The sequence below is a fragment of the Bidens hawaiensis genome, unplaced genomic scaffold (genome assembly GCF_021521415.1).
Source record: "Bidens hawaiensis isolate Kalapana, Puna unplaced genomic scaffold, B.hawaiensis_p1.1 tig00013251_1, whole genome shotgun sequence".
Lineage (NCBI taxonomy): Eukaryota > Viridiplantae > Streptophyta > Magnoliopsida > Asterales > Asteraceae > Bidens > Bidens hawaiensis.
In genome coordinates, this window is record NW_027492121.1 from 133,922 (window position 1) to 206,010 (window position 72,089).

At 35.5% G+C, this 72,089-nt stretch overlaps 2 protein-coding genes, 1 non-coding gene and 2 pseudogenes across 5 annotated transcripts; 4 read left to right on the top strand and 1 right to left on the bottom strand.

The window, feature by feature from the left end:
- The first annotated feature begins 3,656 nt into the window (after window positions 1-3,656).
- On the top strand, window positions 3,657-3,729 carry TRNAK-UUU (transfer RNA lysine (anticodon UUU)). The gene has a single exon. It is a non-coding gene; the product is annotated as a tRNA-Lys (tRNA).
- A 15,128-nt stretch (window positions 3,730-18,857) lies between these two features.
- Window positions 18,858-23,359, top strand: LOC143543688 (glucose-6-phosphate isomerase, cytosolic 1-like; annotated as a pseudogene).
- A 5,533-nt stretch (window positions 23,360-28,892) lies between these two features.
- Window positions 28,893-37,098, top strand: LOC143543707 (protein ESSENTIAL FOR POTEXVIRUS ACCUMULATION 1-like). 2 transcript variants are annotated; one of them, XM_077035967.1, is made up of 11 exons: window positions 28,893-29,038; window positions 30,019-30,107; window positions 30,194-31,069; window positions 31,137-31,254; window positions 31,338-31,403; window positions 31,480-32,178; window positions 32,272-33,707; window positions 33,738-34,477; window positions 34,567-34,733; window positions 36,186-36,245; window positions 36,325-37,098. In XM_077035967.1, exons 1-11 carry the CDS (start codon window positions 28,993-28,995, stop codon window positions 36,720-36,722), a joined length of 4,695 nt encoding a protein of 1,564 aa, XP_076892082.1. In that variant the 5' UTR covers window positions 28,893-28,992; the 3' UTR covers window positions 36,723-37,098. The 2 variants fall into 2 exon arrangements, with proteins under 2 accessions (XP_076892082.1, XP_076892081.1); XM_077035966.1 differs by having other exon boundaries at window positions 32,272-34,477.
- Window positions 37,099-38,241: 1,143 nt separating this feature from the next.
- LOC143543708 (protein ESSENTIAL FOR POTEXVIRUS ACCUMULATION 1-like) lies at window positions 38,242-45,777 on the top strand (annotated as a pseudogene). The gene is made up of 10 exons (XR_013137128.1): window positions 38,242-38,393; window positions 39,225-39,325; window positions 39,401-39,765; window positions 39,928-40,402; window positions 40,472-40,589; window positions 40,678-40,743; window positions 40,823-43,653; window positions 44,755-44,918; window positions 45,003-45,062; window positions 45,156-45,777. The product of XR_013137128.1 is annotated as a protein ESSENTIAL FOR POTEXVIRUS ACCUMULATION 1-like (transcript).
- A 4,101-nt stretch (window positions 45,778-49,878) lies between these two features.
- LOC143543709 (proteasome subunit alpha type-1-B-like) lies at window positions 49,879-52,645 on the bottom strand. The gene is made up of 2 exons (XM_077035968.1): window positions 52,295-52,645; window positions 49,879-50,542 (listed from the first exon to the last, which is right to left on the bottom strand). Exons 1-2 carry the CDS (start codon window positions 52,643-52,645, stop codon window positions 50,069-50,071), a joined length of 825 nt encoding a protein of 274 aa, XP_076892083.1. The 3' UTR covers window positions 49,879-50,068.
- Window positions 52,646-72,089: the final 19,444 nt, after the last annotated feature.

Here is a 72,089-nt window from a genome sequence, read left to right on the forward strand (position 1 = left end):
GGCAAAAAGCAAGCTGGCAACAGCTGTTGAAAGGACGTGCCAGTAACTTCGCGGCCACGCGCCCGAAAAAACACGCCCACGCGCCTGAAAAAGCGACTGGAATGACCATGTTCTGTCACGTCACCATAACTTCCTGCACGTCCTGACACAGTCAGAAGAAACCGTCACACGACGTTTCAGATGTTTGGATTGTTCTTATCCTCACCAACCTTTCGAATTTCAAAATTCAAAATTCAAAAAGATTCAAAAGTAAGCGGGAAAATACCCCTTACCTTGGCAACCAAGTAACCATAAGACGGATGCGGGTACAGTGTTATGGTCAAAACCTTCCACATACCTAGCACCCGCAGGGAATTGAAGCCAAGAATACCCCGGCAACAAAGTAACTATAAGACGGGTGCGGATACAGTGTTAAGGCAAAACCCTTCACGTACCTAGCACCCGCAGGGAATTGACGCCAGGAGTACCTTGAAAGTAAAGTAACCGTAAGACGAGCGCGGGTACAGTGTTAAGGCAAAACCCTTCACATACCTAGCGCTCGGCAGGGAATTGAAACCAGGCAGGATCTTCTGGGCAATGCTTGTGGAAACGGAAATAACATCCCCGCATAGCGGGAACGTCGAGAACTACATTGTCTGAGGCTCCAGGATGGAATTGGTGGTTTAAACATAATTGATCACTATGTTCAAAACCACTAAAACCTCAAGGAGAATCCACACAAGTGAGACTCAACGCTCCTGACTTGCGAGAAGGTTACATACCTACCCGCATCATACCCAAAGATCAAGCAAAAAAATCGGGAATTTTTGCAAGTGACATTAGGAAACCCGCGGGAAGAATCCCCACGGAGAACCTTAAAACTAGAAACCCTTTTCAAAACCCCTTGCTCAAAGTCCAAAAGTTCACCTCACTTTATTAAACATTCATGAGAAGAACATTGGACTGGGGGGACTTGAAGAGGTAGGTCCCAGCAGAGACCAGTTGGTCCCGCAAGACTCACCTGGAGCAGGGACGTCTGCGCAAAGGCCATCTGCTCCCGCAGGACCCACCATGCTCATAGGATCTTACGCGCAGTACACAAGCTGAACACGCAGGGAAAGCCTCCCAATGGTGAAGTACCCCGCCTGTTCCCGCAGTTGCGGATACAAGCCATCAGGAAAGGCTACCCGCAGACAGCAGGGCTACACGCACAAGACATTAGCTACTTCAGTAGTCACATGAAGGGATGAGCAAGGCGGGAACAATCCCGCCTAAATGAGCCAGTCTGATTCTGAAAGATCTCTTGTACCATACCTACAGAAGTATGGATAGGACAGACGATCTGACCAGAACAGCCCATGAGCCAATCACAGGGTGACAGCTCATCGACAACAGGACGAGGAGGAGCACCCTCTAGTACTGTTTCACTATTAGCCGCTGCCTACTCACCAACCCTTACTGAGGAGCATGCGCGGCCTACAGTTAGTGGAATAGTGTTACTGTTGGCCGTAACCTATTCACCAACCAGCATGGCCTGCGTACAATCCACAGTAAGTAGGACGTGCATAATCTACAGTTGGTGGAATAGTGCAGCCGACTTTGTTACTGTTGGCCGTAACCTACCCACCAACCAGTATGGCCTGTGCATAGTCCACTGTTGGTTGAACAGGAATACTATTCAGCCGGCTGTACCTTCTAGAAAACCTACCTTCGGCTATAAATACTCCAACATCTTGGAATGGTAAGATCATCTGCTATCCAGTTATCTAGCAATCTCTTAATATACACTTATATTCAGAGCAACCTAGTCTGATTCTCACGCCGGAGGGTGGTCACAAGGAGGAACCCCCCCTTCTCAGTGACGAGCTTACGGTGTTTGTTTTGCAGGTCTCCTGAAGAACAGCCTTCTCAGCTAGACCTCATTCGTGGGAAACATTACTTAACCCCCAGATTATCTATAATCTGTACCGGGTCACTTAGTGTTTCTTCAATTATATAATTTTTCAGTGTGTGAATTTTAGGTATTTTAATTTAAACATTAAATAATGATATTTTTATGATGCGGATGTGGACTAGACGTGTTTTTTTATGTTTTTATACCTTTTTTATTGTGAATTTGACACACATATACATATCATGTACAAATAATATTGAGCTATCAAGCGTACAAATAACTAGAATTATTGTATCATTATTGTATCTAGTTAAACCCAAACCACCCAATCAAAACATTAAACATACCACCTCACTTCAACCAAGTTTGGAGGTTTAGCAATCTTGTTCAACCCATTCCTTACCCTCTTAAAAATATATAGAACAAAATAACTAAAAATAAATAAAAATAGTTAATCTTAATAATTAAATAAAACAAGTACAGTAATTAAAAATAAAAAACATATATAAACTGTTAAAATTAATTGAAAATTAGAAATAACAACTACTTGAAAAGGGATGTGTTATTCATACACCCTTTATAGAGTGTGTATAAAAGATAGATGTGTGTTAAAAGGATGTATGAATAACATAAAAGGGTGTGTAAATAACCACAAGCACTTGTGGTTATGTTTAAGTTCTGCAGACAATAAATCTATACCACAAGCACTTGTCATAGTCTAAAGTATTTTGATTTATTCAGAAACTCTGAAATGATATCATCAGCATCGAAGGGTCTATCATAGTACTCTGGTGATATTATATTGTCGTCAACCGTTAACAAAAATAGATAGAAAGTAGTTGTAATGGTGTTGTATTTTTATTATATATTTCTATTGTCATATTTATTATGTACTTTCTAATAAATTTGTACATTTGGTAATATATTTTTAGTATGTGGTCCATCCTTATTCCACCAAACCGCACCAAAATAAATATAATTGAGTGAGAGGTACCCGGGTTTAAAGGAAGCATTGCCCTTGAACACATTTGAAAAAAAAAAATCTTAGGCCCGCCGCTATTGGTTTTTCTCTTTTAACCCTTTTAAGTCACCCGCCAAAAGTTATTTTTACCTTATTTCTTAAGTTTATCTAGTTTTCACAATCGCCACAAAAAATTATCAAAACGTATGTGATGTATAAAATTTATAAAATACTTATTTAAATATTTATAGTATGCGATATTTACTCAAGTTTACAAGATCAAGTTATATATTTGAATCGAGCAAATAAACCTTTTTTCTTTTAATTAACAAGACTTCTAAAAGGTCGACGACAAAAAGAAATTGATACAATATGAATATATGATGATGAAAAATACTCAAATTATTTTCCTGGAGTTATTTAAAGCTTTATTTAACGTCCAATTCACGTGGTTGATAAAATATTTATTCTTCATTGTCATATATACTTTTTTTTAACTTAAGAGGATGTGATTGCCAGCTTTCGGACAAGCATGTTCGGTTTTATTGATAATTGAACAAAACATCTAGTGTGAAGTTAAAGAAAAGACACCAAAGGAAATGAAATGAAATGAAATGAAATGGAAGGAAAAGAATCAGAATCATAAATGATCAAACACGTGAACCATCAAGTCAAAAAATCAATTCTTTTTCTAGAAGATGGCAACCTTGATGAGAGTTGTTTCCCAATAAACACACTTTTTAAGGAACCCAGTAAAATTATACAATGATCTAAAATCTTCCAATATGAATATATGATTAGACATGGAAGCTTACAACAAAAGCCGTTCTAGCTCAGTTGGTAGAGCGCGTGGCTTTTAACCACGTGGTCGTGGGTTCGAGTCCCACGGATGGCGTTACTATATATTTTTGTGATGTGTTGGTTTTTTTCCTCTCTATGGTGAGTGGTGACGTAATTAAGCAAGAAAGTGTTTCTTTTGCATGATGATATACTTGCAACCACGTTTAAACAACTTTACACATATCACCACTTTAAATTGAACACCATCGTGAAGGACTTGGTGGTATTTGTTTCTCGGCCATTGGTACGTGTTATATTTTTTGTAAGAAAATATATGACACTCCATCTACCATCTACTTATTATCTACATATCTATAATCTATAATATATATAAACAAAGACATAAAAATCATATGTGTCGCGATGTGGTCACTCCCTATTTTCTGAAGTCACCAGATTTGCTTGATTTTTAAATGGATGCTTCTCATGCATTTGACTCGAATTCACGGGTATGGGTCTTACCAAACCCAGATATTCCTTAAACGGGTTATAACATCTCATTAAATTAAAAATTATTCTTATTGATGTAAAAATCCTATAAAATAGGATATAATAAAAATTAATATCTTATTTATTTTAAAAAAGATATATATATTATTTAAATTAAAAAACCAATTTGAAAGTAAAAAAAATAAACGGGTCTTGGGTCTCATTAAACCATAAATATATTATTAACTTTCATAAATATTATTTATAATTAAAAAACTAATTTTATAGTAAAAAAAATTAACGGGTCTTGGGTCTCATCAAAACCATATAGCTTTTAAACCGGGTTATAAAATCTCATTTATTTGTGAAACAATTTATCATCAAACCATAAGTATATTATTAACTTTCATACAATAAAAAAAATATAAATTCAAAAAATAAATAAATATTAGAACAAACAATATAATACAACCCCCGTAACATGTTAAATATATATAAACGAAAACATAAAAATCCTACGTGTCGCAATATGGTCGCTACCCTTTTTTTGGAGTCACCAGATTTGTTTATTTTTAAATTGAGGCTTCTCATGCATTTTGCCCGAATTCACGGGTATGGGTCTTAGCAGACCTAGATATTCCTTAAACGGGTTATAACATCTCATTAAATTAAAAATTATTCTCAACAAATTATTGATATGAAATTCCTATAAAATAGGATATACTAAAAATTATTATATTTTAAAAAAAGATATTATTTATAATTAAGAAACAATTTTATAGTAAAAAAAATAAGCGGGTCTTGGGTCTCACCAAACCCGGATAACTTTTAAACCGAGTTATGACATCTTAGCTATTTATGAAACCATTTTATCATTAAACTCTAAGTATATTATAAATTTCCTTACAATAAATAAAATTAAACTCAAAAAATGTATAAATATTAAAAACGAATAATTTAAAACAGCCCCCGTAACACGGGGGATAAAAACTAGTTATTCTAATAAAGTAAAATAATTGTACACACGTGTCGGTTTGTAGTTAATCCATACAATTTTTTTCCCTCCAAAAATAATATATGTCATATATTAATAATTATTCACTTTTCTTTTCAACTACATTTATATTATATCTATTATAGGATTAAATTATTCATTTTTCTTTATACTCTATTTATATTATATCTATACATTTTTATAAAAATAAAATATTTACATATTATACTACTATACATTGTTAAAATATATATCATGTAACAACTCGGGTGTTCGAACTTATACTTTTACCCGACTCGGTTCAATGTTTGGGTTATTTTTATTTTTATATTGCATTTATCAAATTAAATTGATTATTTTATTAATATTAATTAGTTATAAATAAATCTTTTGAGTTTTTACACATTTAATCCAAAATGCAAGTTTTAACTTCTTTTGTGTCCATCTTTAAACATCAGGGATTAAACTGTAACTTTATTATAACCCATCTTCATAATCTGGATAACCCATACCCAATCCCCAAATCCAAACCCTAATTCCTAACCCGATTCAATTGGTTTTGTTGATCCTCAATTCTCGTCATAATTTTAGAAAATGAATCAAAATACATATTATTCTTGCCTTATACGGGGCCTGCCGACACTTATATTATGTTAAATCGATCACACCTTGATTCGTATTACTAAACTTATTGGCCGACACAACCCATTCTTTAATATACATGTAAATGATAACCATAATACAATTAAACTGACGTACATCACTTTCAGACAATCTCCGTTCAAACCCCCAATGTTAATTATATTACACCGATCTGCAAATACACATTCTTGATCCGTTCAGGCCGTCGACGTTTGGTCCATCGTTCACCATCATCTGATCATCTTTTCTGGTAATTAGATTCACAGTACTGCTCGTATTGATGTTTATTTTAAAAGCCCTAATGCTAATTGAACAAACAAGGCTCGGTTTGACCTATTAAGGATTTAGGGTTCATATGATATCCTGGTTATTTTCTACTTCTGTTTAAAGCGACTTGGATCTGAGTTATATTGCATATGGCTGGATAGCCCAGCTGGTTAAGCGTTGGACTTACGGGGGGCAGTTCGCGGGTTTGTGCCCCTGCAACCCCGAGTTTTTAGATTGTTTTGGTTAGTTTTTCTTTTAAATCATTTTAATGTGTATAATAGTAATAATAATTATTTAACAATTATTTTCATTAAAAACCAATCATATAATGCTTGTTTTCTTGCACTTGTCGTTCGTGTATGTACGTATATGTAGACATATATGTATATATGCGTATGTATATTATATAATACCACGTAAACTAATATTTTTGGTTATATATATATATATACTATATAACAAACTTACTAAATGTTTTAACAAACTAATAAATATTCTTAAAGATGTATTTTACTTGAATAATATGTTTACGTAACAAAATATTATAATAAATACTATTAAGCTAATTAATAAACTAATAATGTTTTTATGGATGCGTTTTACTTATATAATATTTTAATATACCTTATTTATAATTTAACAAACTAATAATTTTTCATAATATTATATTAGTTATGAGTAAAAATAATATAATATGGCTTAATGTTAATCATTTAACTATCGAACTCTCTTATCCGATCTATTTCATTTACTTAGTATCTTCGTAATCTATCTCCCTGTTAGGCCTTATCGTCAACGCGTGATTTCCGCGAATCATCATCCTAATATTCCTCTTTTCACTATTGTTCATCTATCGAGGTGAGTACCACATTCTCATATTTTACCGCTTTCAATATTTTGGGGACATATGCGTAAATAATATTTCTTATACATACTTATACACAAAACTGCAACTTTGTCTTATGTGTTAGCAACTTACACCTTACTTGTTTATGTGCTTATTTGCTTTGTATGCTTTCGCATTCGGAGAGGTCCAACATAATCTCAGTCTAGTATGATCATACGCCAGTCATTAGCCTTTGTGCTTCTCGACATCTCAGTTACACTTGCTCATTTGGTTAATTTGTTATTCTCATATGACTTGTTGCAATTACGTATTTTGTTATATATACTATATGTACAACTAAACTGGTGTGTTACTCACTCAACATGTGTTGTTGACAAAATTCTATTTTATACGCATATGCAGGTTGGTGAAGACTTAGTGAAGACTTTAGTTAGAATAATATTTTAATCAAAAAGTATAAAATTTGTAATTGTTGTTTGTTTAATAAGATGTATTTTGTACTTGAATTATTTGAAATTATTAATTAGATATTGAAACTTATATTGTGCATGATAGTAACCTTAAGAGATATGACAATCAGTTCACGCCCCGACATTTCCGCCGTAGGTTGGGGTGTGACATTTCACAACATACTTGGTGAAATCCAAAAATCAACAACAAACCATGTTTGTTAAATATTGAAAATAATACAATTTTAAATGTTATATTTGACATATTATACTATGCATATTGTTGAAAATTGTAAATAAAAAAACAAAAAGCTGTAATATGCTTTTAATTTACGAAGTAATTTTTTAATCAATTAATTATAAATATATACTTAAAAGTTGATCCATTTTTTTAAAATAAATCCATTTATCTATTGATTTTTTGTACATTGTCATATAAATTTATAAATTATAAATATCTTATTTAAATCTATCTATTTATTTTTTTTGGTTAATTTAGTAAACTATACATATATGTGTTAAATTGTAATGATATATTGAGGAGTTGTCCACACGTAAAATCATCATTATTGATACGGGTCTTTTCCACATAAAAGGGGAATCTTTTGTTACAATAAAAGCAGAAGTGATGTGGATTATTCAAGAATCGAAGTTTATTTCCTTTATAAAAAGAAGATCTCAATGAGCTTCTATGAAATGATTTCACTGGATTCAACCAATTGTATTGATCGTGGAATATCATTGAGAAATAGGAATGCGTGTTATCAAAGGATTTTCTGCGATTCTTTCTAGTATGGAATGAGTCAATCAATATACCAATCACTTTCAAGTATAATAAAGATTATCATATTTAGTTTCTTAGGTTTTTTATCAAGGATTGTTTTGAGTTTTTTTGGAACTTAAATGATTGTTACGGTTAAAAGTTGATAAATAGATCGTTTGGTACAAATTAACCACATCTGGCTCAAATTTGTTACAGGTAAAAAATGGGTAATCTAAAATTTTTTAAAAATTTGAGAACGCAAATAGATTTATCGTCAAACTTGTTACGTGTTCAAAGTTTTGACTTGAAAATGTGAAACAAATGAAAGCTAGAATTTTAAATGCGATTGGGGTTCGAATTTATTTTTAAGCACACTTTTGAAAATAGTCAAAAGATTCGGAATTTTACACATTAAGTATTTTTTCCATGTTATTAAAATTTAAGAAAAAATGACAAACACTTCCGACATGCGATATCCAGGCTTATCAATGTTTCTAACTTTTATTAAATTAGAAACATTTGTTTCAACATTGACTTTTCAATGTATAGTGATCAAAATGATGTATGTGAAGCATGTCGTACAAAATTATGCTCAAGTGAAGCAAAACATTCACAAAATTGAACATGTTAGCCCGCTTTATTTTTGTCAATTGGCAAAGTCAAAAAGTCCCTCAAACTTATCAAAAAAAATTTCATGGTTTTACTCAAAACTATTATTATATGAGAAGTATTCTCCGAAATTGGTTCATAACTAAATTTATTTCAATTATACATATATAATACTAAGAATAGATTTTCAATAGATGGAGTGTTTATGGGTATGTTTTTTGTACGTGAATTCTTTTTTTTTATTAAGTTCTTTTTTTGGAGAAAAATCATTTTGTGCTATAAGTAAAATCAAGTTATATATAATGATATAAGCATATATGTAATACATTTTTTTATACATTATGTATTGTTATATTTGTATCTTAATTATTTAAATCATCTCGTGTGTTACACGAGCTCTAAAGCTAGTAAAAGTAAACGTAGATTCAACTGTATATGATGACATTGGAAATAAAGCTTGTTTTCATCACGTGATTCTAAGTGGCCAAGAGCACTATATTCCACCTGAAATACATCAAGAAATTGTCGTTTTAAGCGCAAGGTACAAAGCAAAAAAGCATTGATTTTGACAAATTAAATCTCTAAAAAACAGTTAAAGAACACTCACCATACGTATGTTCTTTAGATTTCTCCCACTGCATCTCAAAGTTATTTCTGGTTGTAAAACAATCATAATACGATCAGAGTGTCACACCCCAACCTAAGGCGGAAATGTCGGGGCGTGAGCTAATGGTCACAGCTCTCAAGGTACTAGCATGTAATATTTAAATGACAATATCTATTAATTAAATTCAATTATCAAATAAATCAAATACAAACAAATACATAATTCATACAACAATAAAAATTTTATATTTCTTGATTACATTATTTTTCTAACTAAATTCTTCACTAAGTCTTCACCAACCTGCATTAAATTCGACGATAACCTGCATATGCGTATAAAATAGAATGTTTGTCAACAACACATGTTGAGTGAGTAAAACACCAGTTTAAGACACAACAATAATAATATATAATAAATAAAGAAAGATGCAAATTGTTCCTGTGAGAATAAACAGTTAAGCCATAGCATATAAACAAGCAATCAAGCATAAAGAAAGCAAACCAAAAAGAAAGGGCTCAACCAATCCATATAAATGGACATTGGCTACCAAAGCAAGGACTAAACCGTTGCCATAAAAATGGACATCGGTTGCCGAAATAAGCAAGTAGCATTCAAACAAAGCAAGTAAGCAAATAGCAAGTTAAGCATAAACTGATATACACACAAGGATTAACAGTTGCGGTTTTGAATACTAGATATAGTTAAATATATAAGATACGCACATGTCCCCAAAACGGTTTAAAAATAAGTAAAAAGGGGAGTGATTACTCACCTAGCAAGAGATAACTATTAGGTAAGAAAGCGGTAAACGAAGCTCTTCGGGAATGATACCGACTAGAAGTCCTAATAAAGAATACTGGAGGAAATAAATATGTATCGTATAAAGAAACTGAAACTACATAGAGACTCGAGAATGTTCTTGCGAAAGTTTAATATTACAAAGATTTATTATCAATTTTTATTATCGAAGTTTTATCGTAATTAATATGATTTAATTATATAAAGTACAAAAAAAATACCTAAATAAATATTTATAATACTTTATAGTTTATATAAAGAGATTTGTTTAATTCAAACGATATATACATTTAATGTATTTATATCCATTTTTATTATTAATAAAGATTTCTTTTATTGTAAATAATAAATAATAATATTTATATAAAATATAAATCTTTTCATAAAATACTATATTTCAATGCGTTAATTAATATGGTAGTACATATATTAGTTTAAAACCCTTTTTAAACACTAAAACTCTTATACATTTTAATAACTAATATTTACATATATATATATACATACATACATACATACATATATGATTCTTAATTACGATTAAGAAAACAACTAGTAAAAGTGTCGTTTTTGTTAAAATATTGATCTATTATTTTATATAATATAAATAAAAAGATTTTGATGATTTTATAATATTATTATATTAATTAACGATTATGTATGATTATTTTTAAACACTAAAACTCTTATACATTTTAATAACTAATATTTACATATATATATATATACCTACATACATATATGATTCTTAATTACGATTAAGAAAACAACTAGTAAAAGTGTCGTTTTTGTTAAAATATTGATCTATTATTTTATATAATATAAATAAAAAGATTTTGATGATTTTATAATATTATTATATTAATTAACGATTATGTATGATTATTTTTAAACACTAAAACTCTTATACATTTTAATAACTAATATTTACATATATATATATATATACATACATACATACATACATACATACATACATACATATATGATTCTTAATTACGATTAAGAAAACAACTAATAAAAGTGTCGTTTTTGTTAAAGTATTGATCTATTATTTTATATAATATAAATAAAAAGATTTTGATGATTTTATAATATTATTATATTAATTAACGATTATGTATGATTAATAACAATTAGCCAAACAAAATCCAAAAATACGGGGGCTGGGGGGGGGGGGGGTTCGAACCCACGCCCCCCAGCTGCTGTAAGCTTTAACAAATCCATAGAGCCAACTGAACTAGCTTGCTAGACGATGATAACCCGGAAACAGAAATATATATTCAGCCAGAAAGAATAACCAGTTTGAATAAAACCCTAAAATTCTTAATCGTTTAATCCAGTTTGCGTTTGCTTAAAACATGTTAGGGCTTTTGATCTAGAGTCTCCGACGACCAGAAAGGATATAACAATTACCTTATAGACGATCCGATATTTTTCATTAATAAAATTTCCCAAACATAAAATGGGTCGGGTAATACAAACTGTTAAAACCGAGTTGTTACACAGAGATATGAAGTCCATTGATGCATCAATTGCACTGCAGGTGATTACCGGTTCTATATTGATCTCAACAACTTCAACAAACAACTATTGACTATATTCACAATTAACAAATTCAGAGTTCATATGCAGTGACCGATGAAAATCATCTGTTATCAAAGCTCGTCACCATCACTTTCATTACGACATTTTTACCTTTTTTTTCAAGAGTGATGAGATTAGAATTCAAAATGAAATTGAAGGAACACATAAGTAGAAATATTGAAAAAGTTAGTCGAAAAGTGATACGATATTTTCGAATCTTACCGAATGAAGTGGCTCATGTTTCACAAATTTGAAGTCATTAGGGCTCGGATTCAGAAGAATTGAGTTCTTCATCTCCAAATTGTCAATTTCCATTACCAAATCACGTCCGAAAACATACAATTCAACAAAAATTACGCCTCATATTTAAGTAATACACACGAATTTCGAATTGCGATGAAAAGCGTAACTATGGATTACAGGGACGAAGGAGATCATCTAGGAAGAGTTGGAGAATGCAGGGGCGGAATCAACTGATGGTGACATATTCTGGAGGTGAAAGCCTGAAAGGGAGTTTATGAAAGTTGTGCGTAAACTAGGGGGAGTGGGGGAGTTGAGATGTAAATCGATAAAAGCTAATAATTGATGCTTCTAGAAGAAAATCCATGACTTTAAACGAATGAGATTTACTCTCAGGTTGATCTAATGGCTGATATTCAATGTGTAAGCAGTTAGACTCACCGGGAACAATATAATATCTACCTATTATAATAAAATAAAACAATTGTGACACATGTCAGTTTATGGTTAAATCTCACAACTTTTTTCCTTCCAAAACTAAGAGATTAATTGACCCTAATATATGTTCAAATTCACTTTCCTTTTACATTTTATTTTTATTATATTTATACATTTTTATAAAAATAAATATTAACATATTATTTTACTATATATTCCAAAATAATTGGTGAAAATCCAAAAACTAACAACAAACCATGTTTGTTAATGATTGAGAATAATATATAATTTCAAATGTTATCATTAATATATTTTACTATGAAAAACAAAACTTGAGCATGCTTTAATTTTACAAAGTAATTTTTTTAATTATTAAATCATAAATCTATGTTCAAGTTGATCATTGTTTTTTTAAATCAATCCATTTATCTATTATTATTATTCTAAATTGTGATACAAATTTATAAATTATAAATATATGCTTTAAATTTATCAATTTATTTTTTCAATTAATTTAGTAAACTGTATATTTTCGGTTAATTTAGTAATTATATAACAACCACTTTCATATATAACAAAATTTATCATATTTAATTTTTGTTTTTTTAACAAGGATTGTTTTGAGTTTTGTGGAACTTAAATTTGGTTTTAACAATCAAAAATTGGTAAATAGATTGTTTGATACAAGTTAACTACATTTGGGTCAAATTTTGTTATGAGTTAAAAATGAGAAATCCTGAGGGTTTTTTTTTTAAGTTTGAGAATACAAATATATTGATCATCAAATTTGTTACGGGTTCAAAATGTTGACTTGAAAATGTTAAACGGATGAATGTTAGAACTTTAAACATGACTTGGGTTTAAAATTTATTTTTAAGGACATTTTTGGAAAAAAATCAAAACGTTCAGGATTTGATAAATTGACTATTTTCCCTCGGCAATTAAAATTTAAGAATAGATAGTGAAAACTTACGACATGCCACCCAGACCTATCAATGCTATTAACTTGTATCAATTTTTAAAACGTTTGTGTCAGCATTAACTTTTCATTCAATGGTGATCAAAACGTTGTATGGGAAACATGTCATGCAAAACTATGCTCAAATAAAGCAAAATATTCATAAAATTGAATGGGCTAGCATGTTATTTTTTATGTTGTCAAACATATCAAAATCTTTTTCATGGTTTGGCTCAGAAAAACATAGTTCTTGAAGAACATGTCGTTATAATTTAATGTTCTCATTTTCTTCTATGGGCTGTAAATTGATAAATATATCAATAAAGGTGACGCCCTTCAGTATTTAGGCTTAATGGTCAGAATTACTATTGTATGAGAAGTCTTCTTTATGAATTATTTCAAGTATACATATATGAAACTGACAATGAAAGTTTCAATAAAAGGAACGTTCTCAGGTACGTTTCACGTGCATTTTTTTTATTAAGTTCATTTAAAAAATATCAATTTGTGATATAAATAAAATCAATTTATATACACATAGTATACATACAAGCATAGATGTAATACATTTTTTCATATACGTTATGTAATTATTTTCTTTACTTATAGCTTTATAGTTTGGATAATCTCGTGTGATACACGGACTCTAAAACTAGTATAATTATATATGCTTAGTGGTAAGAGGCCAGTGGAGACTTAAATTTGATCTTTGTTTGTCTATGTTTTGGTTGATTATGTCACTTAAGGATTTGAGCTACTTATTGTGCAAGGTTGTCAGTTCGAATTCTTAGACTACCCGAATTTTTGTCTCATCGCGTGTTACGCCAAAGAATTATGTTCTTGTGGCAGCACAACGGCAGCCACGTGGAAGTTGATGGTATGGTTTTTCTAGAGCATGCTCAAGCCATACTCTAAAGTCAGCGTGAGCCCTATTAAAATAACATAGTCCCGACCAAATGGTTATGTTTTTTTTTGACAGGCCAAGCCAAATTATGCATACAACGTGGACCCCATCAAGAGAAAATAACATGTTAGGCCATGTGTGGTGGGCTCGGGCGAATTGTGGGCGCGATGTAACATCATGAAAATTTGGGCTAAATATGTCAAGTTTTCAAAAGTCAATGGACCAATTCTGCCAAATTCCAAACTCCAGGGTCTAAATTGTAAATTATGTTTTCCTGACCCATCGCGATACGCGATGGATCAGAAGGGACACCCATCGCTTACCGCGATGGGGATGTCTGACACGTTGTGGCGGACGTGTTGCCACGTGGCACACGGTGGCACCGTCTGCCGCCACGTGGCAACACGTCCGCCACGTGTCGCCACGTGGCGCAACGCCTGCCACGTGTCGCCACGTGTTAGGTCTAGTGGTGACTGGCCAAGCCTATATCGCGATACGCGACAGGCTAAGCCAAGTCCCGTCACGTACCGCGACAGGATCCAAATTTGGGCTATAAATAGAAGGCCACTAGTTCTCACAACCCACACCTCAAATCACACACGCCACGTGGCAACACGTCCGCCACGTGTCGCCACGTGGCGCAACGCCTGCCACGTGTTAGGTCTAGTGGTGACTGGCCAAGCCTATATCGCGATACGCGACAGGCTAAGCCAAGTCCCGTCACGTACCGCGACAGGATCCAAATTTGGGCTATAAATAGAAGGCCACTAGTTCTCACAACCCACACCTCAAATCACACACATTACTCTCTCTCTAAACATCTCTCTATACCTCGAAATACGAGCCCTCGATCCATCTCGATAAACGTGCCTGATTCCTCTATAAACGTGCCATACCTCGATACTCATGCAACTAATCGACGACGTGTATATCAAGAAGGTGATACCGTCCCGACGATCATCTCGAAGTGCGTGCCATGGAGTGTTGGTGTTCGATTCGTGTGTCTAAGCAAAGGGTTGATCAAACATGTGTTGATAAATAAAAAGGCGTCGAAGTGCTGCCCGAGTGTGTAGGGTTTATTAAGTCAAGAGAAGATAGGCATAATGCCCTAATAAAATAATAATAAAATATTATAAAAGTTTAATACCTTAAGTTGAGGTTATACTCGATACCTCGATAAACAAAGAAATATATAAGGAAGAAAGTAAAGGAAAAGAAAAGTGAAATATATATTTGAGTATATATATATGTGTATGATTATTCTTTGTTATAAAATATATTATTTAAGTATAATGAGTATACTTAAATAATAAAGAAAAGAATACGTTTCTTAAAGAAGAATAAACGTAGGGTTTTTATAAATAAACTAAAGGTTTATGATAATACTTTTTAACTAAAGGTTTTAAAGTAAAAGAAATTTGAACTAAAGGTTCATCGAGATAGACGAGACTAAAGGTCTTAAGCCGGATTGTATATCCGACTAATAAAGGTTATACTCGTACTATAGGTGCGAGATAGCAAGTAAAGACTCACGGACGGTGTTGGAAGCCGATCCCATTTGAAATGTGAATACGCCCCACTTTTATAAACTTGTTTTCAAACAATCAAACGTGTTATGTGTAAAACTTTACATGAGGCTACGTGTCTCTAAAAACATTGTAAATAAGAGTATAAGCCTAGCCCTCAAGCTGTGGTATATGTTTGTCTAGATCCTTACATATGTGGAATGCGGTGGGCACATCGCACCACGCTCGGTCACGACCTCCAGCCACGATGAGCCGGACCTAAGTTACGTTCGAGTGAGACTGACCATGTGTATATTTATGGTACCTAAGTTATGTCGAAACGCTGCGGTGTTTTGCTGAGGTGACCTAGTGTAGAGACTCGAGTTTATAATGATTATTTAACTTAATTATTCCTAAGCCAAGATGGGCCGAGACTTACGTGGTCTTGAGGGATGATTAAGTAAAGAAAATATTTTTAGCGTCAGCATATTCACCGGCATTCGTTGCTGACGTATTTTCTAACATTTTGCAGGTAACCGAAAATAGTGCTTGAAGGACGAAGGGCTCAAGAATCCGATGGCTCGGATATTTTTGTTTAAACATTTAATATAATGCTTTGTAAAACTTATAAACAAGTAAAACTAAACGAGACTTTCGTCTCGTCTTTTGTAATGTAAATATTTATAATTTCGATCCTTATGTTTTTATAAGACTTCCGCTAATAACCCGTTACTCTGATTTATATACAAATGTGGTACAAACTATTGATCACACTCCTAGGCCTAAGATGTGGGTGTGACACGCGAAGGGGCTAGAACACCGCCCCCAGGCGATAATTGGGCGAAAGGGGCGGGTTGTTTTTGTCGCCGAAAGGTTTGGAAATAATAATATAATATATATATATATGACCATTGACAACGGTCAAATGTAAAATAAAATAATTAATTTAAACAATATATATATATATATATATATATATATATAAACATACACCCTTCTTCTCCATTTTATACACAATTCATACCCAAATTCTTACAAAAAATTAGCAAAATGAATCCTAGAAACAACTCGAACCAACCGAACTACCAATTCCCTGCTTCCGATCAAACGCATGGTTTGCAACCGAGCCAACCGAACTTACAATGGAACCCGATGAACCTAAACCAACCGAGCTATCCGTTTCAATTTTCCGACGCGAACCTAAACATGTAAGCCAACTATCTCAGCCCCCAAAACACAATGCCGGCGTTCGGGTCTACACCACCGGAGTCGGAGCCGGTGACGGTGCCGGAGACGCAAACGTCACGGGCCTCCGATTCAAGCAAAAAGGTGACCCGTAAACACAACAAGAAACAAGCGGGGGAGCCGATGGCGCAACGTGATCCATACAAGCATTGGAGCGAGGAGGAGGAGGTGGCCCTCGCAAGGGCTTGGGTCGTCATTTCGGAGGATCTCAACGTCGGTAACTTTTTTAATATTAAGTATTTATTAAAAATGTATTTAGTGTTTATTAAAATATATACTAATTGTGACAAATAATTTTAATTTGTAGCTAACTTTCAAGCCACCGAGGTGTTTTGGAAGAAAATATTTGAAGCTTGGCTCACGATAACCAATAAACCCGAAGACTACCGGGGAAAAGAAGCGGTTCAAGCCAACTGGAAGGGGCCTAACGCTGATTGTCAAAAATTTGCCGGGATAATTAACCGGTTGCAGGGGTCCGGCTGGCGTAGCGGGGCATAACCACGTCGACATTATAAGTCAAGCCTTGAGTGACTTTCGAGCTCAGGGCCAAACTTTTGAGCGGTCCGGGAAACCGTTCAAGTACTTGAATTATTGGGAAAAGCTACGTCGTTGCGCGAAATGGAACGGGGCACCAACCGTTCCGGCCGCCCGACGAGACGGCTCATCCCGACCTTCAAAAAAGTCGAAGACATCGTCGTCGACAAATCCGAGCACACCAAACACACCCTCCGATGCTCGTAGCTTCTTCCTGGACGACACGATTAATTTAGCTGACGATGTTAATATAGCCGACGACGAAGAAGTAGAGGAGTTGCCTCGACCACGCCGGAGATCGAGAAAAAATAAGGGGGAAGGTTCGTCGTCAACACGATTCAATACGGCGCCCGATGAAATAAATGAGTTGGTCGGTCGTTTGGAAACAAATGCCACGGTAATAGGAAACGACCTTCGAGCATCCAACAAACAACAAGAAAAGCTGAATCAGACGTTGGAATTACGTCAAATGAAAGACGACTACGAATCCCTCAAAGCGGAGGGGTTTCACGAGGAAGTCAAATTATTATTTCAACGACGACGTGAAAAAATGCGGGAATGTTACGGATGTTAGTTTGTTTTTTAGTTATGTATTTTTTATTTTTTTTCTTTAGTTATGTATTTTTTTAGTAATGTTTTTATTTGTATTTCTTTTTAATTTTATTGCATTTTTATTTAATTATTTAAATAAATTGATTTTTATTTGTTTAGTTTAGTTATAAAAAGAAAATAATAAAAAAATATACTGTGATCCTAATTTGTAGCCCCTACACCATTACACCCTAAAAACACTTGTCACAATTCGCCTAGCGCTCCACTACGCATCACCCTTACGCTTTGTTAGTTTTTTAACCAAGGAAAAGAGAGGGAAGGATAAAAAACGGAAGGGAAGAGAATGATATTTTTTTTAATTAGGTGTGTTCTTGAGTTTGAAGGAAGTTAAAGGAAAGGAAAGGAAAGGAAAGGATAATTATGTTATCCTTATTAATCATCCACTTTTTGAAGGATAACTTATTAAGAAAATACACTAATTTAATTTCTCCTAACTCCTACTCATTTCCTTTCCATTATAAAAAAAACTCAATATCACTTTCTTAGTTTTCTTTTCTTTTCCATTCTAAAAAAACTCATTAAAGAAAAGAGCGTTAGTGTTAGTGTTATTTTCATTTTAATCTCTCATTCAACAATCGACTGATAATTCATAAACTCATCAAGATTGCAAATTGGTAATCGTTCTTGAATCTTGATCATCTCCAGGTAATTTATATCCTCTCAAACCCCTTTACTCATTTCAACGTAATCTTACCATTCAATCAAATCAGAACATGCTGTGTCTGTGTGGAATTGATTTCAATTTTATATCTTTTCTTGATAATCATTGCAGATGGCTGCTTTAATCTCTGACTCTGCACCATGGAAACACCTCAAGGTCATTCAAGTTTCTTCATTTCTTTCTGCCATTGCATTTCATTCATTATTATTTATTATTATTATTATTATTATTATTATTATTTGCAGGCCCATGTTGGGGAAATTGATAAAAGGCATTTGCGTGATTTGATGAGTGACACTGACAGATGCAAGTCCATGATGTTGTATGTATGATTGTTTAAACCTCTTATTATCAACTAGTACCATATGTTTATGTTTACTTTTTAACACTAAATTTGTGAAGTTTTGAGTAGAGTTTTTAGGTTCCAAAATCATATTGGATTCTATAGCATATGCAAATTTAATGATTTTTTTTAACCTTTTGGATTTGAGTGATTAGTGTCTGTGTTCATTTTGGTTTTATTTAGTGAGTTTGATGGAATATTCTTGGACTATTCACGTCAGCGCGCCACTGTTGATACGGTGTCCAACCTCTTTAAACTTGCCGAGGTAGATGTAACAACATTATCATTTTATTTATTTATGAAATATTGTTATTAGCCACCAAAAAAACCGAAAAAGAAGTGAAATATTTTCTGATCGGTTTTGTTATTTTATAATGCAGGAAGCACGTCTGAAACAAAAGATTGATAGTATGTTCAATGGGGAGCATGTAAGTAAAGCTATAAACTTTAATCTATTCAGATATTACTTCTGAAAAAGTTTGAGAAAATAGCTGAGCCAGTTTGATATATACCTCAGATAAACAGCACAGAGAACAGGTCAGTGCTGCATGTAGCTCTTCATGCTTCAAAGGACACAACAATAAACAGCGATGGAAAGAATGTGGTACCCGATGTTTGGCAAGTTTTGGACAAAATCCGTCAGTTTTCAGATAAAGTTCGCAATGGATCTTGGGTAGTTATTCTTATTATAAACTGATTGTATGAAACTTATTATTATTTATATATAATAATAATATACTTAGTAAACATTCAACATGCTTTAGGTTGGAGCCACGGGTAAAGCATTGACAAATGTGATTGCTATTGGTATTGGTGGAAGCTTCCTTGGCCCATTGTTTGTGCACACTGCTCTTCAAACGGGTCAGCTTTTTAACTTCACATGTGAACTAGATATTAATAAGTTCATCAAAATTAAAAATTTGGGAATTTGCAGATCCTGGGGCGAGTAAATTAGCAGGAGGGCGCCAGCTTCGCTTGTAAGTATGCAAAATCTTTTAGGCAATGATCTTACTTATTATTATTTTTTATATTTGGGTATTTTATGTATTCTGGCTAATGTTGATCCAGTAGACGATGCAAGAAATATTTCAGGCTTGAATCCCGAGACCACTTTAGGTGACATAACTTTATTTTCTGTATTAGTTTGTATATATTTCAGGTGACATAAAACATTAGTTTCGTTTATGATTAATGATGTCTTCATGTATTTAATGCAGTTGTTGTGGTTTCAAAGACTTTTACTACAGCCGAGACGATGTTGAATGCTCGGACATTGAGGGAATGGATCCCGTCTGCTTTAGGGTTAGTGCACCATTTTATGTTTCTATCAATATTTTTGGATCTGATAACAATCCATTTTTATATATTGTGTTCATACTAAACATATCATTTCGCTGATTTCAGGTCGCAGGCTGTTTCAAAGCATATGGTTGCTGTTAGCACAAATCTTAAGGTTTTATTCTTTACCGTTTTTTTCGCTTTAATGCTAAGGAGTAATTTGGTCATTTCTAAAAAAAATCAACAGGAAAGTTAACCTCTATCTACTTTAAGACAAATGGTGTTACCTTTTACTGTTTGAGAAAACTATTGGACTAAAGATGTAACAATTTCTAGCTTTTACCTTTCAATATATTTAATGCAGCTTGTGGAGAAATTCGGGATTGATCCTAATAATGCTTTTGCATTCTGGGATTGGGTTGGAGGCCGTTACAGTGGTAAGATAGATAATCTTTTATTATTTAGTTAAACAAATAGTAAAAAAAAAATTTATAAATTAGTGTGATATGTGATTAATGATGTTGACCCGCTTTAGTTTGCAGTGCTGTTGGAGTGTTACCTTTATCTCTCCAATACGGTTTTTCAGTCGTTGAAAAGTACATTAACATTTGAACTTTGAACTTCATTTCTCATTAGATGATTTTACCAAATTTACTAAATCTTTTACTTATAGGTTTCTAGAAGGTGCTAGAAGCATTGATCAGCATTTCCAATCCACCCCTTTTGCGAGCAATATACCTGTATGTGTACATTAGTTGACTTGCTACATTTTTATCATGTCCTTGTGGTTATTTAACATACTAAACATTTTATTCGTTTCGTTCCAGGTTCTTTTAGGTTTGTTGAGCGTATGGAATGTCTCGTTTCTTGGATATCCTGCACGAGTGAGTTTTATTATTTATAATATCTCACCTGCTTAGGCTTCTAAACAAACTGAACGAATATGAACATTTAAACAGACAGGGTTTTCTTGTTTGTGTTCGTTTATTTAAAAAAAATGAGTGTGTTCGTGTTCGTTTATTGACAGTATAAACGAACAGTTCACAAATGAATATAACTGAGCTAAAACCAGTTAAAAGTAATGTGAACAACAACGTGTTAGGCCTAATAAGTTATTAAGACTTAACCAAGTTGTAATGGGACAAAAAGTTTTTGATAAACAGATTAATGAATGTAAACTAACAACATAAGTGAGTTTAAACAAGCTTAAATGGACGAATGTTCGTGAACATATGAACGAACAAGATATTTGTTCATTTTTGTTTAACTAAAACAAAATGTTTTGTTCATGTTCGTTCGAACATAAACAAACTTCCTGCCGAACAGTTTGCAGACTGTTCACTGATAGCTTGGTTCGTTTACAGGATTGAGACGCTTAAACCGTTCTTAGTTGAATTTTATCATGGTTTTTGTATCTTCACCAGGCTATTCTACCTTACACTCAAGCTCTTGAAAAGCTTGCTCCACATATTCAACAGGTATGTTATTATTTTTATGGCACGTGTCATACTTGTTTAAAAATTTTATTTTCATTTCTTATGTGGGGTCTTAAAACTTTTTATTATAGGTTAGTATGGAGAGTAATGGGAAAGGAGTATCTATTGATGGTCTTCGCCTTCCGTTTGAAGCGGGCGAAATTGATTTTGGTGAGCCCGGAACAAATGGCCAACATAGTTTTTACTAATTAATTCATCAGGTAGGTGTGTGCGTACTGTGATTGAGATTTAATTCTTTTATAGTTAAGTGTATGTCAACCGCTTGCATATGGTTTCATATTTGCTGAAATCGCTGTTTCTAAATTATTGATTTTGGAGTCTTCAGGAGCGTGTTATTCCTTGTGATTTTATTGGTGTTGTCAAGAGTCAACAACCCGTCTATCTTAAAGGTACTGTTTAATGTTCCTCTGTTTTAGTAGGGGCAGTTTCTGACACGACATGGAAATAATCATGTTTTGGGTCGTGACATGTAACTCGTTTAATAAACATGTTGTGTTCGGCTTGACATATTAAACTTGTTTAATTTAACGGGTTGTGTGTGGATTGATCTATTTAACCTATGTAACTAAACAAGTCGACCCGTTTAATTAAAAGGGCAATATAGCAACCCGTTAGACCAATTTATTACAACCTGTTTAACAAGTTTACAACTTGATCACACCCCATCAACCCATTTACAACCTGCCTACCCGTCTGACTCGTTTAGATAAATTGGTTAAAACCGGTCGTGTTTGGATTCAACCCGCTACCCCGACACCGTTTGCCACTCTGACTTCTTTGTTCCTTTATCCAATCTTTGTTTATCAATGCAATTTGGTTGCAGATGAAGTGGTAAATAACCATGATGAGCTCATGTCCAACTTTTTTGCACAACCTGACGCTCTTGCTTATGGGAAGGTAATTTTGATTCCTTAACCTCTTAGAATGTGAAGTATCGCATTAACTTAACATATAAATAAACGTAAAGATATCATTTTTAATATATAGTTTTACCAACAGTATCTTGTTTTCGTTCCAGACCCCCGAACAATTGCAAAGTGAGAGCGTTGCAGCTCATCTTGTTTCTCACAAGGTAATTAATTTTCTTCATCATTTTAATTCTTTTTGCATGCAATCAAGCTCTTGGTCACTAATTTCATTTTCATCACCAGACCTTTACCGGGAATAGACCGTCACTAAGCCTTCTACTTCCATCATTGGATGCTTATAGAATTGGACAGGTATTGTAGCCCTGGTGAAATCTATGTATCTGGTGCTGACATCATCTTACAAAACCTGTTTTTCTTGCCTGTTTAGTTACTAGCTATATACGAGCACAGAATTGCTGTCGAAGGTTTCGTCTGGGGAATCAATTCTTTTGATCAATGGGGCGTTGAATTAGGAAAGGTATGCATGATAAAAAAGAAAATATATATTTTTTCTCATGAAATAGATAATAATATTATCTTATCAAATTACAATCATTAGCATCACAAGTGAGAAAGCAACTTCACGCTTCACGTAAGAAAGGAGAATCAGGGCTTCAACTTTAGTACTACAAAGTTGCTAACAAGATATCTTGAGGTACAAAAATGCTGAACATAACGTTTAAGAAGAATTATGGAATGTTGTTGTTTGTTAACACTAAATTTGGTTTTGGCAGGCGAGTGCAGACGTGCCTTCAGAACCCACGACACTTCTGCCAAAGATGTAATCACTTACTATAATGTACGACACTGACTTGCTTCTTTTTGTAACTGCATGACTCATAATAATCCCTGCCATTTTGAGTTGATCCAGATTGATGTAACTATTGTCTTGATTTTCTGTATAAGATGCTAGTTATGGAATAAAATTATGGTACTTTGTTATGATTGAATATTGAATGTTACTGCAAATTTAAGAAAAACTTGAAAGTGGGTTAACTGCACACGAACTGTTTTGATGAAATGTTTCAACAACCTCAACTTTAGGTTAAGGTCATTGACCACCTTTCATTTCAGACTTGGCATGTGAATGGTTGGAAATTATTAATAAAAAACTTTTAATAACAATCTAAAAGAACCTATTATAAAGCACAAATTTTAAGAAACATATCATTTTATATTATATAATAAGTGAATTAGATAAATGGTTTGTTTGCATCTAAAGCCACCCTTCAACAAAGTCAACATATGCCTTCTAAATACACCAAACTTTCATTTCTTCTTTCTGATTACCAACAATGGTGCTTCTGCTTCCTCCTGCACCCTTCTCTCTTCTCTACATTCTCTCCATTGTCACTCTTTACTTGATGATATGCTACGCGGTCATCGGATACATTGCCAAGTCAAGAGTCAACTCCCATGAAGTTCACCAACCGCCTTCCGGGTTGTCTTCGGAAGAGTTGCAAAAGTTGCAATGTTTTAGTCACAGAGTCAATGAAGGCGATGAAGAAACGTTAAGTTGCGCGATATGTTTGGATGATTTTATAGATTTTCAGGTATGCAAAAGGTTTCCAAGTTGTGAACATGTGTTTCATAGTCATTGTATTGATCTTTGGTTGGTTCATAGAAGAACTTGTCCAATTTGTAGGACTACTTTTGATCACTTGCTTCATATTGTTTAAGGCTTTTTTTTGTATTTTCATTTTCTTGTTTTGAAAATATTGGGATTTTTTTTAACTTCTGTTAGTATTTTTTTCTTCCTTTTTACTTCTTTTAGTATATTTTATTTTCTTCACCAAACTAATTTGTTTGCATTTAAATAAAAGAATGGTAGGTTGGTAAATGTGACAAGAATGCATTATTTGATATATACCTTAAATAGAGATATGTTACTTAATGGATTTGTTATGCTTTCAACATCAAGATTATGTAGAATGATTCTCACGTTCAATAATTTACTAGTACAATTATTATAAACTTGCTTTATTATTAAAAGGAAATTGTTTTGGTTTATATATATAAAATAAAAAAGTAAACTCTAACTTAAAAACACATTATTTGTACCTAAATATGATGACCCTGACTTTACACTGAATGACATGTGTGTTTCATTGTTTGGCTTGAATTTTAAAGTTTGATTTGTTCAATATGTCCCTACATAACATGATCGATAACGATAAATCTATGCATCGACTATGCGCATTTTATGCACCACTGTTCATCAACATGTGATCTTTTGGTATTGGTCATGGTGTGTTACTTGACATTGACATAAACGTATCATTTTAGCATCATCATTCATTTCTCCCTTTAGTTTTATATGAACCATCCACGTGAAATCCAAGTATAAAGCTGATATTTCATTTTAAAAAATGGCAATGTTTCTTTATGTTAAAATCGTCATATTACAAGAAAAAATTGTCTTTATTAAACATTAGAGAGAAAATAAACGACCCAAAATTGGTATAGTGCTTGTAGGGTTGTTATGTTATATATCAGAGGACTACATGAAGGATTGGATTTGGCTCGGTTTATTTAATAGAGTTTGGTGTATTTTTGTTAACTTCAATTTATTGTCAATAGACTATATAGTTTATGCAACTGTGGTTATTTTGGTTATCGACGACGTGATGAACACAACGTCGGTTATGTTTGTTATTAAGAAAAACGAGGATCAAGCTATGATGAGTTTTAATTTTCCATACATACTAAATATCCATAACTAGATGTGTTAAATCTAAAGAATTGAGTTAGGTCTCATTCTAAGTATTGTTTGGTGGTGAACCCACATGTAATGGTAATATTCGAGGTTTCGTATTTTGAAAATGTTGTAAAATTTCTACTTTTAACACTTAAAAGAATTTGTTTTTCGATATTGCACAATCCACAATGATGAATTTGCGAGAAATATCACCCATCTTGTTGCTAGATAATGATAAAAAAAATGCATCTTGATTGAATAATAAAATCAATTTAAACACACATTTTGAACAAAATAAATTAACAAAGTAATAAATTAATTAAATGCCTGTCGGACCTGAGGGACCCCCAAGGTGAGCTCCTTTTGTTGCGCTCGTGCATGGGGGTTGCTAAGTTAGTGTTTGGGCTCCGGACCTGTCAGCCTGAACATGTCAAAGAGGCTGTGTCCATCTTTGATGCGGGCCTGCGGGGGGCAATTGAAAATATTGTTGTGTGTGGAGGACCGCATTTTGGGGACCTCCAGTGGAGGTTGGCTTCCTTCCCTATGCGTTGTGGAGGCTTAGGAATTTTCTCGGCTGAGGATGTCTCCGCATATGCCTTTGTGGCTTCCAGGTCCCGGTCGTGGAAATTGCAGGACCACATCCTGCGAAACGTTGGTGTTATGGGGGTAGATCCTGACTACTCTTTTGCACTTGGTAATATTGGAACAACTCTCCCGGACCTTGATATAGGCGGTTTTACTGATAAGGAGACCGCCCCCAAGAAACCTCGACAAACCTTGGCGAGTGCTCTTTATGGTAAACACATACATGATTTGGAGGAGCGATTCGATATGAAGTCGAGACAAAATGCAGTTTTAGCTTGTCTCAAGGGGGCTCATGCCTAGGATTTTTTGACTGTTGTGCCCATTGAAGGTCTTGGGCAACGGATGTCGGCAGTTGAATACAGAGTCATCCTTAAATACCGGCTTATGATTCCTCTTGTCCCTCCAGATGAATCATGGCCCATTTGTAAAAAAGCTTGTTTAGATAGATTTGGTGAGCATGCCCTCCGCTGTAAGGAATTGCCGGGATTCAAGTATCGTCATGACTGGGTTAGAGATGTCTTATGGGATGTGCTTAGACGTGCCGGGATCTCAGCCAAGAAAGAGGCACATGTTAACTTTTTGACTGATCCGCGAGAGTGTAGATCTACCCTGCGTCCTGCGGATGTTCTGGTGTTTGGCTGGGCGGGGGTAAGCATGCGTGTGTTGACCTCACTGGGGTGTCCCCGTTGGTGGGGCTGAGAGACAGTGGCTTCGTACCGTGACAGGCGGTTTTGAGAGCGGAATCTAGGAAGGTTGCTAAGCATGAGACAGCGTGTTTGGAGAATCAGCACGTGTTCATTCCATTTGCCTTCGACACTTTTGGATCCATAGCTCCTGAGGCGGTTCACTTCTTGGAGCGGGTGCAAAAGGTGGTCCACAGTGACTCGCAGAGCCCGAGGAACCAAGGATTTATATTTAGTAGAATAGGCTTTGCGATTCAAAAGGGGATAGCGGCGCAGCTTGTTGCTCGCTCACCTATTATCCAGATGTAGCTCGATTTGTGTTATATATAAAAAATCATAAAAACAAACTTTAATAGGTGAAAAAAATAAGACAGTAGTATATCAAATAAGCTAATTATTAATTGAAAGTAAAAGTTACTTTCAAAATTCATTTTTTTAAGAAATATTGAGTAGCAAGTATCCATATGTTGTAATGCTTGTGGTTGACTATTGAGTTTACCCAAGTACCTTACATTTGTAAACCAAAAGTCTAGCTTAACAACGTTACCGTACACATGGGATATGTATAACAGTACGAGCTTAAATGTAAAACGTAACAAATTAAATACATGATATCTTCAATTTTTTTTATTCTTTGAGTTTGATCTTTCTTTCATTGAGAAATAACTTCTAGAAATACACACACACATATATATATTCAATTCAACGTCAAACATATGGTTGTGTAGTGTTTTCTAATATTTAGTATTGTGTTTCTTTTTATGTTAGGATGTTTTTACTTGTTGGGCTTTAATGACCTTTAACTACTACTCACTTGATTCATGAGGCATTAGCAAAGAATAAATGCTTGTTGGATTGGATTCGTATGGGCATAGCTTTGAGGGGCATAAGTCCAATATGAGCCTAGCGCATAATTGGTTACAAGTGTGTTTTGATAAAAAGAGGAGAAGAAGTGTATATGTCTTCATCTTCTCAATCGTTGAAGACCATCTTTGAGATTCTAATAAACTCAATGTATTATGTATGCTATTATCAAGTTTCTCATAAAAGTCTTGTAGCTCTTAATCCTTTGATTCGATTGTCTATGCTCATTTTGCGATATTGTGAGATTCTTGTTTGAGAGTTTGAGAAGTCTCATTAAATATTTTTTTAAGATTTCATGTTTGAGACGTACCACTTGTCTCCATCGTCATTGTTGACTGAAAATGTGTCGATAATATTATCTTCACTCAACAACATCATACGTAATACCTTAAGAGTCAAACTATGAGAAATCGACTACGTATGAGATCTTGTTGGTAACAAATTTTAATCGACAAGTTTGTGCTTGAGAGCATCTCTGATATGCAATTGTTTGACATTTTTTGAAGAGCGAGTAGATGAGGTGGATGTAAAAAGGTGCATGAAGTACTTGGAGACCAACGGCCAAGAATGGCTTAAACACATTCAATTGTTAGTTTTACAGTTGAGCTACGATCTTATCAAAATTAAAAATGTAACCCCAACAATTATTGATAAAAAAAATTAATACATATTCTTCCCAATAAAGTAAAGAAAAACTAGTTTTTACAATACAATGATACATGTAAGTAGAGATGATATACAAATAAACAACGAAACATCTAAAAATTCTATATTAAAGCCACCCAGATCAACACCAAACTAGAAACATGTTAATTGCTACTTTAATTCCATGAATATAAACTCACATAACACATTAAAAAAATTACATAAAAATAAAAAAATCAAATCATAGCTTACGTAACAAATCAACCATTAAAGATTCAATTAACTCGGAGACACACTTTAAACACAGCTCACGTCATTCCCACACATCCTTTGACTAATTAATCAAGTAAAGATATGTAGTGTTATACTGTCAGGGAGCTGATACGATAAGTCAGACATAATAATTAATATCCGGTATTCAAGGACACCACATGATGTTACAAACATGATGAGTAAGTAACACCGACAAGAAATGACAGAATAATCTATGTCCAGGATTCAAGGACAACACATGACGTTACAAACCCTAATATCGTAAAACTTAATTTTATTATTTTATTATTTTTATTATTATCTCAAGTGAGTCAGTACGTTTGCCCTTGCGTTGCTGATATATTATTTCCCCCGCATTCGTGTCTATCTCGCTCACACTTTCTTTCAGCAGTCAAAACACAAACCAAACCCTTGGCGTCTGTGTGTATTCGATCATCATTTCATTTCATTTCATCAATGGCCGGTATCGATTCTCCACTCAACACCTCTCAGATCTCCAGAGGTTACTTTCTTACTTACTTAATCAATTACCTAATTCCTCTCTTCATTTCAATAAACCCTATCTTATTATGTCTATTGATTATCATTCGCCAAGTTGTTGTTTTTGTTATCTGTTGCTGGTTTTTCAGCCGCTAAATGTGACGGATATCTGTTCGCCGTTTTGTATTTCTCGTTAGGGCTTGTATTTATTTGTTTGTGTACGGAATGGTTAGGAAGAGGTGTTGTATTGACGATGTGACTCTACGGTGGGATATTTAGGGTTTTGAAACTAATTTATGTTGAGGTTGATTCATAGGGTTTCAAGTGTGTTCTGAGAGTGACATCAGTTAGTGCTTTCTTTTGTTATCATATATATGTTTAAAAGGTCCTATATGGTGAGGCTAAATTGCTGTTTCATGCTTATATGCTCTGATGAAACGGAGGTGCACTGATAACAATTTGCAGTTCAGTTTTTGATTTTTGTAGTTTTAAAGTTTACAAAAGTTAACATTTAAAGGTTGATTTATGTATTTTTACTCTCCACAAAGAGTTGTCTGTGTTTAAACTGTGCAGGCAATTAGTAGTATGCTACTTACGGATTTATTTTATGTGTTTGTAGCTATAAGCACTATTTAATGATGCTTATGTGTTCAAAAAGCGAGGATAATGAATAAAATGGTTTTTTAATGAGTACTTTAAACGTGTGTTTGTCGTGATTCAGTTTTATAAAAATGACATTAATATCTTAACACTGGTCTTGAATTTGTTATTTCTACAAAAAAATTGGTTTATATCTGACTCAGGTTCACTTGGATAAAAGTTTAGACTTTATGCTTTCTGTTACTGATGAGACATCTAGGCTGTAATGAAGTTATTTTAACGATACTATCTTGTTGAACTTTCTGCATGATAGTTAATTCTGCTCTTGGTTACTTGATACTTATTGAATGTATATCTTATGTGGATTTGCTAATTGTTTCTTTTGGTTGTTTAATTGCGTAGATGGGCATGGGACCGACAGTTCCATTCCGCTTTCACCACAGTGGCTTTTCTCTAAACCTGGAGAGAACAAGGCAGGAGCTTTAACTGGAGTATGTGGCAGTTGTACCTTTTACACACAGAAGCTTCACGTATTTTCAGTTTTGGTTGCTGAGTACCTTTCTTTCTTTGTTTACAGGATGGCCCCACCAGTCCTTTTCCAACATTTGGCAACCGCATGGAGTTTATGAAATCACCTGGAAATGACAACCACACCCTTGATTCCCAAAAGAAGAAGGATGTGTTTAGGCCATCTGTGCTTGATAACCGTGAAAGGTGGCGTGATGAGGAAAGAGAGACAAACACCTTTCACAAGGACAGGTGGCGGGAGGGTGATAAAGAAGTTGGAGTTGGGGAGAACCGCAAGGTGGACAGGTGGACTGACAACTCATCTGGAAAACACTATGGTGAATCACGTCATGTGCAATCTGAAAAATGGGGTGAGTCTGGTAACAAGGATGCAAACCATGATCAGACTCAGAGGCGTGAGAGTAAGTGGAACACACCATCTGAAAAATGGGTTGATTCTGGTAACAAGGAAGCAAACCATGATCAGACTCAGCGGCGTGAGAGTAAGTGGAACACAAGGTGGGGCCCAGGTGACAAGGAAACTGATGTCGCACATGAACATGACGTCCTTCGTGAACGGGAGGCTGACCATCCTCGCCCATGGAGATCCAACTCAGCACTCAACCGAGGAAAAGTTGACCCGCCACATCAGCAAAGCCCGGGTTTAAACAAGCCGACTCCTATGTTTTCTCATGGCCGGGGACGTGGTGAACATTATAATCCAACGTTTTCTGTTGGGCGAGGAAGGGGTGTCCCTGTAGGTGAGAAAGAAAATGATGATTTGTCACTTATGAGGTATAGCAGGACAAAGCTGCTTGATGTGTACAGGATAACTGATATGAAAGCAAGTGGAATGATGCTAGATGATGTGGTACCAGTTCCATCACTAACACAGGATGAAGTACTGGATCCACTTGCGCTTACTTCACCTACTCCGGAAGAATTGGTAAGGTTAAATAGTAAGTCACTTTTTGTAAAACTTATCAGGAATAATGTATTCATTTTGTTGGCAGTTTATATTGAAGGGGATCGACAAAGGGGACATTCTAAGTAGCGGTGCTCCTCAAATTACTAAAGATGGATCAGGTGGACTTAATGCGGTTGATGCTCAGTCAAGAAGAACCAAATTTGGTACACAAAATGCTATTTATCAATATTTTCTATATGTAAGAGTGAGTTTGTTATATGATCAATATATATGGCTTTTTGAGCAGGGAGTAGAGAAGATCTGCTGCTTGCTTCTGACAACTATAGAGATGAAACTACTGACAGCTTTAAAAGTATTTATTCAGATTACTTTGTGTTATTTTCCGACACTTGAAATTTTGAGAATTGACAATCAATTTCTGTTTGCAGTAACGGGAGAAAGTGGTTCTTATATAAAAAATGATGACAAAGGAGATATTAGAGAATCAAGGATGCCAGGTCAGCCTGGTGTACCTTGGAGATCATTATCAGTTGGACAACGTGGTCAACCAAACTCAGGTGACTTAAGGGACTTGCCTGATGACATGAGGACATGGTCACAACCTCAAAAGGATATGTCCAATGAATGGAGTAGCAGCAGTTTAACTAGTCCAGTTATCAAAAGGCAGCCACCTGGAATTATAGACCGAGAAGAAACAAGGACAGTTTTTCAGCCTCAGCCCTCACCTGAAGACCTAGTTCTTTTTTACAAAGATCCTCAAGGTGCGATTCAAGGTCCGTTTACTGGCAGTGATGTCATAGGGTGGTTTGAAGCTGGATACTTTGGGATAGATTTGCTTGTACGTCTTGCAAATGCACCACAAGACTCACCATTTGCATTACTTGGTGATGTCATGCCTCACCTGCGTGCAAAAGCCAGACCGCCACCTGGGTTTACTCCGGCCAAACAAACTGAAATCAATGATGTATCCAGTATGCCTGGTTTTATCACTAGTGGTAGTAGTAAGGTTCAAGCAGGGTTGGGTGACCATGCTATGATGAAAAACGACCCAGTTTTTCAACATGGTTCATCTAAAGAAGCTGAGAATAGGTTTATAGAGTCTCTCATGAGTGGTGGTCTTTCTGAAGGTCTGTTTTAAAATTGAATTTGCTTTCATAGTTTAGAACAGGTGGTATGATGTTTGTTATATTTTTTTATGATCAAATTTGTTTGCTTTACAGGTATGCAGGGATACTTTGGTAACTCTACCTCAATGCCAGCCAGAGGACCAGAGAGTGGAGATAACCTGTTCCAATTGGCCAAACTGATGCAGCTTGAAAGGCAAAAATCTTTGTCTAATCCTTACTCTCTTTGGTCTGGGAGTGGTCCTCAACCTGAAGTTCTTCAGGCAACCACAGTTCCACAATCAAACATGTTTTCAAACCCTTCAAATCCTGAAGTTATGTCCATTCTTCAAGGCTTATCAGACAGACCAACCTCCTCTGCAAACAGTTGGTCTAACTTCCCTGTTCAAGGTGGGTCCGGATTGGACAACTCACTTCATGGTCAACATTTTCCTGTTCAGCCGGGCTTTGGTGTCCAACAAAGACTGCCAACACAAAGTATGCCCTCGCTAGCAGGTTTACAATTTGACAATCCTTCTGGTCCACTAACCACTGAAAAGCTTCTTTCTTCTGGGCTCCCTCAAGATCAAATTTTAAGTTTATTGCAGCAGCAACACATGAATCCTCAGATTCCCATACCTACACAACATCTGTCAGTGCTGGATGAATATTTGTTGCTTAAGCAGCAGCAACAAAAACAAGAACAGATGCAGCAGCAGATGATGCGCCAGCAACTTCTCTCCCAAGTTCTCAAGGAGCAACATTCCATGCAACAAAGGTTTGGTGAACAGTCTTGTGGACCAATGTTGACACCTGGGCTATCTGTTCCCAATCCTTCAGTGGATCAACTTATATTCCCACCACATGAGACTTTGCAAAATCAAGTTCCTAATATGCCGGATACAATTGCTCATATGCCTGCAGTTGGCCCTCAAGCGTCTGTGCATTTACCACATCAGTTTATGGGCAATACAATGCAACAAAACGGAACTGAGGTGCAGGGGCAGAATTTGGAAGTTGATTTGAAAACAGGTCAAAATGATACGATTCCTGTTTCCAATGCTGGATTTTATTCAGAGCCTGTAGACCATTATGAAAAACATTTGGTTGGGGGATCTGTCGAAGATGATGCTAGTTTGCAGGAGCCACCAACTGATGTCATTGAGCCACCAATGGTTCAAAGTGAACAATGTAACGAAGTCTGTGCTCCGGAAGAAGAGAAACCAGTTGAAGTTCGTGAGGTTAAGAAAGCTTCTGAGAAGAAGTCAAAGAAACAGAAGGCTTCCAAGGCACAATCCTCTGACACAGTCAAGTCAGCATCTAAAACGCAGCAGCCTAAGCAATCTGAACCTGAATTGACCAAGGTCAATGAGGCTGAAGTTGTAGTCAACAAATCTAGTGTGGTTAATGAAGAGGATGCAATCGTTTATAGTGATGTTAACCCACAAGATAGCACACAAGTTCAAAGTAGCCAACGAGCTTGGAAGCCTGCTCCTGGGTTTAAGCCAAAATCACTGCTAGAAATTCAGCAGGAAGAGCAGCGGAGGGCCCAGGTCCAAGCTCAGGCTCAGGCTCAGGCTCAGGCTCAGGCTCAGGCCCAGGCAGAGATGACTGTTTCTGATCTTTCATCATCTTTAAAGTCAATGAGTATGTCTAGTACCCCTTGGACTGGAATTGTTGGCAATTTAGACAACAAGCCTATGGAAACCAAGCAAGATTGGAGCGCTTCTGATGTTTCCAAGAACCAGCAACAGCAGAATAAGAGCCAGTTGCATGATCATTTGGCTGAAGACGTTCAGCCCATGAAATCCAGTGAAAAGACATCTGCAACTTCTGATTTGATAGATGAAGGTAACTTCATTGAAACTAAAGAGTCAAAAAGGAGTCGCAAAAAATCTGCAAAAGCTAAAGCTGCATCAGCCAAGGTTGCTGTTGTTGCTCCTGTTGAAATACCTGTGAGCTCCAGTCCAAACGAGAAAACCAAAAGCTCACGTCAGGAGAAGGTTGCAGCGCCATTGCCAGCCATACCTTCTGGTCCTTCACTTGGAGATTATGTTGTCTGGAAAGGGGAGACTGCCACATCGGCACCTGCTCCAGCATGGTCTACTGATTCAGGTAAGGTTGCAAAACACACCTCTTTGAGGGACATTCTCAAGGAACAAGAGAAAAAGGGTTCTTCACAAATATCAGTGCCAACACTACCACAAAAACCTCAATCCCCTGTCAAGGCATCTCCTATCAAGATGATGTCACAATCCAAAAGCAGAATTGATGATGATCTGTTTTGGGGCCCATTAGATCACCCCAAGCAAGAAACAAAAGGGTATATCCTAAACTTTCCTTTTATCTTAATTAATGCATGTTTAACATTGATATTGCTTTCTTTAAAACATTTTTGGTTGATGCATGCAGGTCTGATTTTCCACAACTTGCAAATCAAGGAAGTTGGTCTAAGAACACTCCTGGAAAAGGAGTTTCTATAAGCCGACAGAAGTCTACTGGTGGCAGACCCGGAGTTTCTCTTTCCTCTTCTCCTTCATTGAAGGGAAAACAAGATCATGTGTTGGCTAAACGATCTGGTAAAGTCACTTTGTTTGCGATAATGTTAAGCTCCATAATGCTGATTAGTTTGTGGCAAAATGGGCAGGGTAACATGTTTGGGACGGGTTTGGGTCTGGACCAGTGGCTTTAAAAGCTGGTTATTTTGGTTTGGGTCAGAAACGGTATTAGCAAAAATGCGTATGGGTCGACACGGGTTATCTGAAAAAGTACTCGAAAGTTATCGACTTAAACTCCGCAGATTTTTTAACAATAGTCACATAAATCGCTCAGTTCCCCCGCGAATTTCGTATTGGTACATTTCGTACCGGGTCAGAATTCGTTTCGTTCCGATCGTGGGTTCAATTTGCGAACCAAGAACAGCAGTCGTTGATCCAATTGAACCTTAAAACATGTATTGGAATTGTTGGTACGTCGATTCAATTGAAGCCTAATTCGCGCACGATTGTACAACACTCCAATTCGATTGGGGGTTTTCTGAAATCGGTATTTAGTTGGGTTCAAGATTTGGCTCCCATGACCAAAATCCTAAAACGGTTTTCTGAAGTAGCAGCGCTGCTGCTATTTTTTCAGTTTTTTCTTCCATAAAACTTCATTTTTCACCCTCAAGTTTGTATTTTTATTAATATTAACCCTATACTTTACTACTAAAATTTATATATTACAATATAATATAGCTATTTCATAAAATTACATTTGAATATCTGTGATTCTGTGTATATAGGGTGGATTATAATAAAAAGAAATAGTTTTCTAGGAAGAGTAAGAATCAATCTAGGCCATTGGATTTATGATCTAATGGTTGAGATTGGTAGTTTTTAAACTACCAAATAGTTTCCTAGGATTAAGGATTTATGCTAAATAGTTTCTTAACTCTAAATTTTGTGTTATTCCTATTCTTCCTACAAAACTATGTATTTTTATTTTAACCCTTTTCTATATATATATATGTAATAAACAGAAAATTATATTATTAAATAAATAACTTTTATTTTTTAAAATATATATAACTTATATATTAATTTTTTAATTCCCTCGAACCATACCGGTTCGTACTGAAATGAACCTACCCTCCTCCGTACTGAATTCGTCTAGCCTAGCTAACCGTGTACCCGTACTGGAGTGTACCGCGATTTATGTGACTATGTTTTTAACCCAGTTTAGTTTAATATGCAGTTTTAGCGTGTTTTTAACACAACATTTTATAAGAACTCCTTTTTACATCGTTTTTCGCTTTTATAATATTGTAAACGGTATTTACAATGTAATCAGCATAACATGACAAAATATTTGAAAAAAGAAAAGATTGAAGGTCGTTTCAAACCATGAACACATTTGACAAATCTACTGCACTATATTTAAGAGGACCAATAGTTAAAACAGGATTATAAAATAACAGCCAAGTGAAGAGAAGACGGCTTCTTTTCAAACATTACTGAGATTGATTATAACTGTGTACTGTGATTATTCAGAGGCTATGGATTTCAGAAACTGGTGCAAGAGTGAATGTGCTAGACTTCTTGGATCTAAAGGTTTTACAAACTCTCACCTTGTTTTCAATGTTTTTATTTATATATTACATATTCACTTTTTTAAATGTTTTGGTTGTAGATACAAGTTTTCTGGAGTTTTGTTTGAAGCAATCCAGATCAGAAGCAGAGATCCTGCTCAAGGAAAACCTTGGATCTTATGACCCTGATCACGAGTTCATAGACAAGTTCCTCAATTACAAAGATTTCCTGCCTTCAGACGTGCTTAAGATCGCCTTCCAAGGTGGGAATGACCAAAAGGTGAGTGGAGATTTCAAATCCAGCAATGAAGGGCTTTTTTGGGACTCTGAGGTGGTTGGTGGCGGTAGTAAATCAGTGGCGGCAGATGGTGGTTCTGCTAAGGCAGGAGGAGGTAAGAAGAAGGGGAAGAAAGGAAAGAAGGTGAGTCCTGCGGTTTTAGGGTTTAACGTGGTGAGCAACAGGATTATGATGGGTGAGATCGAGACGATTGAAGACTAGGCGGTAGGCGGTGCATCAGGTGAGGGTTGGCTGGTTGGTTGTTTTTTTTATGATTGTAGTTGTAAATACTTTTGTCTCAAAGGAGAGAGTTGTCTGTTTGTCTGTCTGTCTGTCTGTCTGTACATGATAATTTTGGAGTTTAGGGTTTAAGAAGTGCTCCATCAATTTTGTGACCTTTTACTTGTTTCAACTGTAGAAGATACAACCCTAATAGCCGAATGGTTGGTAGGCTGGGAGTTTTATGAAGCTAGAAATGACATCTTTTGTGACCTTTAATTTGGGATAACATACAAGTTTTTTTCCTTTTATTTGCTACTTCTCAGTTCATACTATTTTGTTGTGTCTGTACTATAGAAAGATAATATTTTTATTTTGATTTGTTATAAAGTAAACAGATTAAGCTTCTTTATGAAAACCTTTTCTATAAAATGTATAAAGTTAATTAAATATAAAATGTTATAAGTTAAAAGTGTTCAAATAAACATAAATGGTTCTTTGAGTTTTACCCTAGTATAGCATTTCTTTTAAAAAATAGCTATTTTACAGTGAATCATGTATTCGTTTGGTGTTGGTCTTATTCATTCTTGTAACCAAGTTTTGCTATTTTGTGCGAGGCGTCATTTTGTTATGGCCTCTCTGTTCATGTTGCCAAAATCCAGTTCTTTTGTGGGAATCGACAAAGATGGTTCATAGCAACATTTGGCGTTTCTTTGTTCATTCTTGCTGTTATCACGACTGTAATTTGATGGTTGTCCACAACATTTGTCTGATCAAGCAAAGTATATCTCAAAGATCAAGCAAAGCATAAAAACAAACATTTGTTTATAAAATGGACTTAAATCTTAAAAAAACAAAAGATACAAACTGGGTTCACCAAAACAAGAATATTAGGGAAACATTATAATTATATAATGGTTCATATAGATTTTAATCCCATTTTTCTTCTCTAATTAAGCAGATTTTGATGTCTATGACGACGTCCCATCTCTTACAATATCTCATGTTAAAAAACTACTAAGTGTTTAGAAAAACTAAATTGCAAACATGAAATATGGTAAACCGGTTAAAGTCAATGGTGGGATCGCCACAATTATTTTGTGCAACCCAGGGTGGGGTCCTCTTACTCTTACCTCCTTAATAGAGAGGACAACGAGAGACTCAAATTGAATAAAATAAAATGTTCAATTTGCATTCTTTTAGGGACCACCGTTCTCCACCAAACCAGAAGAGGCTTTACAAGGCCTTTAAAGCCGTCTCATTTTTGCAACAGAGCCGAGCTTGAGCCTAACCGAGTTGTCTCGTTTAATTTCAAGCTTGAACCCACGCTAGCTTGACTCGTGAACCATGTTACAAAGCGCTCACCGACCCTTTTTTTGCTTGAATTCGCAACCGTGAGTTGGACGGTGGCTAAGATGGTATGGCCTGGTCTTCGTGAATGTGGTTAATAGTTTGGATTATTAAAACCGAACAATATTAGTTTTATCTTGGGTGGGTTTGGGGTCCCTTGTATATATTTCCCCCGCATTGGTGCTCACACATTTCTTCATCCCGCAGTCAAGACAAAACACAAACCCTACGAAGCTCCTCCTTCCTTCCTCTGATCATCAATGGCCGGCTGCAACACTAACTCCGATTCGACTACTCTCCATAACTCCTCTCAGATCTCCACAGGTTCATCAATTCAACCCTAACTCCTTTTCATTTCGCAAAACCCTATCCTATATCTACACATTTCACTCTTTATTTTCTCGATTTCTGAATGTATTAGTCGCCAACTTGTTGTTTTTGTTATCTGCTGATGGCTGTTCAGCTGGATATTTATTCGCCGTTTCGTATTTCTCGTTAGGGCATGTATTTGTTTGACTACGAAATGGTGTTCTATTGACGATTTAACTCTACGGTGGAATATTTAGGGTTTTAAACGAATAATTTGTGTTCATCTGGATAGTGACAGCAGTTACCGCTTTCTTTATTATGTATGTGTATAACTATATATATTTATCAATTTATTTATTTTGCTTTGTGTATGCTAATTTGTCGTTTCATGCTTTGTTTTTCACCTCAAATATGCATTGACAGCTCAATTGGTTTAGTTTGTTTGGTCATAAACAGAGGCGTGTTAAAATAATTTGCATTTAAATACTTGTTTCTGCTGTTGTTTATTGCTGCTGCGAGAAGCAAGTGTAACAAATTAAATTTTGTCGTAGCTGAGGGCTTAAGATGTAGGGCTTCTTTGAAGATTACATGCCAGCATATATGATTATACAGTTAACACCTAAGTCCTAACACTGGTTTTGTATCTGTTAATGCTACAAACTTTTTTGGCTGCTTCTTATTTAGTTATACTTACTCTGGTGACGTTGTTTGACAGTACAATTTTATTGAACCTTTTGAGTGGTGGTTAAAATTCAAAAAAAATGTTCTTGATTGCTGGATGCTTATTGTATTTATACTTCTGTCTGGATTTGCTAAATGTTTTTTCTTGCTTTTTTTATTGTGTAGATGTGCAAGTGACTGACGGTTCCACTCCACTCTCGCCACAGTGGCTTCACTCGAAACCCGGGAGAGCAAGACTGGAGCTTTAGCTGGGGTATATGACAGCTGTACTTTTTAAGATGGTTATTTTAAATATTCAACTTTTTGTTTGTTAAATAGCTTTCTTTTCTTGTGTTTTACAGGAGGCCCCCGCCAGTCCTTTCCCAACATTTGGAAACCGTGTGGAGTTTATGAAATCACCTGGAAATGACAATCATACCCCTGATTCCCAAAAGAAGAAGGATGTGTTTAGGCCATCTGTGCTTGATAACCGTGAAAGATGGCGTGACGAGGAGAGAGATACAAGTACCTTTGTTCGCAAGGACAGGCGGCGTGAGGGTGAAAAAGAGGTTGGAGGTGGAGATAACCGGAAAGTGGACGGGTGGGTTGACAGCAACTCATCTGGAAAACACTATGGTGACTCACGCCATGCGCCGTCTGAAAAATGGGGTGATTCTGGTAACAAGGATGCCAATCATGATCAGACTCAGCGGCGCGAGAGTAAGTGGAACACACCATCTGAAAAATGGGGCGATTCTGGTAACAAGGATGCAAACCATGATCAGACTCAGCGGCGTGAGAGTAAGTGGAACACACCATCTGAAAAATGGGGTGATTCTGGTAACAAGGATGCAAACCATGATCAGACTCAGCGGCGTGAAAGTAAGTAGAACACAAGGTGGGGCCCAGATAACAAGGAAACTGATGTCACACATGAGCATGACGTCCCTCATGAACGGAAGGCTGACCATCCTCGCCCATGGAGATCCAACTCGGCACTCAACCGAGGAAGAGTGGACCCGCCACATCAGCAAAGCCCAGGCTTAAACAAGCCAACCCCTATGTTTTCCCATGGCCGGGGACGTGGTGAAAATTATAATTCAACGTTTTCTGTTGGCCGTGGAAGGGACGCCCCTATGAATAACACTTCTACTAATTCACAGTACCTTACTGACGTGGGTGACAGAGGGCCTGATGACATGTCAACTATGAGATATAGCAGGACAAAGCTGCTTGATGTGTACAGGATAACTGATATGAAAGCCAGCGGAATGATATTAGATGGTGTTATACCAGTGCCCTCACTAACACCGGATGAAGTACTTGACCCACTTGCACTTACTTCACCTACTCCAGAAGAATTGGTAAAATTAAATAGTAATTACCTTAAAATAGACTTGTAATAGGATTAAATCATGCTATTTTGTTTGCAGTTTATATTGAAGGGGATTGACAAAGGGGAAATTCTAGGTAGTGGTGCTCCTCAAATTACTAAAGATGGGCCCGGTGGGCTTAATGCGGTTGATGGCCAATCAAGAAGAAACAAATTTGGTTCAGAGATTTCACTTTTATTAAGATTATGAAAATGTAACATTGAGTTTGTTGTTTGATTGTTGTCGAATGTGATTTCTTTGATCAGGTAGTAGAGAAGATATGTCGCTTGCTTCTGACAACTATAGAGACGAGACTGCTGGCAGCTTCAAAAGTATTTATTCATATTTTATTATCACTCTCAAGACACTTGAAAGTATGAGTATTGACCATATATTATTTTGTGTTTGCAGCAACTGGAGAAAGTGATCCTTATGCAAGAAATGATGACAAAGGAAATATTAGAGAATCAAAGATGCCAGGTCAGCCTGGTACACCTTGGAGATCATTATCCATTGGACGTGGTCAACCAAACTCAGTTGACTCGAGGGACATCTCCAGCGACATGAGGTCATGGTCACAGCCCCAAAAGAATATAACCAATGACTGGAGTAGCAGTTTAACAAGTCCAGTTATCAAAAGGCAACCACCAGGAATTATAGATAGAGATGAAACAAGGGTAGTTTCTCAGCCTGCACCCGAAGATTTAGTTCTTTTTTACAAAGATCCTCAGGGTGCGATTCAAGGTCCTTTTACTGGCAGTGATATCATTGGGTGGTTTGAAGCTGGATACTTTGGGATAGATTTGCTAGTACGTCTTGCAAATGCACCACAAGACTCACCATTTGCATTACTTGGTGATGTCATGCTCACTTGCGTGCAAAAGTCCGACCACCACCCGGATTTACCCCTGTCAAACAAACTGAAATCAATGATGAATCCTGTATGTCTGGGTTTATCACTAGTAGTAAGGTTCAAGCAGGGTTGGGTGAGCATGCTATGATTAAAAGTGACCCAGTATTTCAGCAAGGATCTACTAAAGAAGCCGAGAATAGGTTTATAGAGTCCCTCATGAGTGGTGGTCTCTCTGAAGGTATGCAGGGGCACGTTGGGAACTCTTCTTCAATTACAGCCAGAGGAACAGAGGGTGGGGATAACCTGTTCCAATTGGCTAAACTGATGCAGCTTGAAAGACAAAAGTCTTCATCTAATCCTTAATCACTTTGGTCTGGGAGTGGCCCTCAACCTGATATTCTTCAGTCAACCACAATTCCACAATCAAACATATTTTCAAACCCTTCAAACCCTGAGTTCATGAATATTCTTCAAGGTTTATCAGATAGGCCAACCTCCTCTGTGAACAGTTGGTCTAACTTCCCTGTTCAAGGTGGGTCCGGGTTGGACCCACAGTTCTCTGTTCAGTCAGCTTTTGGGGTCCAACAAAGACCGCCAGCACAAATTATGCCCTCACTTGCAGGTTTACAATTTGACAATCCTTCTGGTCCACTAACCACTGAAAAGCTTCTTTCTTCTGGGCTCCCTCAAGATCAAATTTTAATTTATTGCAACAGCAACACATGAATCCTCAGATTCCCATACCTACACAACATCTATCAGTGCTGGATGAATATTTGTTGCTTAAGCAGCAGCAACAAAAACAAGAACAGATGCAGCAGCAGATGATGCGCCAGCAACTTCTCTCCCAAGTACTCAAGGAGCAACATTCCATGCAACAAAGGTTTGGTGAGCAGTCTTGTGGACCAATGTTGACACCTGGGCTATCTGTTCCCAATCCTTCAGTGGATCAACTTGTATTCCCACATGAGAGTTTGCAAAATCACGTTCCTAATATGCCGGATGCAATTGCTCATATGCCTGCAGTTGGCCCACAAGCTTCTGTGCATTTACCACATCAGTTTATGGGCAATACAATGCAACAAAACGAAGCTGAGGTACAGGGGCAGAATTTGGCAGCCAATTTGAAAATAGGTCAAAATGATACGATACCTGTTTCCAATGCTGGCTTTGTTTCAGAGCCCGTTGACCATTATGAAAAACATTTGGTTGTGGGAGCTGTCGAAGATGATGCTAGTTTGCAGGAGCCACCAACGGTTCAAAGTGAACGATTTAACGAAGTCTGTGCTCCGGAAGAAGAGAAACCGGTTGAAGTTCGTGAGGTTAAGAAAGCTTCTGAGAAGAAGTCAAAGAAACAGAAGGCTTCCAATGCACAATCCTCTGACACAGTCAAGTCAGCATCTAAAACGCAGCAGCCTACGCAATCTGAACCTGAATTTACAAAGGTCAATGAGGCTGAAGTTGTAGTGAACAAATCTAGTGGTGTTACTGAAGAGGATGCAATCGTTTCTAGTGATGTTAATCCACATGATAACACACAAGTTCAAATTAGCCAACGAGCTTGGAAGCCTGCTCCCGGGTTTAAGCCAAAGTCACTGTTAGAAATTCAGCAGGAAGAGCAGCGGAGGGCCCAGGCTCAGGCTCAGGCTCAGGCTCAGGCCCATGCAGAGATGAATGTTTCTGATCTTTCAACATCTATAAAGTCAATGAGTATATCCGGCACCCCTTGGGCTGGTATTGTTGGCAATTTAGACAACAAGCCTATTGAAACCAAGAATGATTGGACCACTTCTGATGTTTCCAAGAACCAGCAGCAGCAGAACAAGAGCCAGTTGCATGATCATTTGGCTGAAGATGTGCAGCCCATGAAATCCAGTGAAAAGACATCTGCAACTTCTGATTTGATAGATGAAGGTAACTTCATTGAAGCTAAAGAGTCAAAAAGGAGCCGCAAAAAGTCTGCAAAAGCTAAAGCTGCGTCAGCCAAGGTTGCTGTTGCTGCTGCTACTGTTGAAATTCCTTTGAGCTCCAGTCCAAATGAGAAAGCCAAAAGCTCACGTCAGGAGAAGGTTGCAGCGCCATTGCCAGCCATCCCTTCTGGTCCTTCATTTGGAGATTATGTCGTCTGGAAAGGGGAGACTGCCACATCGGCACCTGCTCCAGCATGGTCTACTGATTCAGGTAAGGTTGCAAAACAAACCTCTTTGAGGGACATTCTCAAGGAACAAGAGAAAAAGGGTTCTTCCCAAATATCAGTGCCAACACCAGCACAGAAACCTCTGTCTCCTGTCAAGGCATCTCCTATCAAGATGATGTCACAATCCAAAAGCAAAATTGATGATGATCTGTTTTGGGGTCCAATAGATCACCCCAAGCAAGAAACAAAAGGGTACACTCTTCTTCTACCTTTCACTTTCAAAGTTTTATGCCTGGTTTTCACAACCTGCAAAGAAGTTCTCTGTGCAGTAATATCAGATGACTTATCAAAAAAACCAGTAACATCATATAAAAGTAGACATAAATAAATTCTCAGCTAATAATCTTATGTTATATTATCTTGATGCTTTGTCATTGCAATCTAGGTATACGCATTTTAGAGAGGTGCTAACTAACATTTTCTAATAACCTACTATTTACGAGCTAACTGTTATTTTCCAGTAAAGTATACATGTCTATTTTTCCTGTCTGGCCGCAATGAAAGCGACTCATTGGCAAGAAATCTTGGATATCCTGTTGGGCTACACAACCGTGCCTGTCTAAAATCCTCCTACCCATCTTGTTTTAACCACCATGTAAGATGAAATGAGATCAAACTACAGTAAAAATAAGGTGGTTAGGAGAATTAGATGGGGATGATTTGGTGTCCCTGTAGCGGTGAATGTGTAAGTAGTAGGTTGCTAGAAAATGTTAGCTGATTTTTAAGGTTCACTCCCTCAAGTGTATACCTAGATTTTATCGGTGAAAATCCATGTATACTTTGGATTAAAACATATTATTATTATTATTAACAAGTATTGTATTTTTGTCTACTTTTAATATGATGGTTTTTGAAATGTCATTTTACCACCAAGTATTGTATTTTTTTACTGTAATAAAATATTTTTTGTTTTTAAAAAAATTACTCTAAATAAAAAATTCTCTACTCTATAAGTAGAGAATTTTTTAATGAATTTTGGTGTTTTTATTATATTTTCTTGAATAAAATAGATTTATGTTTATTATTTGACAAGTATTATTGAAAAGATATAATTTCCATTTAGATACATGTGCCAAAAATAATGTAAATTTGAATGGCAAATTGTATTGTTGGTTTGAGGGCTCCAACCGACTCACAGTCGGTACACCGACTTGGTTGGGCCATTCAAAAGAGTTTTCATTTTCTTTTTATTCATTCCCATCCGACCAGCCGAACTTAAGTATCCTAATTTAAATGGTATCTAAAGTTTTATTTCTGGTGTCAAAGTTGAGTATTTTTGGTTGATGCATGCAGATCTGATTTTCCACAACTTGCAAATCAAGGAAGTTGGGCTAAGAACACTTCTGGAAAAGGAGTTTCTATAGGCCGACAGAAGTCTGTTAGTGGCAGATCTGAAACATCTCTTTCCTCTTCTCCTGCATTGAAGGGGAAACAAGATGTGTTGGCTAAACGTTCTGGTAAACTCACTATCTAAGAGAATTTTAGTTCCATAACACTGGTTAATAAGCTTTTAAATATATTTTTGTATTGTGATTGTTCAGAGGCGATGGATTTCAGAGACTGGTGCAAGAGTGAAAGTGTCAGACTTCTTGGATCCAAAGGTATTACAGACTCTCAACTTGTTAACTTGAGTTTAATGTGTTACATTAAGTGATTTATTTCTTAATTAATTTTCGTACATTTAATGGTTGTAGATACAAGTTTTCTGGAGTTTTGCTTGAAGCAATCAAGATCAGAAGCAGAGATACTGCTCAAGGAAAACCTTGGATCTTATAACCCTGATCACGAGTTCATAGACAAGTTTCTCAATTACAAAGATTTCCTGCCTTCAGACGTGCTTGAGATCGCCTTCCAAGGTGGGAATGACCAAAAGTTGAGTGGGGATTTCAAATCCAGCAATGAAGGGCTTTTTTGGGACTCTGAGGTGGTTGGTGGTGGTAGTAAAGCGGTTGCGGCAGATGGTGGTTCTGCTAAGGCAGGAGGAGGTAAGAAGAAGGGGAAGAAAGGAAAGAAGGTGAGTCCTGCGGTTTTAGGGTTTAACGTGGTGAGCAACAGGATTATGATGGGAGAGATTGAGACGATTGAAGACTAGGCGATGCATCAGGTGAGGAAGGTTGTTTTCTTATTATTGTAGTTGTAAATACTTTTGTCTCAGAGGAGAGAGTTGTCTGTTTGTTTGTCTGTCTGTCTGTACATGATAATTTTGGAGTTTAGGATTTAAAAGGCGCTCCATCAATTTTGTGACCTTTACTTATTTCAGCTGTAGAAGACACACCCCATATGGCCGAAAACTTGGTAGGCTGGGAGTTTTATGAAGCTAGAAATTACATGGTTTAATTTTTTTACAAACTAACGTCTCAGATTTCTTTTACATACGTGGATTCTGATGAATCTTATGGTTGATATCTAATCCATGCTTTGGGCGAAGGGTTAGATCGGTGTAGATTTCAGCTTGGTAAAAGATTTTCAACCAAGCTAGCTCATTTAAAAATTTGAGCCGATCTTGAGCTGACCCTTGCTCAGTTTGGCTGTTGAGCAACCTTAATCTTATGAGTATGAGTTTCAGGCTTATGGTTTGTTATACTTATGCTATCTCATTATGTTCAGTGGCATTGTATTTGGTATATGTGTATTATATGTTGCTCATTAGATTACATACATGGTGATGTTTTACACAACCATGTCCGGTAGAATCCCACTTATAGCTAGGGTATGAGAACAGTGAGATATTTTGCAATTGTATCTCCATCCTAGAGAGTATAGTATAAATATTGCTTTCAATGACACCTGCGGCTCCATACGTATAAGCTTGAAAGTATAATAGATCATTAGTGATACTGGGAATCTAAAAGGCAAGAAAACAAAGAGTATTAAAAATTAGTATTAGCGTGCTTGCCAATAAGAGAAAAAAAAAGGTGAGAGCAACAAGAGAAAAGAAAACGGTAATGAGATTATGAAATGGTATAAATAAAGAACTAGTAAGTAGAAGGTATGCTCATTCACATATCTTCCTGTTTTAAAAGGTGATTGATGACAACTAGGTTTTTTCTTCTATTATTAATTAAATAATTTTTATTATATCTATACTTTATCATTACCTTTATATACTCACATCCTTTATAGACACGGTAAAACAAACACACCTACATTAGTAAATTAGCAAATTTGTGTTAATCTAATTTCACATAAATAGATACAAATAGATTCTACCTTTGCATAAAATTACGTGCTGAAATTTACTTGAATGCATAAGCCTTTAAACAAAGTCACCAAACAATACAGTACTAAAGTATGTAGATTCTGGACCTAGAGAACAACCAAAAAGGTTAAACACACATGTTAAAACAAACTTATAAGGCTAAACAAGCAAATGTTAAAACAAAATTAAGATATGATACTTACTCAAATCACTATTCGTTGCCTCAATTCATCACTACAAAACACAATTTATTTATTTATAAACATACAAATATTCATAACCTTAAAATACTAATTTCACACAGATCTACACAGCAGATATAAGTCAAGTTATAGGCAATGGGTCGGGTTAAACAACAAAAACCTCTTGTTCACTTATACATATTTAATTTAACAAATATAAATTTGGCCACTTTAAAAATGGTGATTTTGGTTCGGGACGCAACGCGTTAACAAACAAAACTAAAGATGAATTGTAAATCTAATATATAATAAACTTGGTTAACAATTACCAACCTCAAATAAGGAACATATCCATTTCATAGCTAGTGTGGCCCATCCTCTATTATCAAAGTAAAAATTCATAATCATCTCCTAAGTCAATCTGTGTTCCCTAAAAGCTACCAACTTTATCCGAAAAAAATTGCAAATTTGATAACATACTTTCTTCAGCTGCATTTAGTTCTTCCTGAGACAATTGAATATGAGGTTCTCTGTTGCACAATTAAAAAAAATATTTGAGAAAACAGTAAGACATGGTATGCATGTAAATACATCTAACAATAATCTTAAAAAAATGTTTCAACAATATATTTGCCTACGATACCAGTACCGAACTGAGCATTTTCAGTACCGGTACCAAGTGTTTAACAAATTTAGTATCGGTACCTATTATTGTATCGACCTCATTCTTATTGGCATAAACCTAAATTGGTTAATAAAGTTTTCATAGCTTCAAAAGTTAAGAAATAAATATTTATAAAACTAACCATGTGAGACTTGATAATAAATGCATGGCTTAGACTAAAATGATAGAAAAAAGTTGGCAATAACGTTGTGCAATCTATGTGATTTTTCCTAACAATCCATCAACATAGATTTATTAAAACAAATCTGTAAAGACAATTATTATTATATGTTAGTCACCTCTAATGAATCTAATATGGTTTCTCTCTCAAAATAGAGTAAATTGCGTGATTGATCAATGTGGTTTGAGTAAACTTTCGGATTTAGTTCCTAATTTACTCCTTTTTTAGAAGTATTTGGTCACCAAGGTTTATTTTCTCTTTCATCCATCATACAAAACTCGAGCGTATTTAATTGGTCCGTTAAGTTGGAGATTTTCAAGGGTAATTATGTCATTTACTTGTGAAACAATTCCATGGATCAATACTGCAAGGTCATAAATCAAGTCCTAGTCATCAGATTCAAAATGAAATATGCAATTTGTCCTAAACTCCTAATCATATATATATGTAATTACATGGTATGCTCCAGGTTATCTAACTATACTAAAGAAAATAATGAAGATGATGTGGCAATCCCATATTCATTCTTGGCCTAATCTCTATTCTCATTCATTTGACTTATCCATGGGTTATGGAGCAAAATCATATTGACAAATGGATTATAATTTCCTTTCTAATTCTCTAATCTCTCATTTAATTCTACCTAACAATCCATGGGTCATGGGTCAAGATAATTTTATCAAATTGGTTATAATTTCATTTCTAATTATCTAATTTCTCATCTTATTTATTTTAACAATCCATAGGTCATGTGACAAAACAATTTTGAGAAATGAGTTATAATTTTTATTCTAATTTTCTAATCTTTCATCTTATTAATCATAGTTATCCACGGGTAATTGGTCAAAACAATTTATGCAAATAATGTATATAAAAAATCGATTTTGTAAATATGAGATTCTAGACTTCTTATTGTTTGTACTATACATTTTATTTTTACCTTTAATTTTGTTCATTTCTTTCAAATAATGAATCTTTTTATTTTATTATTTGACAAATCCCGTGTAATACACGAGTTCAAAAGCTAGTAAACTTATAATTGATAATGGGAACACACAAAACCAAGAACACGTTTGAGTTTGTGATCATATTTGGTCGACTCTTTCCAGTTTTATTATTGACTTAATAAAAAACACGAATTTCAAGAGTTTATATAGACCCACAAACTTAGTCAACAAGAAATTAAACTAGGACTCGAAACTAGTTCTAGTACAAAGAAATAAAATAACCAAGCCATTCTTCTTGTGATCTTCTCCAAACCGCCTATTCAAGATCAAACCCTACCACCCTTATTGCATCACTTAACCGCTATTACTAATTCCACACTCACTCTCAATACCGAGTAGGTTCATACTTTTGATCGAACGCATCTAATGAAGCTTTGCCTTATATCTGCAAATTGCTCATTGGTGTTCACATACTCTTTAAGGTATCTCGCCTTTAAATACTTTCTCCCGAATAAAACGGTGGTGCTCTTAAATATGTTTTGACTGACCCGCCCGCTCATTACTTAATTTTATAAGCCCACCGGCACGACACAAGTCTCATTTCTTTAGGCTTGGGAACCAATTCCCACCTTTGAATTTCAATTAAGGCCTCGATCTCGTTTTTCTTAGCCTCAATCCATTCGGCAATGTCACTCACCTCATTAAACAAGCTCGGTTCCACAATCGTTACCATATTAGTACTGAGGATTTTTTTTTTCTGTCATGGGTTAACTGACGTAACACAACTGCGTGACCTGGAACTCATTGCTGTTGATTGTACTCCCTTGACTTGTTATTCGGTTGTTTGACCTCTTTGCTCAGTTCCAACTGACCTCTTCGCTCAGTTCCAACATGTTTGGGGTTGTTGGATTCTATCTAACCTTCGCAAAATGAATGAATCAGGTAACATGTCGAAACAGAATCAGTTCAAAAACAGGTCAGCGGTCAAATCGTGTTTGTGTTGAAACAGAACGTTTTTCTTAACATATTAATTTAGTTCGAGTCAAAACATGTTCTCAAGAAATTAGACTCTTCTTGAAACGAGTAGTTCCCGTCTCCTAACAAATTAGATTCTTCTTGAAACGAGTAGTTGCCACCTCTTCAGGCGTATGACTGTATTAATATAACGAAAAAGATTTGAGAAATGGTACCCTCAGATGTTTAATAAAAGCATAACTTGAACATAAAAGCCTGTCACATTCCAGGCTTTTAAAAGTTAAAAACTTCATTTGAAACTAAATAGATTGCATCAAGACTGCAAGATTCCCAGACCACCGTATAAAAGTTAATCAAGAGTCGAAAAGGTTCCCACCATTCAAATAAAAACTCAAACATAAAAATAACAATTCCAACAACATCATGTCCATATAAATTCTAGCAGACAGTAGGCAGTTCTTAGATATCCATAGGAGCCGCCTCTTCCTCAGCCGCAGCTCCTCCCTGGTCAGCAGCAGCAGCAGCAGCAGCTTCCTCTGCAGCACCGGTGGTCGCAGGGCCTTCTTCCCCAGAAATCTCAAAGTCATTGATCAGTGCTTGTACAGTTTCTTGATCCAAGATATTAAATGCTTCTCCAACTCCAACTACAGCAACCGTGCACACTGTACTCGTGAGTTTCTCACCTTGCAGGGTCTCTCTAATGGCAAACAGCGCATCCTTGATCAGCTCGTCTCTAGAAGATCCCGGGAAGTTCTCGAACTTGCGTTCCAGGTATGTTTTCGCCGCTTGTGAACGGGACCCGATAGCAAACGCTTGATACTCAAAGTAGTTTCCACTGGGGCAGTTGTAATACAGATGAGGCCCAGATTCGTCCAACCCGGCTACCAATAGGCCCACACCATAAGGACGTTTCCATGAACGTTGAGTACACACCTGTCATCCCAAGAGAAACATGATATTATTATAAAGAAAGATTAGCAACTCTTAACTTCTTATCCAAGCAACACTGGTGTAATTTTTAGTAAGGACAGCTTTTATCAACAGAAGAGATGATATGGAAAGACCTTTAGAGCATTAAAATTATCATTTTTACCCAATCTATCTAGCATTACAACGTATTAAAAATAATTCAAAGTTAAAAAGGACGCGTCTATTTTGTTAATCCCAGTAATTGAACCGTGAATTGATTGACTTCTAGAAAGAGTATGTGTTTCCACACTGAACTCTGTTATCTTTCTACCCACTCAGATTATCTATTAGTTTGAACATCAATCCTTATTAGTGCATCTTTTATATCACATTTATAATATTTTTATATTATATTCAACAACATACAAACAGATAACAGTTGCTATCTTGATTCAGCAGCATTACTTAACAGTAATTCAGTGGACAGTAGAATATGTGTAACATAACCATCTATATCTTAATTGAATTAAAATATGTAATAAAATGTACAAGAAAACTTGCATAACACTAAACCTAACATAGAAATCCACTACATAATGCAAAGTGAATAAAAAAAGAGAACCAATCTGCAATTCAAACAATCTATGGTTCATGATATATTAGTAATTTCTGTTAAAGTGGGCCCTTTTATTCAGCAATCCAAAAGACAAAGGAGCAAATACTTGCCTACATCCATCTAGCATTCCCATTGCTTCATTCATGACTTACTATTAGCCATTAACTCATAACTAAGGAGGCTCGTCATGAAAAATCCGAATAGGGTATTCAGCAACTAAAGCTTCACGAAGCCAAAAAAAAAAATAACAGATAGAACTTCATACACCTATAACCTCAAACAAGTGGTCATTTGTTCATATAAAGCATCAACCAAGTAAAAATAAAAGACAAGAGTTGAATACACAACAGCTTAACCACAACAGAAGTCCTAATATATAATCTCTGCAAGTGTACCATTATTATACAACGCCTACCCTCACTTGTTATCATCCAAACAATAACCTTCAACATATAATTCACACATAACGCCACCACCGATTAACAACATCAACTAATAACTTGGTGGCGACAAGGTCCCAAGCAAGGCGAAAAGTGCAAAACGCTGAACTTTTCATACACGAGGTGCCAATATTATATAAGTTTCTTACATATTTTCTATAGGTTTATTGCCACATTTACTCAATATTTAGACATAAATAAGCTTTATATATGATTTAATACATAAATTGCCTATATGTACAACCTAAAAAAGCTTGCTATAAAACATCCAAATGCACAAAAAATCGCAGTGTGCCTTGGTGCTTTTTTGCGCTTTTTGTACAACCTGCGCCTTAAGTTGTTCGAAGCCTATATGTTTGCGCCTCGCGCCTAGACGTGCTTTTTTAAACCAAGACTAATAATCTTTTTTTCTTAAATCACGAACTCACACTTAAAACAATTCTAACAGAAGAAAACATCTATCTTGTTCATCTCAAACGCATAACAATTTTCTAACTTAAACCAATGAACTCAAGTTTACTTCTCACAGCAGCAAGTATCAATAACCTAATATTTTACATACACTAGATAACTGCGTGTCCAATATTTTACCTCATACTAATTACTAATTGAAACAACAAATAACAAATACCTACCAATTCCCCCAATTAAACCCTAACAATTTAAAACATGCATACAAATACACAAAACAAATAATAAAAATAATGTTAAGAGCATAACCTGCGCTTTATCAGCCAATTGAACAACTAAGCGGCCAACAGGAAGCGGAGACTCATAAGTATAACCGTAATTAATACATTCAGATCTCATATACCGTGAGAGCACACGGCCGTCAGCAGTAAGACCGGCAATGGCAACGCCGATATGGTCATCGACCTTGAAGATCTTGCGCTGGTGAGAGGAGAGCTCGGAGTTGGCTTTATTGACGCAGGCGAGGACGGCGTGAGTGTTGGATCGGAGACCAATGGCGGCTGATCCCTGCTTGACGGCTTCCATGGCGTACTCCACCTGGAACAGACGGCCCTGTGGAGACCATGTCGTCACGTCTGTGTCGTACTGGTTTCGGAACATCTTTGGTTGTTTGGTTTGATGAACGGAGAATTTGTTTGATGAACCAACTGATTGAATATAACTTGGAGAGTGGGCTTTCTTTCTGATCAAGACACGAGGAAAATTAATTATTATATTAATTAAATGTTTTATTATCTTTTTCTAATTTTTTTTTTCAAATATAACTAGTGCACATACTGTTTAAAACTCAAATTGGGTTTGGGTTGCATTCAGTTTGTTCAATGAAAGTTAAAACCGGTTTATAAACAGGTTTAAATCGATTTTTGACCTTGTTATTATCGGTTTCGATTAGGTTTATGATCGGTTTTGTTTCGGGTTGAAACCGGTATTTGGGCGGTTTCGGTTTGGTTAACAGGTTTGAAACCGATTATGGTGGAGAAATTTACAAATCGGTTCTGAATCTATGGTTTCAATTGGTTCCAAACTGGTTCTATATAATTGGTTTCAAACCAATTCAGTTTTTGGGTCGGTTTGGTTACCTAGTTTATTTGCCCATAACGAATCCGAATATTAAAACACGGATATATGAACGCATTGTAATGATTATCTATTCGACACGAAAACTTATCAAACGCGCGTTGCGCTGGGAGCTTGGAAACGGACCCGAATATTAAAATAAATATATATAAACCCATCAAGACTATTATCGATTCGACACAAAAAAATTATCTAAATATCAAAAGAACTTGGTCGGTATCAGTTAAGCTCATTACGGTATGATGTGACACTGACACTCTGTATGCTTACGATACAAATAATATATACTATGTTGCGAATACAACTTCGTTTAAACGTGCGACATCTATAAAAATAAATATGTCGTAAAAGGTATCTTATTTAACCGTTATAAAAAAGTCAATAACTTAAATATAAGAATATAACAAAAATCTGTGTGGGAAGAAAAAAAAACTTCAGGGCTAAATTGCAAAGTAAACATAATTTAGCAAAATAAAATTATATGACTCAAATTAAAATAGTTTAAAATTTTGGGGGACCACTCAAATTATAATAGTCAACTTTGGGTGCTAAACTGAAACAATCTAAAACCCAAAGTATAAAAATTGCAAAGACGAATTCTTATCTATAGCTAGGGCTGTTCACGAATCGAACCGAACCGAACGCGGGTATGCTCATACTTGGTTTGGTTTGAAAGCGAGCTGAACCGAGCGGATTGAATTTAAAGAAACGAGCAATATCTTTATGCTTGAACTTGGTTTGGTTTTGAAACCGAGCGGCTTGGTTCGGTTTGGTTTTGCTTGATTTTGTACAAAGTTTCCAATTTTAAATTTCTAAAACTTCAAACTATAATTAATTCCAGACTTTTAACTCTAAATTGTCTAAACTTTCACCTTTAAAATGTATAAAACTCATAGATAACAACAAAACATATATAAAACGAGTGGCTATGGTTTAAATTTGAACTTTGAATTCAACACAAAAGAGGGAAATTTTAAAAACTTTAAAAAATAGTATACTTTTATATATACACATAAAGTTTATATAAAACTAATACATAAAAAATAATTCGAGCAAAACGAACCGAGCAAGGCTTTGCTCGTGCTTGGATTGCTTTTAAACCGAACCGAGCCGAACGGCTCACTTCCAAATCGAGCCGAAATCGAACGAGCATTTTTCGAGCAAAATTCGAGCGAACGACGAACGAGCGGCGCGCAGTTTGGACAGCCCTATCTATAGCAAATAGGTTTCCTTTTATATATAGTATAATCGGAGAAAAGAGAGGAAATCATTCTTATCGATCAAACTAATGATTGCCATTAGGCCTCTTGTCTCGGGCTAGAGCTTTTTTTTACGGGTTTACTTCTATGGACGTCTCAAGTATGGTAACCTAGAACGCTAAAAAATTTGGGACCATTGATATTCCATCATAGGATTCAGACTTTGATAAATACCTTACCGTGGATTACAGGACGTAAAGAAAACTAGATTTTATCATACGGTACTTTTAATACAAAATGAATCTTAAGTAAAGAATCGTGAAGTGTATAATGTACATGAAAGATACACAAAAGCAACGAGAGAGAAAAAAAAAATTGTTGATTACATAACATCTTGTATGATTATGTTTAGTGACTCAATGACCATGTACTTTGAACTGGTTTGAACCTGGTCAAACAGAACCTACTCACCTGGTAAATCTGTAGGTTCAAACCGGTCAAACCCGATCACTTCCTCCTTAAAAACCAGTTTGGAACATGAACCATTTTCACCAGAAACCGAACTTGGCTTTCTTTGACTCTGCCCGACCTGGTTTAAGCCTGAGCCAGTTTGGGCCAAAAACCTGATCTTTGCACCTTCAGAAAACTAGGCCGGTACGTCATACTAATGGGCCTATAGAATGAATAATAAAACTGAGCCACAATCACACTATACTACTATAGACTATAGTACTATATTGTTTGTTTTTTGGTTGACCGATGAGCTCATAAGCATTTTCAAGACTTCTCATTTGGATAATTCAAATTAGACTTTGGTTCGGGGTTTTGATTTATTTTGCATCTGTTTGGGCCATCAACGAGATGTAGGCAAAATAGATTAGACCATTAGTAAGTAGTAACGCTAATACCATATTTTTCTTACAAACATGTCTAGTCATCAATCACATTTGTTTTTTACTCATATTTTTCACAAACCCATTTTACACCAACGTTGCCATACTCGTTCTTTTCACAAACACCCCATTATATCCACACAAATATGTTATTTTTATTAAAGGGGCCACCATATCCGCATTTGAGGCACACTTGATGACGTGTAACTAGTTCATGAAGTGCAACCCCAACGCTAACCTTTTGCATTCTTCCCACAAATGGGGTTACCACGTTAGATGTGTAGGCTTAAGATCGAACACTTGCATTGTGGAAAGCCATATAGAACCATCCAAAAGGAACGAATTATTTACTTTCATCTTTACAAAACGCAAAGTTGGGCTAAATGAAATATAATTCTATTGGATTTAATATTTTAAGAAATTGGATTTAATATGTAAAGAAATAGTTTTCTAAAAGTTTTATAGAAACATAAATCAAAGTGCTTGGTCAAAAGTTTATACTGGAAGTAGTGTTTTATACAAAAGAAGTATGTATTGTAATTTTAGTAGTGTACAAATCATATTTCTTTTCTACAAAAATTAGTTTCTTAAAAGATAAAATATGGATAAAAGGCAAATTTAGATCCAATCTATGCCCCCAAAAAGAAAATAAAGCAAAAGTAGTGATTTACCGATCAATGGTGGAACTGGAACAAAAGCTTTATGATGACCATATACTATTACTAGATTTGCACTTTGATCGTAGTTGGGTACGAAGCTAGAGAAATGTAAATTCGTAAACTTATGACATTAGTATAAATATAAATGCCAGTGATAAAATGCCGTCAACAATAATAAAAAATATTCAAATAAATCAGTGTTACTAGAGTATCAAATATATATGAGTATTAGATATTATACAACATAAACATAAACAAAAAATTTTAATGGTATCATGTAGCATATCATAGATGTTTTAAGAGCTATTTAAGTTGTATTAGAAATAAAAGAATGGCCTTCGTGAACACATGGTGCTGTTTTTGTAGAAGATTATACGTTGACAGATCAGACATATATTTCTACAATTTGAACACTTTTCTTTTTCAATTTGAAAGGTTACAAAAGATTGAAAATCTCATTAATTTGTAATATTCTTGTTATTACGATTTATGAATATTTAAGTTATTTAAGTGATTAAGGGCAAAAAGAGTTGAATAAAAAAGCCTAAAACGTATATGATGGTTGATGGAATTGGATATACCCGAAAGTCGAAAGGTATTGGGCCGTGTATGGGATCTATTTTAAGAATTTTGTTGCTTTGGAACGGGTATGAGATAAAGTGATAGACGATCCGATTATCGAAACAACATATCGTTAACATGAATCATATACCTGGATTTTTTTTATTTTATAGTTTATTTTCTCTTAGTTCTTGTAAGTTAATGCTTCATTCTAGTAGGTTTATTGTATGAAAAAAGTTAAATTTCTTGTTGGTTATGTAATCATTGATAGTTATTTATATTTTGGTTGTTAAGTATATACATAAAATTATATAAAAGTCATACAGAAACAACAAATTGAATGAATAATATGATCGACTGGAAACCATATTATACTCTTTTCATATTTAGATTGGTAAGTCGGACTGGAAACCGTATATACTTTTGAATTGTTTCCATATAGATCGACTATTTGTAGGCATACAGAAACAACAAATTGAATGAATAATATGATCAATTCAATGATATATCCAATTATGATGACTGATGTAGTGTATATAAGCCACCTCAAATTTACAAGGAGGTGTTTTATAGATTACTAAAATTACTATATATGCCACCAAATACACAAATTATTAGTATTTTCTTATTTGTGTATAACAAAGGACTGAAAGGAGCTTTAGGTAAGAATCATCAATTAAAAGGACTCTACCATGATAATATGAATGAGCGTAGAAAATATGTTACTATAGTAGTTAAAACTTGAATGCTTTGTTTTATTTATTTATTTATTTACTAGGTTAGAGCCCGTGCTTCACACGGGTAGAAAATATAATAATATAATAATAATAATTTATTATATGTAATACGTAAATTCAATTATTTCATATAATAATTTATATTAATGACTTTTTTTATTAAGTTTTTGATATAATATACACTATAATTTTCAGTTGAAAATCAAATCTTGATGTTTGATTTATTTAAAATAAACATTCATACTAATATTGTTATATTAAATATTGTGTATATAAAATGATATTTATTACAAATGTTGTCACAGATTTAAAAACTAAATTTACAAAGACTATGTTTTGTTGTAAAGAAAAATAAATAAAAATATATTATATTTTAAAATAAAAAGAGAAACGACAAACAATCTTAAATGGTTGTGTTAAAGATATATGAGAAAAGAATATAATATTGTAAATTATGGAAATGTTAACAATTAAATATAATTTTGGTTTTATACTTGAAAAGAAAACACATTTATATATGTTAAGTTAAAAAAACAAACACAATTACCATTTTAGTTAGGGGTGTGCATGGTTCGGTTTCGGGCGGTTTTGAACTAAAACCATAACCATAACCATGATATTGGTTGATGAATAATCATAACCATAACCGACCCGATATGATGGTTTCGGTTAAGCGGTTTTGAAGATTATAGTGGGTCGGTAATGGGTGGGTTAACCGTGATCAAAACATTGTATCAATAAAAATCAATAACGTATAAGATTACAATAAAAAAATCAATACATACACGCATACATATCAATTATATACTAGACGGGTGCCCGCGCGATGCAGCGGGTGTTTGAACTTGTTAATCACGTACACATATAAGTGTTTATGGGTCGGTTAAAACCTTGAAATCGTTTGAATCGGTTATTGGTTTGACTTATTTTTTCTTTTTCTTTTTTTACTTTCGGTTTGTTGGTCGGTTTCAAAATTTTCAAACGTAGTGAATGATTGGTTCGCGGTTTATATTCGCAACCGGCCATATGAAACCAAACCAGACCAGACTGTAAATGTTGAATGCAATTTAATCTTTTTTATTACTAATTATAGATATGTTTTGTAATATATATTAGATATAGTTAAAATTTAATTGAACATAATCTTTTTATTAAAAATAACTTGGCTATAAAACTTCAAATTAACCTAATTACAATATGATTCATTTTGTAATCTTTGTTGTTGTTATTTCACGTCCTAGATCTTCCATTAATATTTACCATTTTTGTGGCTGAAATTATCATTTTTTATTTATGATCATCTCAAATATCATATTATGTTGGTTTTTAGTTAAAATTGATGGTACATTTAAATTATTAATTATTCTAAACTAAATTTATTATTAAAGTTTAAACTGTGAAACCAAACTGGAACCAAGCCGTTAGTAACGATTCGATTTCAACTTTCATTGGTTGAGTTTGGTTTTGGATGACAAAAAATATGTATGAACTGTTGGATTCACAAGTTTAACTTAAAAACCATCAAAACCGATACTGAACACCCCTACGTAACATATTAATTTATTTAAAATGAAAAAAAATTACAACAATATCATATCCAAATTAAAGAGAATAAAAAGCTCGTTTTTATGGTGCAATTTGTTTATAAAAATATTAACGTATGAAAAGGCTATAGTCGTTTAAAAATTATGGGTGGGAAGTTAGTTTACAAGTTAAATTAAAAACATAATATTATTAAAGATGAGAGACCAAACTTGTAAGTTGAATGGATTGTATTTAAAAGACATGTTTACCCTTACTAACTCATGTACCTCATGCTTTAAGTGTTGTAAATTACTTAAAAATGATTGTCTTAATTTGCCCTTGTTTGATGTATTATATATAGTATAGATTACTATGCAACAATACATAATCATGAGCTATTACATGTATGCCTATTAGTTTTACATATGTGTAGCCATAACAATCACTTATGGTAAAAAAAATTATGGAATTTAAAGATATTATGGAATATATCTAATTGTTATATTAATTGCGAAGATCTCACATGTATTATTGGCCTAATAGGTGTAGAGATAGGTTATGAAATGTCTGAAGACAAAAGGTAAAAACAAATACCACGATCATCCACTAATTCCAATTTTTAAACCCCTATTTCTAGATTCATTTAACTGGGGCGGTTCGGTTATGACGGTTTTGAAATCATCTTAAACCAAAACCGACCCACATATAACGGTTTTTGAAAAGTCATTTAACTGACCCATCAGTTATGTTGGTTCCTGGTTAAAATCGGTTTGGCTATGCCGGTTATGGTTTGGTTAATTGTTTTGACGGTTAATTTGCTCACCCCTAACTTTAGCGGAGTTGGTAAGCAAGCACTTTTGGTTTGAAGCATAAGGTCTTAAGTTTGAAACACGTATCACATAATAATTTATTTTTCAAAATTTTATAAAGTCTTATGGGTCATGGGTTATAATAGTAAAACGGGTTATGGATCATAATATAATAGGAAAAAGTGGCATGACATCTACTTAACATCATATGTGAAATGTCTGGTTATATGTCATGCGAACAAAATTAAAATTATGTTGCTTTAACAAATTAGTTAGATTTACTTTTATGGTGACAAATGTATATTTATACAGTATGGTCTTTTTACAACAGGATAGGAGGAAGTACTTTATTATTTATAGTATTCTTAATAATTCTGGTTAATAGAAATAGAAAGTTAAATATTTCTTTTATAAGTTTGAATTATTTCTTTTATAACTTTGAACTCTCTCCATTACATACGGTATAAATATATTGGTACACATTTGTTGTCATATAGTGGGGGCACTTTGTGATGGTGTCTTTTTTTAGAACAGACTTTGAGATGGTGTCTTAACTAAACATTTTTTTTCCAAGGAAAAAAGAAATCCAAGTAGGATCCATGCATGATGTTTTTAAAAAGGGAAATTGAGATCCAATCTTCACCAAAGTGGAAGAAAAAGTAATGATCAGCCAATGAAGCTTTATGATGGGATGACTCCATCATTCATTAGCTATTAGCTAAGGAAATACCTACTATAATTCATCCTTTTAAGGTAGGTTGTAAAAGTCGCTAGGCAGACCTTAGATGATCGATGAGGGAATTGGGTGTACTCGGAGTACTCGGAGAGTACTCGGAAATTGTAAATATAAAGAAAATAATTTTTTGAATATTATATATATGTCAAATACCATAAGTTTACTAATATTTATAACAAAATAAGTGAATATTAATATAAATAAGAGAAATACATTTTTAAATATTAAATTATTCTATAAATTTCTAATTATTAATTGAAAAATGATTTTATTTCTTTAATAATATAGAAATTGTTATAAATATAATAATTTTATGGTTATCAACACCAAATATAGATTAGCTTTTTCCTCAAGTTTTCCTATCTTATACATATATCTCATTGTACCTCTTTGTAATATACACCTAATCAATGAAATCTTCCATCTTTCTCCCTCCATCTCTTTATCATATGTTCAGCTATTAGGCTTGTTTTACAACACGTTATCAGCATGAGTTGCTTTTGAAGACCGGTTGCATAATCATAAGGTTGATCAGAGTTTGTAAAACTAATTACTGTACAAGTAAGTTTTATTTCAATCATGATAATAATATAGCATAGTATATATCTCATACATGTGTGTATATGCTAGTATCTTGTTTGTTTTTAACTTTAGCATAGGAATCTGTAAACAAAACTGGATGCATAAGAACTGGTAATTTAATTCCCTATGTTATATTAATTTCTTAAGAAAAGAAAATAGAAACTTGATGGTTTGTTACAGATTATAGTTACAAAGATATTTATTTACTTCTAAAATTTAATTAATGTTTAATTTATAAATATCAAAATACTTATAGAACGAGATTTCTTTACAAATTAAATAGATTTATAGTGATTTCTTTTTCTATAAGCCCTTCTGATTCCTAAAAGGGAAACAAAATTTATTTTGAAATCTTCTAAACAAACTATTTCATAATAAACAAGGGCATTGATTAAATATTATTATCTCTCGTCACTTAAATTAAGGGCATTATGTTTTGAGTGAGGTTTACAATTGGTTATCAATTTCACACCTTAAAGTTTATGTGATTTGTGGCTTAGCTAATGAGATAGCAAACACAATATTCTCGACTTTCATATTTATTGTTGGTTATAATAATGAATTCGATTCCCAAGTTATTAATAATCATTGGGATAATTGTTGAACTCCATATAGATTATGTTCACAAATAAATTGCTTTTGTTGTGAGACAATTATTGAACGTCTACAATTGATTTCAAAGCAAGTGATTATAAGAGCAACAATTCATGTTTACATTTGGGTACATGTATGTTACATACAATATCATAATTCACATCAAGCCAATAAATTATAATAATTACTCCCCATTAAAGTTGGATTTTGGTCAGGAACCAATTATTATCATAAAATATTTGGTGTGTGTTATATATTGAAATTAATCCATCACAACACACAAAGATGAGACCACAAAAGAAGTTGGGAATTTATGTTGGGTATTAAATATTATATACTTAGAGCCATTAGTGAGATATTTGTTTATGGCTCATTTCACTTTAGTGAATTAACATTCCCAACATTAGGAGAGATATAAAGTAGTTGGATATATGAGCTATAATGAATTATTATTAATCCTCAAATTAAATGATGTGAACCAGAAGCTTAAAGAATAATTCATTTGAAATGATTATCGAATCAATTATCAGACATGTTCACTGATCTAAAAAGAGTGACTAAGTAAGTTAAATAAACCAACTACTTATGCTCCAATTGATCTTAGTGTCCCAGAAGGGCAATCACATATTGATAACGAGTCTACGACACGTCTAAAACGTGGTAGACCAATCGATTCCAAAAGCAAAATTTCCTCGATAATTGGAGCAAGTAATAAAGATGGTCAAGTCGAGGTGCAGTAAAAGGTCTCTTAAAAGATATTAGACATGATGGTTTTTGAAGAACCTTAGGTACCTGAAAACAAAGAGCTCTCAATATATTATAATCATGTCTACAAAGATATATGGAATCGAAATAAAGTCGACGTTATTATAATTTTGTATATAATATAGCGCTTGAAAATGACGAGGATCAAGATATAAGATCTGCCTATGAAAAATGATTGGCCAAAGAGGAGAGACGCAAATATGGCAGAGTTGAATTAAATGACGGGAAGTTTTTTGGGGCAACAGTCCGTATAACTAAAGTTGTAAAATATGTTAGATATAAACGGGTCTTTTATGTGAGTTATGAAAATTCAATAAAGTGATATAAGGCAAAATTGGTAGCACAAGGATTTTGCAAAGACCCATGATTAATTATGAGGAGACGCATTCTCCAATGGTGAAAGCATTGACTTTCCGATGTCTAAATAGTCTGGTAATATAAAGAGAGAATTGATATGCGTCCAATAAATATTGTTATTCAATTGATACTGAGAGTTTACAAGAAAATCTATGAAGGATTTGAATTATCAAATCATGTAAAGTAAGTTCTCGAGAACATAAATGCTTATTGAATACTTTACGATTATTGAATATGTTGAACATAAATGTAACCTAAAGAGTTTCCTAAGGTAGTTGAATACCTGAAAGGTTAACTAATACATCTTAATGATGGAATTCTTGTGCATCAATAAGCATACACATAAAAGAGAATCTATATGATGAGTACAATATCTCAATAAACAAAGAAATGGTACAAAATAAATTTTTGATATGTGACACATAATTATGTGTTAATGAGCATGTTTATGTAGCAAAAATCTTGGAAAAGTGAATGTGTATGTATAATTTGTCAAGTTGACAAGAAGTCCATGATTGATTGGTGAATGCATGGATTTATGCTTATTACGCATGGACTAAATTATTCGAAATGAGTTTTGGCACAAATCAAGAGATATTTTGATAAAGGGGGAGATAAGTTGGATATAATTAGTCATACTTTTATCAAAATATCACTCTTAAAAGGTCATTATAATCACAGTTTACAATGATTTCATTGTACATATCACCGAGAGAAACTTATGAGCTTTTAAAGAGATGTTTCTTTTTAAAAGACATTGACACAGTGTGATTATTTTTCGACTTATAGTTCGAGTATATGTGTAATTATATGTTTATAAATCCATCAAAGTGCATCTAGAAAATGGTGAGACATTTTACCGTGGACAAATTTAATCCTGTTAGCATGTTAAAGGATGTCTAACAATGACTCTATATCATTGTCTATCTGAATATGAAATATTATTGGTTCACAAATACCATAATTAAATGCATATGTGCATTACGTCGTACTGTTAGCTTTATATGATTATTATTTTCTTTATTTATATTTATCAGCATGTGTCCTGCTAGGATATTTCAGAATGGGTTAAAACATATATTTTAGGTATGAAAGATATGTGTTTATATTTTACTAACCCATCAAAACAAGTTTGGCTAGTATTGTCGATGCAGAAAAACACAACAGTGTTATCAATACAGTGGTATATGTTTACGAGATGATGCAATAGAAGTTTTCAAATGAAGATCATGAAACGTATTCAACCTAAGGATAGTCAATGGCTGAAGATGCAAATGATTGACCAAAAAATTTTTGACAACTTTCACAGAAGATCAATATTTACCATTTTAATGGATATATAAATCAGGGGGAGACAATACGCGCTGCACTCTTTTTCCCTTAGCTATGGTTTTGTCCCACTGGGTTTTCCAAGCAAGGTTTTTAATGAGGCAGCAACTCTAAGCGTATTAAGTTGACAACCAAGGGGGAGTGTTATAAATATAATAATATTATGGTTATCAACACCAAATATAGATTAGCTTTCTCCTCAAGTTTTCATATCTTATACCTACATCTCATTGTACCTCTTTGTAATATACACCTAATCAATGAAATCTTCCATCTTTCTCCCTCCATCTCTTTATCATATGTTCAAATATTAGGCTTGTTTCACAACAGAAATACGAATTATGTTTTATTTATTTAGGTCAAAATCGGCCAAAGTTGACCGACTCTATATGATTCTGACTAAGGCTAACCAACCAATTCTTAGCAACTAGGCGGAGTTAAAGAAACTCGCCTCGGTACCATGCCTTGTAGCGAGTACTCGGGGAGTACTCGACCTTGTAGACCTACTTTTACAACATTGCTTTTAAGACCATGAGTATTCATAAAGCCCCGCCCTTGGACGTTATGCGTCACGTGGCATCCAATCAGAGTTATCGTAACATCACGTAATTTTCGGGCCAAAAATGTCGAATTTCCAAAGTCAAGGGACCAGTTTTGCCAAAATACCAAACTCCAGGGACTAAAATGTAAATTCTGATTTCCTGACCCATCGCGGTACGCGATGGATCAGAAGGGAACCCCATCGCGTACCGCGATGGGGTATCTGACACGCTGTGACACGTGTGCCACGTGGCACACGGTGGCAACGTCTGCCGCCACGTGTCACCACGTGGCAACACGTCCGCCACGTGTCTCCACGTGGCGCGGCACCTGGCACGTGTTTCCACGTGGCAGGTCTACTGTGTGAGTCATCAGGCCTACGTCGCGCTACGCGACGGGCCAGGCAAAGGTCCCATCGCGTACCGCGATTGGATCCAAAAGTGGCTCTATAAATAGCAGCCACGGGTTCTCACAATCCACACACCAAATCTCACATTTAACTCTCTCTCTAACCTCTCACTAAGCCTCGAAGTTTGTGCCCTCGATCTATTTCGATAACCGTGTCCCGATTCCTCGATAAACGTGCTATACCTCGATAAACGTGCTATACCTCGATAAACGTGCCATTCCCTGACGATATTCCAAACAAGAAGGAGGTGCTGCCCCGACGATCATATCGAAGTGCGTGCCGAGAAGTGTTGGTGTCTCGAGAGGCGTGCCAAGTGTGGAAAGGGTGATTGATCAAGCGGCGACGAAGTGCTGCTCAAATTGAATAAGGTTCTATACGCCAACAAAGGTAGGCGTAATACGCGATCAAAATAATAATAAAATATTATAAAGGCTTAATACCCCAAGTCGAAATTATACACAATACCTCGAGAATAAAAGAAATAAACATAACAAAGAAAAAAAAGAAAGAAAAGGAATATATATATATATAAGTGTTGTATATTCTTTGTTATAGATATTATTTAAGTATAATGAGTATACTTAGATAATAAAAGAATACGTTTCTTAAAGAAGAAGAAACGTTGGGTTTTATAAAATAAACTAAAGGTTTATAAATTACTATTAAAACAAAAGGTTTTAAAGTAAAAGAGATTTACGAACTAAAGGTTCGTCGAGGTAAAGTTTATAAAAGAAGACTAAAGGTCTTAAGCCGGATCATGTATCCGACTAACAAAGGTTATAGTCGTACGATAGGTGCGAGATAGAAATGAGAGACTCACGGACGGTGTTGGAAACCGATCCATTTGAAAAGGTGAATACGCCCCACTTTTACAAACTTGTTTTCAAACAAACAAACGTGTTATGTGTAAAACTTTACATGAGACTAAGTGTCTCTAAAAACATTATAAATAAGTGTATGAGCCTAGCCCTCAGGCTGTAGTATACGTTTGTCTGGATCCTTACATATGTGGTATGCGGTGGGCACATCGCACCACGCCTGGTCACGACCTCCAGCCACGATGGGCCGAACCAAAGTATGTTCGAGTGAGAATGACCTTGTGTATATTTATGGTACCTAAGTACGTCGAAACGCTGCGGTGTTTTGCTGAGGTGACCTAGTGTAGAGACTCGAGTTTATGATGATTGTTTAACTTGATTATTCCAAAGCCAAGATGGGGCCGAGACTTACGTGGTCTTGAGGGGTGATTAAGTAAAGAAAATATTTTTAGTGTCAGCATATTCACCAGCAACGTTGCTGACGTATTTTATTAACATTTTGCAGGTAACCAAGATTAGAGCTTGAAAGACGAAGAGCTCAAGAATCCGATGGCTCGGATAATTTTGTGTAAATATTAAAATATGGTGGTTTTGTAAAACATATAAACAAGTAAATACTAAACGAGACTTTTGTCTCGTCTTTTTGTAATGTAAATATTTATATTATCGATCCTTATGTTTTATAAAGTCTTCCGCATTAACCCGCAACTCTGATATATTTACAAATGTGATACCAACTATTGATCACACTCCTAGGCCTAGATTGGGGGTGTGACAGGTTGGTATCAGAGCCATCGATCTTAGCGAATTTTGTATCATAAAACAATACCCAAGCTTCGATCCAAGCATAGGAAATATTTACTTGTTTATTTGAATAGGGATAAGATTGGTTGGTAACCCTATCTTTCCCTCTCCACAATCTAAACCACCCAAAGATGTCTTTTGAGAAGTTAATGGAGTATTATGATGACGCAAGAAGAGCGAGGAAGTACTACAAGTTCCCAAGAGACATCACGAGTAAGGACTACTTTGAATCATTTTTCAATGAAGAACACAATCAACACCCCAATCCAAGTCCAATCTATCATCTATATAACACTTCACATCAAACATACCAACCCCCTCGACATTCAAGTTATCATCCGTCAAGCCTACCCATGTATCAACCATCCAAAATACCAACATATCAACCCACCGAGATCCCGCCATATTATCCATCCGGAAGCTCAACACACTTACCACCAAATCCTCACCCTTCATATGCTTTCTTTTCCAACATACCAATCAAGGAGGAACCAAAATCTTCTTCATCCGACTGGATGCAATGCCACTCCGATCAACGAAGGTGGCATACCGGCACTTCAACTATGGATTCTGCCAATTCCCGCATCAACAAGGAAGGACCCTCTCACAAACCCAAGATGAGGGTAATGATGCCATATGAGAAGATTTATATGCTTGCAATGACCAAAGAGGAACTAGAAGAGGAACCAGAAGAGGAACCGGAAGAAGAAACTGACCCGGAAGAAGAATATCCTGACAACCCAAATGAAAATAACCACACCAGAGGAAGAACAACACTCAACCCCAAGCTATGGCTCTGTAGATCCATACATGAAATTTCTCCATGAACTCAAGGGTAAGGCGTCATCAATCTTTCCACCATACCAAGGTGAGATTCCATCCATTGAAGAACAGGCCAATGAGATCCGCGAGCAAAATGAAGCAGCCGATGCATTCTTCAATTATCCCTCCGATGTGACTGCATCTCCATACCCTGATCCCAAGAACCACTACGATATTGTGATGATGGGTTACCGCGACCCACCTCCAAGATACGGGTATCCTACCGATATACCTCAGTCCCATGAGGAGCATTTGGATCGAGCCCTACAAGAGACGGATGAGTTAAGGAAGAAGATTGATATTGATGGAAAGAAAAAGAAGAAGATATGAGACAAGCTTCTTCGAAAGTGTAACAAGCTAACCAAGGTGGTTAAGAAATTTATGAAGGATTAAGAAGATAATGATGATGGCGTGTTTACGAGAGTTGAAGTTATGTGTTATAATAGTTTGTGTGATATGTATAATATACAATGTAATAAGGATGGGAGTTATATATCGTTTTTAAAGCGATATATAAGTATGTTGTAAAAATAATATATATATCATATGATATGTATATATATATGTGAAATAAATAAAAATTGTGTATTAAAGTAAGAAAATATGTTAAATTTCAGATAAAAGAAAAGATTGAATAAAAAGATAAAATATATCTCGACAAAGTGATAATCGAGAGGCCTCCCGAAAGGAAGCCGAAAGACGTGAAGAAAAAGGGAAAGGTCCCGAACATGAACGAGAGGAAGAGATTCCCGAGAAATATATGAATAAAATCCAACAAATGATTAAAAAGGCTGTTAGGGAAGAATCTGAATTTCGATCCCAATCTAGACAAACAAAACATTCTCAATCTGCTCACCCTTCCCAAAAATCAGTTAAGTCTCGTCCGAAATCATCTTACCTAGAAGAAAGCGTTCATGAATCAAATGCCAGTGGAGGCGTGAGACAAGAATTTAAGAAACTTAAGATCGATGGGTGTTCGTTTAAAGACTTTAAGTATTATGGGCTAAAAGAATTCCATGGTGACAAGGGGGCCATCACAACCGTGAGGTGGCTCGAAGAGATGGAGACAATTGTTATTACAAGCAAGTGTTCGGACAAGGAGAAGATACAATACTCTGCTTTGATGTTCAAAGGTGAGGCACTGAAGTGGTGGAACACGTTAATGATGAGTAGAGGAAGGGAGGTGATGTATAGTTTGACCTGGAACGAGTTCAAGGAGTTGTTGATGTCGAAGTTCTGTCCGATGCATGAAACGGACCAAATCCAAACCAAGTTCTTGGCTCACAAGGTTGTTGGAACAAACCTTCGTGAGTATAACACGAAATTCCACGAATATTGTCGCTTGGTTCCCCAGCTGGTCACCCCTGAATCCAGCAAAGTTACACGTTACATTTGGGGATTGCCACGAGAGATTCGTGACATGGTAAGGTCACACTTGCCACAAACCGTTGACTCTGCAATGGAGTTGGCAGGATATTTGATGGGCGGAATGATCCGCAAAAAAGAAGAAGACAAGAAGGGTGTAGCATCGCAAGACCCGAAAAAGGAAGGGAATACCCGTTTCAAGGGTAAGGGAGTTGACCAACGAAGGTCAGGCTTCAACCCCAACATCCCACAATGCAAAATTTGTAAGAAGTATCATTGGGGTAGATGCCATTTAACTCCATGTCTTAGTGACTCATGCCACAAACCCGGCCACGCGACGGCCGATTGTTGGGAAAAAGAAGATGACTTGCTACAACTGCAAAGAGATGGGGCATCTTAGCTTCGAGTGTCCTAAGAACAAGCCCGCGACTGGTGGTGCGGGTGGTAGCGGTAAAAAAAACGAGCCCAAGAAGGGCAATGCAAGAGTCTTCGTCTTAGACACGAAGAAAGCGGCCGACAAACCGGAAACTATCACCGGTACGTTCATTGTTAATAACGCTTATGCTAGAGTCTTGTTTGATTCAGGAGTCAATTTAAGTTTTATAGATTATAACTTTTTTAGTCTATTAAACGAACCTTTAATCAAATTAAATAAAACTCTAAGCGTCGAGACTGCTAATGGCGAAATCGTTAAAATCTCTGAAGCCCTAGAAAACGGAAAAATCTTATTAGCTGGCTACATTTTGCCTATTCAATTGTTACCTATGACTCTTGTTGGTTTAGATGTTGTATTGGGTATGGATTGGTTATCTGACAACCATGCACGTATCCTTTGCAATAGCAAGACCGTTGAACTTCAAGCCCCAGATAAACGAACTATTCCAATTGAAGGGGATAAAGATGCTGGCCGAGTTACCCTAATCTCCATGATAAGGGCTAACAAATGTTTAAATCAAGGATGCCTAGAATTCATGGCCTACGTCACCGAAGAATCAAAACCCAAAGAAATTAAAGATGTTCCTGTTGTTTCTGATTATGCCGATGTATTTTTCGACAAACTCCCCGGCATTCCTCCCAATCGTGAAGTAGAGTTCAGGATCGATCTTATTCCCGGTACTGCTCCGATCGCCAAAGCTCCATATCGCCTCGTGCCAACCGAGATGAAGGAACTAAAGAAACAATTGGACGAACTTCTAGAGAAAGGCTTTATACGACCAAGTTCATCGCCATGGGGAGCGCCGATACTATTCGTCAAGAAGAAGGATGGATCCATGCGTATGTGCATCAACTATCGAGCCCTCAACAAAGTTACAATCAAGAACCGTTATCCACTTCCTCGAATTGACGACCTATTCGATCAACTTCAAGGTGCTAGCTTCTTTTCTAAAATCGATCTTCGTTCCGGCTATCACCAACTCAAAGTTCAATCTGAAGATATTACGAAAACCGCCTTTCGAACAAGGTATGGCGATTATGAGTTCACCGTTATGCCATTCGGACTTACTAATTCTCCAGCCGCATTCATGGATATGATGAACCGAATCTGTAAGCCATACTTGGATAAATTTGTTATCGTCTTCATCAACGACATACTTATTTACTATAAGTCTAAGGATGATCACGAAGTTCACCTTCGAACATTACTTGAAATTCTTAGAACCGAGAAGTTGTACGCCAAGTTCTCGAAATGCGAGTTCTGGTTGCACGAAGTACAATTTCTTGGTCATATCATTAACGTTAACGGTATTCAAGTGGACCCCGCTAAGATTGAAGCTATCTCTAAGTGGGAGGTTCCAAAGTCGCCAACCGAGATTCGAAGTTTCTTGGGATTGACCAGCTATTATCGAAGGTTTATCGAAAACTTTTCCCGAATCGCTGTTCCCTTAACTTCTTTAACTCGCAAAAACATCAAGTATGAATGGGGAACAAAGCAGCAAGAGGCGTTCGATATACTCAAACAAAAGCTTACCCAAGCTCCTATACTGGCCTTGCTAGAAGGTACCGAAGACTTTGTTGTCATTAGTGATGCATCTCATTCAGGTTTGGGATGTGTACTAATGCAACGAAAGAAAGTAATCGCCTACGTCTCTCGTCAACTCAAGGTGCACGAGAAGAACTATACAACTCACGATCTAGAGTTAGGCGCCATAATCTTTGACATTAAGATATGGAGGCACTATCTCTATTGAGTAAGATTTACCGTGTACACCGATCACAAAAGCTTGAAACACATCTTCGACCAAAAAGAGCTTAATATGCACCAACGACACTGGATGGAAACTCTTAACGACTACGACTGCGAGATCGTTTATCATGAAGGTAAAGCCAACGTTGTGGCTGATGCCTTGAGTCGTAAAGAGCACGAAAAGCCAAAAAGAGTCTGAGCGTTGAGGCTAGAACTTCAAATCGATCTTATTGACCAAATCAAATCTGCCCAAATTCAAGCGATCAATGAAAACAAAACCTCTGATGAAAAACGTAACGACACCATTGACTCGTTAATCAAAGGTGACGATGGTATCCTTAGAATGAGAAACCGGATTTGGGTACCAAGCATTGGAGACTTGCGTGAGAAAATCATGAATGAAGCCCATAAGACCAAGTACATGATGCACCCCGGTAGTGACAAAATGTATCAAAACCTCAAATCAAACTACTGGTGGAATGGGATGAAAAAGGACATCGCTTCGCATGTTGCGAAATGTCTTACTTGTTTGAAAGTCAAGGCTGAACACCAAAAGCCTTCAGGACTGCTTCAGCAACCCGAACTTCCCTTATGGAAGTGGGAGTTAATAACCATGGATTTTATAACCAAACTCCCGAAAACGACTCGACAACATAATGCTATATGGGTGATTGTGGACCGTTTAACAAAATCCGCACACTTCATTCCTATCAATGAGTCGTACTCAATGGATAGATTAGCGCGTATTTATGTGAACAACATCGTTGCTTTGTATGGAGTACCGCTATCCATAATTTCTGATCGAGACAGTCGTTTTACGTCTCACTTTTGGAAAAGCTTCCAACAAGCACTCGGCGCAAAGCTAAACCTTAGCACCGCCTATCATCCACAAACTGATGGGCAAAGCGAAAGGACTATCCAAACATTGGAGGATATGCTCCGCGCTTGTGTGATAGACTTAGGTGGAAGTTGGGACGACCATTTGCCACTAATGGAATTTTCGTATAATAATAGTTATCACACAAGTATTCAAGCCGCACCATTCGAGGCGTTATATGGTCGAAAATGTAGAACACCCGTGTGCTGGTCTGAGACCGGAGATAATCAATTGTCTGAACCCGAAGTAGTCCAAGAAACCACCGACAAAGTTCTTCAAATCCGCGAATGACTTAAGACAGCACGTGATCGCCAAAAGAGTTATGCCGATGTCCGTCGTAAGCCATTAGAGTTCAATGTTGGTGACAAAGTACATTTGAAAGTCTCGCCATGGAAAGGCGTA

Coding starts and splice junctions, on each gene's coding strand:
- LOC143543707 (XM_077035966.1), top strand. CDS start 28,993: ATGGCCGGTATCGATTCTCCACTCAACACCTCTCAGATCTCCAGAG. Junction 31,404..31,479: donor AACTACTGACAGCTTTAAAA/GTATTTATTCAG, acceptor TTCTGTTTGCAG/TAACGGGAGAAAGTGGTTCT. Junction 32,179..32,271: donor GAGTGGTGGTCTTTCTGAAG/GTCTGTTTTAAA, acceptor TTTGCTTTACAG/GTATGCAGGGATACTTTGGT.
- LOC143543709 (XM_077035968.1), bottom strand. CDS start 52,645: ATGTTCCGAAACCAGTACGACACAGACGTGACGACATGGTCTCCACAG. Junction 50,543..52,294: donor AATTGGCTGATAAAGCGCAG/GTTATGCTCTTA, acceptor TTGGGATGACAG/GTGTGTACTCAACGTTCATG.